This window comes from Gavia stellata, chromosome 4 (genome assembly GCF_030936135.1).
Source record: "Gavia stellata isolate bGavSte3 chromosome 4, bGavSte3.hap2, whole genome shotgun sequence".
Classification (NCBI taxonomy): domain Eukaryota; kingdom Metazoa; phylum Chordata; class Aves; order Gaviiformes; family Gaviidae; genus Gavia; species Gavia stellata.
The window spans coordinates 39,728,290-39,800,378 of NC_082597.1; the positions used below are offsets into that span (position 1 = coordinate 39,728,290).

General features: G+C 40.9%; 2 protein-coding genes across 2 annotated transcripts; both read right to left on the bottom strand.

The window, feature by feature from the left end:
- Positions 1 to 10,062: 10,062 nt before the first annotated feature.
- Positions 10,063 to 12,178, bottom strand: IL22 (interleukin 22). Its single transcript, XM_009816315.1, has 5 exons — positions 11,975 to 12,178; positions 11,113 to 11,178; positions 10,873 to 11,016; positions 10,591 to 10,656; positions 10,063 to 10,176 (listed from the first exon to the last, which is right to left on the bottom strand). The coding sequence occupies exons 1-5, from the start codon at positions 12,176 to 12,178 to the stop codon at positions 10,063 to 10,065; spliced, it is 594 nt and encodes a 197-aa protein (XP_009814617.1).
- An 11,811-nt stretch (positions 12,179 to 23,989) lies between these two features.
- Positions 23,990 to 49,239, bottom strand: MDM1 (Mdm1 nuclear protein). Its single transcript, XM_059816246.1, has 15 exons — positions 49,209 to 49,239; positions 48,542 to 48,647; positions 45,873 to 46,234; positions 45,271 to 45,405; positions 43,041 to 43,196; positions 40,807 to 40,940; positions 38,549 to 38,648; positions 33,739 to 33,777; positions 33,197 to 33,372; positions 31,535 to 31,813; positions 29,652 to 29,800; positions 29,399 to 29,529; positions 28,198 to 28,456; positions 27,022 to 27,090; positions 23,990 to 24,767 (listed from the first exon to the last, which is right to left on the bottom strand). Exons 1-15 carry the CDS (start codon positions 49,224 to 49,226, stop codon positions 24,661 to 24,663), a joined length of 2,220 nt encoding a protein of 739 aa, XP_059672229.1. The 5' UTR covers positions 49,227 to 49,239; the 3' UTR covers positions 23,990 to 24,660.
- Positions 49,240 to 72,089: the final 22,850 nt, after the last annotated feature.

The window sequence follows — 72,089 nt, forward strand, 5'->3', positions numbered from 1 at the left end:
GGAAAATTTACTTATTTAATTATCAGATATGATCACATCTGGCACTTTTTTGCTAGAGAAGATATAGGAGCCGAATAATACATTACTATAAGAGGTTCATTTTCCAAAGCACGTGAAATCCTGTGGCACAGGCCACATAAATGAGCACTAGAGAAGTAAAGTCTGGGTTTCTTGTTGACAGTATTTATAAAAAAGAGATTGTATTGTAAAGACTCCCAAAAGTTATAGAAAAATAAAATATCATCAAATATAACTAGCACTTAGAGAGAAAGAACAGATGCCACATGTCAAAATATGCATTGAGGTTTTCGCTTCAGACCAGGGAAATTTTGAGGCTTTTTTCCCCGATAGGGAAACTTTATGTTACCGTCTGAAAGATAGTATTGCTTATTGCAATTAAAATAATTAAATCTAATTCAGCAGATATTAACGATGATAGTGGTTAGATGTAGAAACCAAGGCGATAATAATGAAGTTCACATTTCCTACATTATTTGTAATTTATTTTAGGAACTTAGGAAAAAAAAAAATACTGGTTATATCTAACTTTGGATAGCTTGCTTGTCTGAAGTTTCACTCTTTAACCTATTTTTAGGCTTTACTCTTTACTCAGTCTGTAGCAAAATATGTAAAAACATGCATAATGTTTTAAATTATGAAAGAGATGTTTTAACAAACACCTTCTTTAAGAGCTTCTTAAACAAACCAGAAATACTCCATCTCTTAATATTTGTATATTTAGTAAAGTTTTTAGGGAATCCTTATGTGCAAAATTACAATTAGAGACCTGAGCATTGACTTTACAAACTCCCATACATCCAATTAATTTTGTAACTGTGACAGAATTTTAAAGCATCTAATATGCTTGTAGGAGTGAAGTGAAACTAATTAGAAAGTTGTTGATGTTCTCCGTATGAAAATAGCTACTTTTCACTTTTTAGAACATAGACCCATAGTTTCCAGTGAACAACCGATGAAAACTTTTTCTTTTTACAATTTAATATCAGTACTGGGCTTTCCAATTTTTGAGTTTCCAGGAGAAAATCAACACTTATGTAGAAAAGGAGCAAAAACATTAATTTCTTCACAAAACCCATTTTCTACCAGCAGGAAAAAAAAAAAAATCCAATGGAAAAATGCTTCCAATCTTAATCAAAGCTTCAGGGCTACCATTTGCTACCAAAAAAAGGAAAAAAAAGTCCTTTGCCTTAATTCTTCTGATTATTTGTATACGTTACATCAGCAGAAAGAGGTAATGTATATCCCTCTTTATTTCACTCTGTGGGAAAATCACATGGCAGCCTTGATTTTAATGACTTTTCACCCATCTCTAATAAAAACTTTCAGTACTTGTACCTATTTGGGAAGAAGCTTTTATCAGTCTCACTGCAAACTTTAGTGAATTTTGACCCAATACCAGACACCAAATAAGCTCTTCAGGGGCTGTAAACTCACACACACAGAATCACACACAGAATCATTTAGGTTGGAAAAGACCTGTAAGATCATCAAGTCCAACCATCAACCCAACACCACCAGGCCCACTAAACCATGTCCAACAATGCCACGTCCACACGTTCTTTGAACACCTCCAGTGATGGTGACTCCACCACCTCCCTGGGCAGCCTGTTCCAGTGTTTCACCACTCTCTCAGTGAAGAATTTTTTCCTAACATCCAGCCTGAACCTCCCCTGGCACAACTCGAGGTCATTTTCTCTTGTCCTGTCGCTAGTCACTTGGGAGAAGAGACCAACACCCACCTCTCGGCAACCCCCTTTCAGGTAGTTGTAGAGAGCGATGAGGTCTCCCCTCAGCCTCCTCTTCTCCAGACTGAACAACCCCAGTTCCCTCAACCGCTCCTCATAAGACTTGTGCTCCAGACCCTTTACCAGCTTCGTTGCCATTCTCTGGACACGCTCCAGCACCTCAATGTCCTTCTTGTGGGACAAAACTGAACACAGGATTCGAGGTGCGGCCTCACCAGTGCCGAGTACAGGGGCACGATCACCTCCCTGGTCCTGCTGGCCACACTATTTCTGATACAGGCCAGGATGCCGTTGGCCTTCTTGGCCACCTGGGCACACTGCTGGCTCATATTCAGCCGGCTGTCAATCAACACCCCCAGGTCCTTTTCCGCCGGGCAGCTTCTTTCCAGCCACTTGTCCCCAAGCCTGTAGCGCTGCATGGGGTTGTTGTGACCGAAGTCCAGGACTTGGCATTTGCCTTGTTGAACCTCATACAATTGGCCTCGGCCCATCGATCCAGCCTGTCCAGATCCCTCTGCAGAGCCTTCCGACCCTCCAGCAGATCAACACTCCCGCCCAACTTGGTGTCATCTGCAAACTTGCTGAGGGAGCACTGAATCACCTCATACAAATGTTTATTCACATTTCCAGGTTTAGATTAGACTATTTGAAAGCAAATTTTTCCACATGAGAATTCCTTTCCATAGGACGGAGCATTTTTCTAGCAGATTTCCCTTCATTCAGCTTAGCAGTTCCATAAATATCAGAAGATTTGTTGCTTTGATATTCAGCCAACCTGTTTCAAAACTTGCAGGCAAGCCCTGAAAAGCATCCCAGGTCTGAAATGTTTGCCCAAACCTCTGAACATACTGAGGTTTATTTTTACTAATCTGTCACTTCTGAAAAACAAACGTTTTATTTATCATGTGTTCCTGTAACCGCACAGCAACGAACAGGAGATAATTTATCAATCTGCAACCTCTCTCTTATCTCGGTTCTGATAATGAGGTTACAGCACCAACCTAACTCTCCCAGCCAAAACTTCATACTGCAGCTCTAAGAAATTCTCTGTTTTACTTTTCAGAAGTGTAGAAAAGTTGACTTGCTCCTTTCTTCCTATTTTCAGAGAAACCTCACAAGTTCGTCTCACCTAAAACACATTCTTTACTATTTATTCATTTCCAGTGTCACTGGGTTACCAACGTAAACTGAAGTTCATAACTGCAAGTACTGTAAAGAGTACCAATGGACAACAGTTAAGAAATCAAAAACAAAACCTAAATTTCCATTCTTACGACCAAAAGGCTTCCAAAGTAAAATGGCATAAACAAAGATTTTTGTTTCTGGTTCTTTCTCTTGCCAGTAGCTTGACCCATGAGCAACATAACACCCTGAAGTCCACACCTGGGATTTGTGTCGCCCGACCATAGCCCACTGGAGGTTGGATGTCTGAGTCTGTGCTCATCACCCGGGGCTCACGGAGGGGACCAGGCCCTCAGAGGACACCTCCCATCATCTACCTAACATCCTTGCTGCTGACAGAGCTAGAGGCAGGCTCTGTGGAGACCTGTGGGAAGCACCTCAGAATTTGCTAGCTAGTTTTCTGGCACCAAAGCTAGGGCAGATGACTCATACGAGGCTATTATCAAAATGAAGAAAATTTGTGGTGTTTTACCAATTTGCAGGATCAGAATCTTGGTCACTGATTTGTTTTGTGTTCCCAGTCACTGCCCTAAAGTCCTTGTCATGTAACAACTGAATCATTGACAGATTAAAAATGAGAGCACGATGCCAAGGTTCAGCAGCTCCCTGATGTGGAGGCTTCAACCTCACATGTCGAGTTAAACCAGACATTTCATGTGCAAGTAACTGTCCGGCATTTTCTGTGTCCTGTCAAACCAAGATGCTTTTCTAAACTTAATGAAACCTCTGTTACATGCAGCAGCAGCAATGATCACTGTGTTGAAGTTGACAAGTTAATGCCTGCAAAATAATCATATTGTTTGCCAAATGCTGTGCTTGACAAACGAGTATTCTCCATTTTTGAGTTACCAGAGTAAAAATGAGCATCAGAGTTGATAAACCCTAAATCTAGGATCATCTACCTAAAATCTCTGGAACAAGCCTTTCATCAGAGCAGTCCAATTCATCACTTCCATCTTAACATCTGTAATGAATTCTTTCATCTTTTCTTTGTAATATAATTAACTTGATACATGCACAAACTACAAGCCTAATCTTACACACTTTGAAGTCAATAGGAGTTTTCTTTCTATCTTCTGTGGAGCAGAGCCAGATACATGATGAGCTAATCCATTGGGGAGCCCTTAGATGCCAAGGCCTAATGCGAAAGACAAATCAGAAAGTCAATCTTCATGATTACGTAGCTTTTAGACTTTACCACAGATACATGATTGCCCTTTTAGAGTTTAATGAACATCATCATCACTCCTTAAATGTGCTGTAGGAGTTGGAAGCGACCCTCTTTGAAGAAATTATAGGACAAAATAAATTTTAAATCAGTGCAATCTTGCAGCTTTTTGGAAAACCATATCATTTTGCATTCAGTCATTAGAAACTAGGGCTACATTTTCCATTGAGGAACCATACTGTTTCTTGCAGAAACAACGACACCACAGTTCCAAGTCAGCTAGTCGAAGACACATTTTTCAGTCTGTTTTTTCAAACTATTTCAATTCATGTTGCCCTGAGCAAAACAGAAAATGTTTTTAGTTTAGAAGATTTGCTCTTCCTCTTTATTCAGTCCTAGAGAAGAAAAACGGCCTGATCTTGGCAATATTTAATGCTGTGCCTTAATCCTTCGTACTCAAAAAATGTTTACATTTCGGTATCATGAGTTAATTTGCTGAAGATAAATGGACAGTTCTTCTCAAAATAATTTTTTTTAAATTTCTCCTTAGAGGAAGAACATCTTCTTTTCTAAACCAGTCATCAGTGAATTCCAGATTAAAATATAGCAATTGATATCTCTGAACTCAGCCAGGGATTTGGAATTTGAAGGTTAAACAGGGAGAGTGATTTCCTGGACTTCAGAAGAAATCTTTTCACTTACATAGTTGTTTAACACTTTTGCTAGTGGTGAAATTCATACAGTTCATCTGATAAGGTCTGAAGCTGTGTGTTAACCAAGAAAAAGTTGTTACAAATGGATATGTGTTAAGAAGCATGTGTAGCCCCAGAAATGCCACCAGCCTTAGCATACTTTTTATTTTGTAATATACCTCACCCAAATAAGGCTTCCTAACAAAGTCTTTAACAGCATAGAATCCTGGTCTGGATCCCCTGAGAGGTTGCATTACTTTTCATCCTAAATATGTAATTTCATGTAACATGTCATTGCGTAGTGGACTGCCAAAAATACTCTGGGCCCCTCAGAACTGCATTGTAGGTTTTCTTCTTTCCATGGTCATTGCCTTCTTCCTGGCAGCATCATTCGTAAGCCTGAGATTGACTGTAATATCTCTGACAATCCTGCTTCACATTAGCAGGCCAGTTCTGCTCCAGATTACATCAATTTTACAAACATCCATTGGGTACTGATGACGCCTGTGACTGAAAAGGTTATCAGGCATTTACCCTTGTTTAATGCAGTCCATACCTTCTTCAAAGCAGCTAATTGTTTAGCTAATTGTGCTTTAAAGCACAGGCTGACATAATTGCATGCTGCTGGTTTACCATCAGGATAGCTTCAGCTCTTTGCATTGTCTAGAATACACTTCCAGCAGCAAATCGGAAATATTGACCCTCTGTTATTGTAGGTCACTTAAGGAGTAGATATTCAGACATTGACTATGTAAATCTCATAACTGAGTAATGCTCCATGCAATGTATTTAAGAGACGTTTCTTGAACTGTCACCAATACTTACTCAGCAGGATGTGGAAACTTCTATTCATGCTTTGGGTTCCTCTGTCTTCACAATATGAAGTTTCAGAGGTAGTTTAAATGTTTTATAATTACCTATGTAGCAAAAAAATGTGCCTATTCTGGTCACCTAATGTAAGCGAAGGGGAGAAAGAGCCAAATAAATGCGAATTTGGCAGTAGGGAGCTCTGCCAATTTTTGCTCGGGAAGAGGTCCTCCAGCCTCTACAGTGGAGGTGTCCTCAATGAAGGATGTGGAGCAGGAGCCTTCCCTAACAGTGCTAGGCTGAGGACCTCTGGGAATTGCAAATAGTCCATGACTTGGAGGTGGGTGAAGAAAGGAAAATAGGGCAATGGAAATTAGAATTATGGGAACAACAGAGTTTCTCTTTGGCCACCCAACTGAAAAATTAAACCAAAAAAATTCATTTTGGGTCAGCCCAAAGCACTCGTCCTACTCAAAATGAAACAGCTCATTTTGCTTTCAAATCTCTTTTCAACCTTTGAAAGAAAATGTACATAAAATTCTAAACCAAAATACTATTTTGAAGCGTAAAGCTAAAATATTTTGTTTAGAAAATGTCAGAACGAAACATTTCAGTATGATTTTCCTTTTTTGAGTTGTAACTATTGACTGAATTGAAACCCAGCTTGCCTGACTGAAACTACATCTTTATTTTCTTTTGATCAGTAATTGTTTGCCCCAGACAGTTCCCCTGGTTGCAAGGGAAACCTCCTCTGACTTCTACTTCCTTTGTCTGTTCAAAACTGACCATCATCCGCCATCCTTCACACACCCACAAGTCACACATGCCCTGAGAGAAAACCTATGAAGGAAATTCTGCAAAATTTGCTGTGTGGCATTTCCAGGGCTCCAGCTCATGAGGTTTCCATGGTAGAGTCTTCCAGCTGGTGGTTTTCAGGGTTGGAGAAGTTAATAAATAGTTGACTTCATTTTTACACTTTTGTGGACAAATGGGTTTTCATATGGATTTAGCCCCAGTGTGGAAAGCTTGACAGATTGATTTGACATTTCTGGGTAGGGCAGCTCAACAAGATCAATGTGGAGGAGGTCTAAAGGGAGTTGAAGAAGGAAATAAGTTAATTATCCATTTGTGAAGAGATGATATCAATGAGGAACAGTATGTGTGGTTCACAGTCTAGTCTCTATTTATAATCAAGGAAGAAAACAGGTACTTTTAGGTCAAAGTTATGTTATTCTGTCCAAAGGCACAATCTTTATAAACCTCTAATGTAGATGAGATTAATAACACCTGGATAATTCCTATTACCCTCCATTGACTATAAAGGGAGCCTCATGTAGCTTGGGGATCGGCTGTGTCTGTCAAAGGTCAGTGAGATTAACTCCCCCTCTGGTGCTTAACTTCCCTCCCTTTGCTGTCAGCTGTTGCAAGTTCAAGTGATAAGAGAAAAGATGTTGGCCAACAGTCTTGACAACATCATTGCTTATCCCACAAGAAAGAAAATAAACGTCCTACTGAATATATAAAAAGGTTAAACCCCTAACACTGTAATGTGGTACCAAATCCTGGCTGGCTGTCACTGTTGGGTCACTTCTGCCTCGACTAAGGAGAGGCATGTAATTCATGTGTTGTGAGATGCAAATGAGAGTGTGGAGCAAAGTAGACCATGTTGATTGCATCTAGTTTGACAAGTAACAGGCATCTGTCACCCAGATGGATCGTGTGCCAGCCTAGTATGTGAGTTCCCACAAGTAAGTATTATAATTTCAGTTCACATAAACCTTGTTCAAATTAGGTGTGGATGGATGCTTTTATCTCAAAATCGTTCTGGTTCAGGAGCAACATGGGATAGTTTAATCCCACTTCAATGCCGTCTAACTTCAACAGCTGATGTAAGACATGTTGAGACTAACTATTTTTGGACTAACTGTAATTTACCTTTGAATTTAATTGATGAAACTACCAAGGTAGATCAAGGTAGATTTCACAGAGTCACAGAATCACAGAAGGGTAGGGGTTGGAAGGGACCTCTGGAGATCATCTAGTCCAACCCCCCAGCCAGAGCAGGTTCACCTAGAGCAGACTGCACAGGAATGCGTCCAGGTGAGTTTTGAGTATCTCCAGAGAAGGAGACTCCACAACCTCTCTGGGCAGCTTGTTCCAGTGCTCTGCCACCCGCAAAGTAAAGAAGGTCCTCCTCATGTTTAGATGGAACTTCCTATGACCAAGTTTATGCCCATGACCTCTTGTCCTGTCACTGGGCACCACTGAAAAAAGACTGGCCCCATCCTCCTGGCACCCACCCCTTAAGTATTTATAAGCATTAATAAGATCCCCCCTCAGTCTTCTCTTCTCCGGACTAAAAAGACCCAAGCCCCTCAGCCTTTCCTCCTAAGAAAGATCTTCCAGTCCCCTAATCATCTTCGTAGCCCTTTGCTGTACCCTCTCCAGCAGCTCCCTGTCCTCCTTGAACCGGGGAGCCCAGAACTGGACACAGTACTCCAGATGCGGCCTCACCGGGGCAGAGTAGAGGGGGAGGATAACCTCCCTCCACCTGCTAGCCACTCTCTTCTTGATGCACCCCAGGATGCCACTGGCCTTCTTGGCCACAAGGGCACATTGCTGGCTCATGGTCATCCTGTTGTCCCCCCGGACTCCCAGGTCCCTTTCCACAGAGCTGCTCTCCAGCAGGTCAGCCCCTGACCTGTACTGATGCATGGGGTTATTCCGCCCCAGGTGCAGTACCCTACACTTGCCTTTGTTGGATTTCATAAGGTTCCTCTCTGCCCAACTCTCCCACCTGGCCAGGTCCTGCCAAAATTTTTCCCGTATTACAGTATCTATTCATAGGGTGTCTTCTAGATATCCTTTTAGCAAGATTTTTTCATATGAATGTCCCTGATATGCTGTGTTTGCAAAACTTCACCCTCCTCACCTGCACTGCCACCCCAAGTCTTTTACATGAGGACATTTTTTTTTTTTTTGTAGATGCGGACAGGGTGCCTGTTGCCCTGACGAAGAAATGGTAAAGCCTTGCTCAAAAAGTCTTCACCAGTTGCTGACAATCCACTGTTTCATATTTCCTCTGGCTTTCTCACTATTTGCATGCTTTTCACCTCTTTAACCTTGGTCCAGCCACCAATGTCCCTGGCTGAACCAAAGCAACTCCTCTGTCTTTGCCCAGGGGACATCGCTGAAGGACCTGGTAATGACAGATTAAACCGCTTTTCAGTGACTTTGGTTTTTTTCTGTCTGGGAGCTTGCTTTGAGGGTAGGCACCAAGCACTTCTCTTCTGAAGTGCTCTCAAATCCCTGACGCTGCAGAGTGTCGTTTGTGCTCAGCGTGCCTATGGGGCAGTGAGAATGCAGCTCTCTGAGTTTTCAGTTAGCAGCTGCTGCCTGACTGCTTGTCTCCATCTTCTCTGACCCAGGGGGAACAGTTTGGGACTTTTCACCAGCAGCTATTCAAGACGGGATCTTGTCTATGGACTTACTGAGGCAGAATCAGTGAACCAAACCAATGACTCTCAGGAGTGATGCTATTTTTCCCACCACCCCTCACAAGAAAGGCTGACCCACATGCTCCCCACTAAGCCCTGGCCTGTGATAAGTTGAAGTTTCAGCCTTATGGTGAAGGAGCATGTCCCCAGACCAAGCTTGCATCCTTTCTGGGTGCAAGAATACAGGCACTGGCCCAGCAGCCCCACAGGCACAATATGTGTCATCTCCCCTGTGTTTGAGTAAAAGAGAAGAGCTCTGTAAATGGCAATATTTGAAGATCAAAATATTTATTATAATAAATTAAAGAGTAAGCATTTATAAAACAATTCATTTGCACATAAATAGCATACAGCAGTTTTAATTTCATAGTTCACTTAAAAGCCTCTGGTACAGCTTCATAAATACATTTCCTTGAACATTTTTCAATTAATCTATATAAATAAAAGTACTGTATAATTATTACTTTAAAATAAGTTACCATTAAATACGAGTGACAAAAATAATTTCTGAATTAGTCTGAAATACTGACTTTTCAGGTAAGGGTCAGCAGGGGGCAACACATGCAAGAGAGATTTCCCATTAAAAGGCTCAAAACATCCTGGCTACGTAACTGCCTACCTCGACCAAGGCTGATTCACAGATGTCAGATCTCAGCCTATAAAATACAGAAGGACTTGCCTTATTCCAATGCAGATGAGGAGGACAGGAGCATGCCTTTGAAAACAATTAATGCCCTGTGTTGACATGGAGCTGCAAACACTGTCCTGGAGTTTTCCTTTTCAAAGAAGGCAGCAATATGCTTCCTGCCTGTGCCCACCTAGTTTGCTATTTTTGGCACAGGTAAAAAAGATACTGCATTGGGGGGTGGGGGGGCGGTCTGCAATAGTTAATCAATTTGAGTTATAGCAAGAGTTTTTCGGAGACACCTCAAGCCTGATCTGAAATTCTGTCAGTTTTTCTTCTTGTTCCCACCCTTCTTTGGGGCATCAGTACAGGCGTTTTCTATGTAGTCAAACAGTAAATCCAGTTCTCCAATGGCTTTAGTCTTTCCATTCTCTCCCAACTAGAAAAGAGCAGAATGTAAGTTTTAGCATCTTGTTATTTCTCAGAAAATTGAAATTAGGCTTGTCACAAAAACTGAATGGAGAATTTACTCTCCTTATTCTCTCAAATAGTTCTATTAGAGTCATTATACCATAAGAGATAAATTAGCTCATTCAAATCCAGCCTAGCATATACAGTTATCTGCAACCTGATTTCTGAAGGACAATTTTAAATTACCATAACACATGCAGAGAGTTAACAGGACAAGTGAAGGAGGGCTGGAAGTAGAAACAGCACTAATCCTCTTTAATGCCCCTGCAGGCTTCACCTTCTAAATAATCTCCAGAGTTTGTTTCATAATTAGGTCAGCCTTAATCCAATTCAATGACTGGGGTTTGGAACTGCGCTTTTTAAATGTTGGGAAAAAATGTACCTGTTTCATTTTGCTCTTCATTTCTTCCACGTTCTTTTCAATGTGCTCTCTGTGTCCTGAGAATTTCTAAAAAAAGAAAACATCCAGACATAACATTAGAAGCTGGATGCAATAATGTCCTTTTTTTTTTCTTTTTCACACCTTTCTATCAACCTTGAGTTTGATATCTTTGATTTGAGGTTTCCTTTCATATCACTGCCTTTTGCCACTGTTTGCAGCATTCTCAGATTCAAGAGCAGCAACAACAGTCATGAGAAGGGAAGGAAACCCAACGCTACTCACACATCTGCTCAGCTCTGAGGTCATGGACGCCAAGAACTGTGCCACCTCCTCAACGTACGGGTACTGGTCCTTGGCCTCAGTGAGGAGGACATCTTTCACTATAATCTCCACAATTCTCTTCATCACGTAGCAGCGGTTGTTTTCCTACGTATGCAAGTAAGAGGCCACGTTAAATCATGGCAAGAGATCAACAAGTGCTGCAGAAGTATGCAAAGAGCAGCCTCCTGGTGTAAGACTTACCTTGATGTTAACATAGAGCTGCTGCCCAATGAGCCTGTTGTCCGTGTCCTGGTCCGAGACCCTGGCCTGAAAGGGAAAAAAGGAAATGTCAGGTGGGGATGGGAATCTTACCTAAAAATTAATAATAAACCCTAAGGTTTTCATCAATAATAGTGCAGGTGAAATGAGGAAATGGACACCATAGAGAGCCTGTTACAGGTAGATACGCTTGGACATTGTGTCTCTTTCTCCCCTTAATTGGGTGAGGTTCAAGGTCAGTATCACTGGAAAATAAATAAGCAGAAGTCTGAATTCCTGTCCCCCTTTTAAACGTCAGATGCCGTAGTGGTTATGATGACTAAACCAGATGCCGCAGGTGGCCGACCTCAGGGCAGCCCACAGCGCTGCTGGGAGGTGCTGCAGCATTCGATGGCGTACACTGGGGGGGACCCACCCATGGTAAGAGCAGCCAAGAAACCTGCCCAAGCAAAGCACTGTAAGATGCCTGAGGAGCTGCCTGGCCATGGCTGGAGTCACGGGCAGGCCCAGCTCTAAATGGACGGGGCAAACAGAGAAATATAAGCTCATGTTTCACAATTGTCCCAGTCTAGCAGCAGCCGCTCGAGAGAAGGAGCTGTGCTGTGCCAGGGGCTGCCTTTCCCTTGGGGAGCAGGAGGAGGAGAGGCAGCAGCTTCCCCCAGCTACATGACTAGCGGGCAACAGACCCACTCCACATGCCCAAGCTCCGCCTCACTATAAATGCACGTTTTTTTCTGCAGAAAGGCGTGAGAAAGAAAGAGGAATGCCAAACGCAAGAAGCCAGGGCACTGGCAGAGGAGGAGGTCCTCAGATCCCGCCATGAAGGACACGTGGGTTACTGTACCATTTTAGCCAAGGCGTAGGTGCGATTCCTGATGTAGGGCTGCTGGAAGTTGATCTTCCTGAGCCTGCAGGCATTATGGGCAGTAGAAGCCAATCCTGTCCCTTTTGGAGGCAGAGGGCTAGTGAGAAGAAGAGGGAGACAGCAACAGCAGCAGAAGATGACCCATCCTGAGAAGCTCTTGGTCAATGTCTGCAGGGAGGCCATAGCTCACAATCCAAAGTCGTCTGTCCCAGAAGGTTGCAGCTACAGCACTCAGCACTGTTAAGAGAGAGTAGTGTTAGCATCAGGGAGAGTGGGCAAGGCAAAGTGAGAGAGGCACACAGGCTGCGAGCCTTACCTTTGCTGTGATTCTTGATGTGCTCTGCAGGAGGTGAGGTGCACCTTATATAGGGCCACCAACATCTCTCTCAGCTTTTTTTTTTTGGGTGCTGGTGGTGAATTAAAAATGACATCAGCAAGTCTCTTACTTTCCAGTATCCTCTTCTGAGAACTTCCTAACCACTACAAAACCCACAAATACAACTTCAAGACCATTGTAATCTTTAGTTTCTTATAAAATAAACCAAATTTTAATGCGGGGCAAAGCAGGGGCTTTTACCAGGGCAGGAATCCTGAATTATTTTTGCATAAAAATGTTTGAGGAGTTTATGGGTTTGTGCCTTCTGTCCTGAATGTAACACACTAGTTGGATTGGCAAGTTGATGGCAGACAATGTAATTTATATCAATTTTTGTTCGTCTTCTGTGGTAAAAGACTGGTGCTCCGCTTGTGCTGACTGGTATACAGAAGTGGTCAGAGGCTGCACCAGACCCAAAGCACTGACCACCTACAGTTTCTACCCTGCAAATACCCTTTCCCACACGGTGTCCCACTGGAGTCACCAGCCATCTGCCCATCACTGCGCAATCCTCTCTGAGAGATTAGAAACTGTGTAGGACCAACACTGCATTTATCACATCCCTGATCTCCAAATTCCCATTTTCCAAAAAACTATCCATATTCCAGGCTGTAACCAGGAGTAATGACCAGAGCTGTGGTCATGCACTTACTTATCCAGGTGATTTCCATGTTCCTGACCCTGTTCTGCTAACGTAAAGGCAGTGCTTCACCTTCAGTCTGAAATACTATGCAGGGTGCTAAAGGGAAACTGTGCTTTCTTTAGAGAGTAATTTGCAACTCAGCTGACACGGTAATGTGTGAGGACACAGAACTGGTACAAATACGAACTCCTGGTTGTCTAATATCCACAGGGCACACAGGTGGCAAATGTGAGAAATCGGACCTGGAAAACCAAGGCTCCAGTTCTGCTTCTGAGAGTGAACAGGGGCATCCCTGGGGCTGGGCTTCACCCTTCATGGCTGAGCTTCTCAGGACAAGAGCCATAATCAGCCTTACACCGTGGACTGAAATGCCCAGCTCTTGCTTATACCTGAAAGGAAGCAGTTAAAGGCTGGCTAGCACCGGGTTTACGCTTTAGCCTCCCCTGATGCATCTGCAGCACGAATTCACCTCTCCATGTCTCAGTCCTGCCTCAGTTGCCCTCAGATACCTGTCACATCAGCTATGCACAGCTCTGTACCCTTGAAGCTGCACCCCCTCACCCTGTTGCCATCATCACCACGTCCCTTTCCGTGCTCCTCTCAGGGTATCCCACCCATTCCCATGCCTGGCCTCCAACAGCATCCTGACTGCAGTGGGCAGCCAAAAGCAAGTCTGGATCCAGGATGTTGACAACCTAGTTCATACCCCAAATGTACCACAAAGCTATTCAAGAACATGTTTATAAACTCTTTTCCACAAATTTTTCATTTGCCAGGCTAAAGGCCCAGTGGGGGAACAGGTTAATGAGAAGATGGAAGGCTGAGTTATACTCAGTCAGAAGACAGACATTAAAGACCAAACTGGGAGAAATTCAGAGAGGCTGTTTTGAAGGATTGGCCTCCCCTGAAGTGCAATCCTACAAACTCCTCTCCAGGTGTTAATCACAGTCTGATAACCAAAGTCTGCTTCTAACTGATGTTTCTCACACTTCTCCACCAGCTCATCCAGCAGAAGTCCCAACCCCAAAACAGTTCAGACTCTCCCTGAGGGAGGAACGCAGCCCCCCTCCTGGTTCAGTCCCCTGTCCTCCCTCCCTTCTGGATCCCACCTCTCCATCCCTTTGGTCACTTATTCTTGTCAGACATGGATCCAGCTTTCCTGACCTCCGTGGAAAGGGTTCGTGACCTGGCTAAGCAGGTGCCGTGCCACTCGCATCTGTTCAAACCGCTGCAAGAAGCCCACCTGGTCCCAAGCTTCCCACACCTCCTGACGGGTATTTAAACAACATCAGGCAAACAGATGACGGATTAGATGCTGAATCTTTCTCCTACCCTCTTTTATGCAGTGATTACAGGATCTCTTCTTTCTGTCTTCTCTAGTATTAGAAACCATATATTGGGACATACCTATTTTTATAGAAAACGTTGTTAGACTTGATAAGGCTCTCTTTCTCCCTTCTATGTTGTTAGCCTCTCAGTCATACTACTTTTTGGCTGTGCCATGATGTCCTCCTTCTGATGCTTTAAAAAAGCTTCATTTCACTTGTTTAGTTTACCTCCCTGCCTCTGGTATGACACTGAAATGCTGAAACCCCCATTGTAAGTCTGTTAATTCATATTTCACAAATTCCCTTTTTATAACATTCCTAAAGCCTTCAAATTATTTAAACTTTTGTTTGCAGTTGTGAGTTATAACAACTTATCTTCCATCCCTCTAGCTTGCTGTGAGTATGGTCCAGCCCAAAAATGAACGTTCGAAATCTTGCTGGAAGCTAATTTTAGCAGACTGTGTGGTTCCCCTGCTTATCAGTCCACTCCTGGCCTCTTCCCAACCACCCTCCACCACATGACTGGTGGTCCTGGAAGTACCACTGAGTTATGGTATAGCCACAGTCATGGCTGCAGTTACTCCCTGTAACATGTCAAGAGAATTTCTTTGGAAATGGAGACATGCCTCCCATTCCCAGGGTCTGCTATTCCTGTTATGAGATTGCAGTGAACAAGGATGTGACTAGTCACTGTTACCACCTCTTCTGACACTAGCTCACCACACCCTGGATGGGAGATACACATCTGGCATTACATCCTATGGAAAGATGGGGCTAAAAACCTGCACAGTGCTACCACTGGATCTTACTCCAGTCCTCAGCTGAAGTCCACAGCTTTTCTGCTGCAGTTGAGGAAGAATTCTCTTTCTTCTTTTTTGAGGAGGAAATACAATAAACTGCTGAAAAATAAGAGCTTGAGCCAGCACTGAAGGTGAAGCTTAGAGAAATTTCTTACCTAGTCAACCCTCTCCAAACAGGCTGCTCTGAACTGTAGAGCTGGCAGAAGAGATCAGTGGAAGGAAAGCTGCATTTAATTTAAAATGTGGTACCCTGGCTGAAACCGTCACTGGTGGGTCTTACTTCGGGGAGAAAGAATAAAGTGGACAAACTGCGTCTGAAGAACGCATCTTAAAAGAGCAGCCTTTCTCACTAATTTTTTCCTACATTAACATTGTTAAGAATTCTAGCAAGTGGTATGGAACTGGTAATTTAGTAACTTCTCTTTGAGCCTGAACTACTGATGTCTTATGATACATGGTAGTCCCAAGCTTTTCGTTATAAATGTTCTCTTGGGAAAAAAAAAACTGAAAAAAAAACCTAACAAATAAACCCAACCCCCCCAAAAAAGACCTCTCCAAGCTCGGGGCAGGGGGGAGGAGAAGTGGGGGGGAAGTAATTTTCCTTTTTAATTTTATAACTTTTTGTAGGTTTAATGTTATTTTTAATGTTTGAGGCTAGTAGCACTGTTTAAAATGCAAAATTCTTACAAGAGAACATACCTGCTATGCTTTTAATTTAAAACTACCAATGACCTCTGAACTTCTATAAAGTACTCTCTGCATTGTTTTTTATGTATAATAAATCTTTAAAAAATTTGAAATTGTTCACAAATCATATTTTCTCCCCAGTGCTGTCCGAGAGTCAAACATCTATCCTGTCACTGACCTCAGTGATAAACTTTTAAAGTGTAGTTACATGGAGTTTCCCTAATTCATTAAGAAACCATAGCGGTTGAATATTCTCGACAATGACTTCTTGACCCATATTGAAGACAGAGGATTTTTTGAGGAGGACTGGAACTCTACATCACGTCTGCCTCAAAAGCCACAGACACTTCCTTCTTACTTTGAATGAGGCCACAGGTGAATAACCAATACTGTACTTTGATGTTCATCTGTTGTGTACTATCACCAGCATGCTGGCATGCAGGAATTTTCTTGAGCTTTAATACATTTTCAGTCAGCTAGGATTATATCGCTTTATTAGAAACATCTTCAGGATTGGACACTGGGCTAGAAACATTGTCAAGAGTAGGCATGTGGAAAAGCGAGCCTGTGTATCGTCCTCTTGGGTCTTTTATCTGGAGATGAAACTCTCCCCCCCTTAAACATCTGTACAAATGGACCACATGTCACATAGTGCCTAAAACTGAACAGGCAATCTATCTGGAGACATCCTCAACTTTCAGGTCACACTCATCCCCTTCACTTTATTCCAGCTCATTTGTGAGCTAGTTCATTGTGGTTTATCTCAGTTCTTCTCTGCTTTTGCCTAGACTTTCAAGCTTGAAATGATTAAAGCAGACTTAAAACATGTTTCAGCTCAAGCTCCTGCAGAGCCTTATTTTAGTCGGCTCTCTGCCCAGCAACAAAAACATCAGTAACAGAAGTTGGTTCTTCTTTGTAAAACTTTGAAAATAAGCTTTTCTGTAATTCAGCCATTCATTATGGAAACATCCTACAGAGGCAAGTGTCTTCTGGGCATGATCATTAGGAATGGTAGAAGGGATTAATTTTCTATGGAGGAAATTATATCAACACAGGTATTGGTAGAGGACATATAGCATTTGATGGTTATATTTTTACTTTTTTTATGATAGGCTTAATGTTGTGAGAGACACTGTGAATATTTTGGAAGGAGAATTAGTATTATTATTAAAATTGTTTAGCCTGGGAGTGTTAGGTGACTTTGGAAAAGACTCTTGTGTCAGATCTCAGTACAGACACTGCTGACTCAGACTTTTTGCAGAGGATGTGCGATTCACCTACCTCCCCCGACAGTAACACTTTTGTTACACAGTGAGTAGCACATTTCCTCTGACAGTAACACTTTTGCTTATATATCTGGTATTTCATCAAACATCTTTGTTTCTGACCTTCACTTCGTTCTGTTATATAATTTCTGGGTCTCCTAAGTGTAAGAAACTATATAATAAACTTCATAAAATTGGTATTTCTTATTACAAAAAAATCTAAGTGGAAGGGAACTAATAGTTCATTGTGGTCTCCATTTTAAGTTACATTCTGGGACAAAAAAAAAACCCTTGGTTTAAATAACTATATTCTTTTCCCAAAAATACTGATGTAGTGGAGCTCCAAGAGAAAACCACCCAGAGACAGGTTGAGACATTATACAGATACTACTGGTGTTACCACTGCTGCTCCAGGACCACTGATGTGGTAACTTTTATTGCAGTGCCAGGAGGATTCAGTGATTAATATGAAAAGAAACAGACAAAAAACCCCCAGTGTCAATGGAAGCACAATAGATGTTAGTCCAGCAGTCCTGCCTCTGCAGACAACTGCTGCCAACATCAGTAAAGCATAAACAAGTTTTAATAAGACTTGCTGATAGGAGCTATCACTTAGCTCATGCAGGCAGGAGAAAAGACCGTTCAGACCATCTCAGCACACGCAGCCTCATGCCACCAAAGGCACCACAATTAACCCTTCCACCAGATGGCTAGTTCTTTTAATTCAGAGTGTAAAATCACGCATTTATTATGAGACTCTGTCACTTTATACAGTGACCTACATATATCCAACTATGTCTTGCGAATAGTCAGATCAGGTGAAATGAAACTTCTGTGCTTCCTGTTAATGTGGTGTGGTTGCACAGCAGTGACTCAGTGACATGGCAAAGTGGAATTACTGACATAGTGTACCTTAAAGAAAACCACTCTAACTGGGAACAGAATTTTGCAAGCTGGTTTATAACCCAAAATTCAGTGACAGTTACTCAGATTAAGAAATAGCCCCAGTATTTGGTTGGACTCGATGATCTTACAGGTCTTTTCCAACCTTAGTGATTCTGTGATTATGCACCTTGATTTACCAAGTACCATCAGTTTTATCATGTAATAAATCCATACCATCCTGAGTAGTTAAATAAAGTCATTTTGAAGGAAAGCAGCATTATTTAAGGTGAAGTACTTGTGCCCCGATACTGCCCATACACCAGCACTTCCACTGAGGCTCTGAGCTCAGCATCATCTCCTGAAGGTGAGCCCCTGGCTGCTCAGTTATTCTGTATAACAGGGCTGCTAGAGAAGGAGGTGATGGTTCCCTTTGTTAACAGTAGTCTTCTAGTTAGTATCCGTCCCTAGGAAGTCAACAGCCCATGCCCCAGCCCTTCCCCAGTCCGAGGTTATGCTATTGCCCATCTCCCGGGAGAGCCTCTGAGTCAACGAGTTTCCTGTTGGAGTGGGACTATTGTCAAGAATACGAGATTTATGGGGCCAAAAGGAGACCAAGCAAAATAGCTACAGCCTAGCAAATAGGATGCTGTTTTCCTGGGTTATCTGTTTTTAGCCACATGTCCTGTAAGCTAAAATACGTAAACAAGCTGGAGCCAGCTTCCCACTGGAAACACAGAGTGCGCTCCTCACGAGAGCACTGTTCTGGGAACTCATGGATCCCAGCCGGGGGCCACCAAGCCTCAGCAGGTTTCTCCTGGCTCCACATGAGACCTTGGACTGAGAGCTGGGCACCCAGCTCTCCAGAACAGGGTGCATCCGCAGATGTCTGTACGTGTGTGTCACACCAACCCAGCGACCAGAAAGGGACCTAGGAAGGGAGAAATCCAAAAGTACAGGCTTTCTGGATCCTGTCAGCCATTCCTATTCTACCTCAAGTCTGGAAGTAAGTGCTTTGGAGACACCCCAGCACATGACAGTATTAAACGAAGTCACCTTGAACAAAAAACTATTTTTTTAATATATATATACACACATATGTATATACATACACAGACACATAAAATATGTGTGCATATCAGATATAAACACGATTTAAAGGAAAAGCTTTGAGGCCCACTCAAAACCTGCACAGGTCACTGCCTTAGTTACCTCAGGAAAGGTAAGCTGGCATAAATGTAAATCATTCACATTTGCAGAGCTGATGCACACTTCCCAGAAGACTTTATCAAGACCTCTGAAGAAAGTGGGGACTGAGAAACTTCAGTTGTCCTTTTCCCCTCCACTGAAGAACCATCTGCACTAAGGAGGATTTGCTGTCACGACTGTACCACCAAACTCCCCCTGCAAAGAGCAAGCTCATACCAGCAAATGAGTGCTTTTGCTCTTATACTTTTATTCCAGCCCCATGAATGGAATAAACTAATCCAACAAAAGGTGTGTAAGCTGTAAACACTACCAGGCCTTGCTCGCCTTCCCAAAGGACTGCCAGTCTCCAGGTGAATCTCGCACGGTTCTCAGTCCTCCACTCTAACAAGATGCTGCAGGACCACCGAGCGCCATCCTTCAGAGTTTCTGAGGACTCTTCCCATACGCAGCATGTTCGGCATGCCGAGTTCAGATCTGCTAGGCAGGGCTCAGTCGCTCCACAAGCTTCTGTAGAGCACAGCCTGCGAAACAGAAACCTCGCAAGATCACCTCACATCCGACACAGATGAACTGTAGTAAATATCAGAATATTTAGGAAGCTCATCCACATTTTTGACATGGAATTCCAGACATCTTTCTTCAACACACTATTAAACTCCTATCAAAAAGCAAAACAAAACTTAGATTTCCATGAAACTGGAGTTTTCTGGTTAGCTACTATCCACTGTCCTTTCTCCAGCTTTTGCTTTTGGTGCGATCACTGCTATGTAATTAACACTTTCCCACCAGGTTTCGATGCAGAGTAAAGCCAAAGAACTGACTGTGCCCCAAAGAGTTAACCGCAGCTCCACCATCCTTCCTTCTCTTCCCAAGGCTCCTGTCTGCAAAGGTTTGAATAACTGCTGGAATCGGGACATTAATTCAGGTTGCTTCACATCAAAATTACCATTTGGCTTGTTTTCTTTATCACACATTGTGTGCAGCCGGGTAACGGAACAATTTTGCTTCAGGCTAAGCTAAAATTGGTCAGTGAGGGCATAGCAAAACTTCCACTTGCATCAGATGGTGATGGGGCTCTTTGCTGACAAATTTTACCAGACGGTAAGAACTGCTCTGATAACAGAATATTAGGTGCCAACTCAGCCTTGCAGGAACAGGCAGATGTAATGAAGCAATATGGCATTATGCAAATAAGCGCACACTAAATTGTTCAAAGAAGCTGTGCTTCCTGCCCCATCTTCAAGTACTACAAATTTGCTCGTCGAGTATTATGGATAGCACTTGGAAATTCCTTTTTCCTCCACTCCTATCTACCAGAAAGCACCAACATTGAGAGTCACGTAAGGAAAACATCTTAGTACCTGGACTCAAAGAATTTGCGAGGGAAAGAGAAAGCTGGTGGCTGGTAAGTAACTTCACTTACTTTCACCCTTCTGCAACATGCAGTGGGTTTCAGCCTGTGGCCCTTAGGTCCAGCGGGAACTCAAGCTACCTGCAAGGCATCGGTGAAGGCAAACCTGTTTTCAGGAGGCTGTTACTCACTACATATGGATCCATATAAGTGATACTGAAGACATACGGATCTATTAATCAAAAAAGGCTGAAAATCCCTATACACTAAACAACCCATAGTGACTTGGGCATCACTGGAAAAGCACTAGGCAGCCTTGGGACTTAATGCAGACCATATGTCCCAAAGACATGCCTTGTTGCCTACACCTTCATTAAAAGTAATCTAGCGCTGGTGGCTAAAGAAACTGGCCGCTTACACTTGGAAGGCTAATAACATTTATATACTTCACATTACGTTTCAGAACTCACCTCATGAAGGTATTAAAATTTGAAAGTAACAAGAAAACATTATTGCAAAACTAATGCATTTTAGCAAGATTTTTTTTTAATTGGGATTATCCATAATCCCAGATTTTCTCCCAAACGTCCCTGCATAGCTGCAAAGCCTCAACTGATCCTTCCCAAACTGTTCATTCCAGGATTTCAGGGATAATTTCAGCATTTTAAGTACAGAAGTCCAATTCATCACAGAAGACACTGGAAATCTACACTCTGAAACAAAATGAAAGCCCAGAGCCATAGAAGGATGCAAGTGCCTAAATACTACCTTCCTGCTACTGTAAGCATTTAGATAAATCCTCAGAAACCTCCTCATGCCCAGGGGCATCCAAACCTTCCTGGAGGAACTGCCCAAATGCTGAGGAATGTACTTCATCCCTCCTGCTGAAGTCATTTCACCCCAAGTGATTTGGCCAGAGAGAGGAGGAGGAAGATGCTAGAGTGAGCACAGCTTTGGGAATAGGGAGATCATTGCTCCAACCCCCAAGGGCAGCAACCTTTTTTGTACAAAAAAGATTCGGTACAAGAAACTGAGAGCTTGCTCTTGCCACAGACAGGCAACAGGCTCATTATCTGGCAAGACACAAAGGCTTTTGAGAAGCAACAGACTGGAATCAAGTCTCCTCTTTGTGGGCTTGCTGGGGGAACGCTTTATTGGCAGGAATACTGGGTAAAGGAAGGACTTTTCCCAGCTGGCAGTGGTCAGTGAGGAAGAGCACGTTTATTTACTTCTACAGGTGGTTGAGAGATGTGAACTACCAGCAGGGAGATTCACCCAGCAGGTATACCCAACTTGGGAACAGGAGCTGAAGACATTCAATTCAACACTTATTGACTGGGTCCATTATTAATGTGCTGGTTTTGTAAATCTTGACCTTAAGTCGACAAGCTCCCAAAGCTGTTTATTCCTTAGATATACCTCCTACTGGCAACCGCCTTCCTCCTTCTTTATCTACTTGGTCTCTCCACTTGAAGGCTTCTAAGATTTCCTTGACAGAAAACAATACACATTCACTGTACAGCACGCATTTGTAATTATTAATAAAGGGTGCACTTTTGAACCTTTTTTCCGTGTTCAGATTGCTGGAAAACACAACAGGAAACATGTTTGAAGGTTGGTCTGAAACATTCAGAAAATAAAACAAAAACCCCTCTTGAACTAGATAAACAACAATAGCAGAAAGCAGGCACAAAGAATTTTGTATCTGCCTTGAAGACTACAGAAGAGCACCCTTCAGAAGCTTTGCACTAACATTACTCAAAAAGGTATTTTGTCTACGTTTCGCTTAAATACTTCTGTCCAAAAATAAATTCAGTCAGAATATTTCAGGCAAAAGCTAAAATTTGTTCAGATGGGAAATAATGTCATGGTGATGTGTGGGACACCAGGGGCTTCCATTCTCATCTCTAAAGTGGGTTTGTACCCCCATGCAACAAAAATGTCTCCCTCCTTTACAACTTCTATTGTCTCCTTGGCAGAAATCAAGATACATGTACCATACAGCACACATGTAACAAACTCAGGCCTACCCAGATGCAGCAGACTGACAGTGCAATACTGTAAGCAAAACTGGCACATACGCTATTATCTATGACTTGCAGGCCTCAAAAATCAGGCCTGCACAAAAACTCTGACAGAGCTGTCAGATAGCCAGGAATCCCAGGCAAACCTAGAAAAACAAAAATAAAAGATTTAAAAAGAGGACACAGTTCATAAAACTCAAATTGCAGGTACCACAGAGGAGAAGTAATGGGTTATGAGAGCTCTTGGCCATAAGAACCATGAGAATGTGGTGAATATGAAGAATGTAGACAGAAGACACCCAAATTAACCCACCCGCAATACATTGCAGCAACATTCCCTCCTAAACAAAAATATTTCCTTTTTTTAGCCATTAAGCCTTCCACTATAAAACTATCATTTTAGGGGAAAACTGGCAATTGCCATAAAGGCTGTTGCACACAAATACAGTCTCCCTTTCAGCAGCAACTTTCTGACCAATTATAACTTACATATTAAGTGCATGCCACAGAATAATCCCAGAAGTCCTCGAGATAAAATAAAATACCTTGATTTGTTTCAAACAACTCCACTGGCAAGAAGCTACTGCTATCCACAATTTCTGGAAGAAGTGGACACTGTTTTCTAACATGATCAGTGCTGGATAGCACTCACTCTTTAAATCAACACCTCAATTGTTGGGGACTGGCCCTTTGGGCACTGCAGCCTTCCAGCCTGTGTAGCACTCATCTGCTCTGGGTCACAATTCCAAGTATCAGCATACCTAGCATTACTAACTTATTCTTTCTGAAGATCAGTTCCTAGGTAACACCTTGTCTTTCAGAAGTCCACAGATGTTCCAGCTGAACAGGTGAAACAGGTAACTAAACAGAGAAGTGCCAACATAATAATCTCTACCAATTTATCTGGCATAACTTGAATAGAAATAAATCAAACAACCTTTTTTATTTTCAGTAATATGCATACATAATTGTGTACAAAATCAAAATGTAAGCAAATGTGTACAAAATTCAAATTGTTCTTGTATAAAATTTCCAAGTGAAGTAATATTAAAACTTGAAGCCACACAAGAACCACCAAACTGCCTGCTAGCCATCTATTTCCTCTGCTTCATGTTAACTTGTTTGCATCACTTGGAACGATAAAACAAGCTGTCAGCATAAATCACAAACATTTTTCACTGTGACAATCACAACAGTACACCAGTCTCCCAGCAACAGGCAACTAGGAGGAGAGGTAATTAAAATGTCAAAGTCAAGAAAAAAATATTCTTCTGAGTTTACTTTAAGAGATTAACTACTCCTAAAAACCTGATTTTGAAGTGGGGCTGGGGAAGGCGACTGTTTAAGGTGGCTGAGGTTGCTTGTCCAGAGAAGTTGAAATTAACACTAAACATGGGTCTTGCCCACAAAAAGACAAATGTTCACATCTGACAAACTGCTGTACTGTACACATGGAACTCTGACAGACTTCCTGGCCAAAAAACTGCGGACAATGAACTAACCCTAATGCTTAGTGTCCTTTCCTCAAACTGCTGTATGTTGCATGTTAGCTTCATTAGGAAATAATGAGAAGGTTAAAAGCAGTAAGTAGTAACAGTAACTTTTTGTTACAGCACTGTGTTGTACTGACAATTCATACAGTAACAGAAACAAATATACCACAGTTGCCTTTAAGACAGCTGGTTAAAATCAAGCAACTGAGGTGTTTGGTGAATGATGGTGTTACTCCTGAATACTGTTCCAGGTCATACTGCATGACTGCAGCAGAATACCTTGAAAAGTAACACACAGGTTGCATAAAAAAATAATTATCTCAGTTTCAAGAGGTGCCACTGTAAAAAAAAATAAAACCCCACATGGCTGTTGTGACATAGTGAATTAAGACATAACTCTCAGATATGAAGGACCTACTTTTTCAACACTAGTTTAAATATTGAAATTTTAAATTGGCATGGCAAGTCCTAAAAGTTGGGCCACATTAGTGATAAATGAAAGGATGCTGCATGATATCTACAATCACAATTTAAAATGTACACTACAAACTATAAAAACCAAATCATTTTATAGAACAGTTTCTATACAACAGGTGGGAGAGAGAGATTATGTCTTGCCCCAGAAATTCTTCCTCTTCTGAGCTCGTTCCAGTATCTGAGAAGCAAGTGAGCTAGATGCTGCCGAGCGAGCAGAAATCTGAGACAACCTGTCATCTGTGGGGAAAGCAACAAGGGAAAAAGTTAAATAGGAAGATTAAATATACATATTAAAACACAGTTGACATTCATGGCAGACTTGGAAAGTGCAAATATTTTTATGCCCTCTTTCACAATGGATGCTAAAATAGTACCACAATACACTTTTATTCTATTACTTGGTAACTGACATGTTGGAGAAGAATCTCACTAGAAAGCTACTAGGATGCCAGGTAAGTTTAAGAGAGCTACATGCCCAACTCTTGACAAACTCCAGAATGAGATGCCCACTGTCACCTGGGAATTGCCCACTTCTCCAAGTCATCTTTACATTTACTGTCCTGTGTCAGAAGACCTAAGAAATCGTTCCTCTGCCACTGAAGTCTGTATAGACTAGACTCTGATAATGACATATTCATTAAAGCAACCCACCACTTCAAGCAAAGCGGACAACCTTAGAATAACACATGACTAAAATAGCAGAACCTATGCTGCCAAAGGAGCTCTTCTGTGCTAAAACCAGCTAGTGTGGCACAAGCTGTTAAATTAAATGTGTCTTCTGAAAAAACAGGAAGTTTAACACAAAGACAACAAGAAGCATGCTTTAAAAATATACTTTCGAAAAGGTCTTCCTTTTGAATACAGAGTCCACTTCACACTCTGGAGAACTCTTAAAATTAAGCAGCCTGGAAGCTGCTTCTCTGATAAAGTACAACATTATACTTTTTTAACATCATTATTAAATTGTTGATACAGCTCTGTCAAGATGCTGTCTAAGAAAAATGATCTTAATTACACCCATTCTGCTGCAATGGTTTAAAAAGAACTGTATCACTACTTTCCAGCCCCACTACCAATAAAAAACCAACAAAAAATTCCACAACTCAATCCTAACACGACCTGTACTGTGTCAGTGTTTCAATTAATTTTTCAGCAGCATTTCTAAATTCTTGAAATACAGTGATCCAAACAGCCCGTAAGAGGCTCACACACTATGTATAACAACTATATTCTCATGTATAAGAAAACTGCTAACTGCACTTCTGCAAACAGGCATGTCATTGGAATAACTCCCAGGTTTGTATGTACATGAACAAATATGGGCACATGAAATATCTGTGAGCTGGTACATTGCACCTATTTCTGAAAGCTCATACATCATCACTCAGCTCATAGGAAAAAAAAAAAAAAGAAAAAGAAACAGCACTTAAGCATTTAATCTGTGTGCAGCAAGCTTGTGGGAAGCTGCAGGGTACTATAGGATTTTTCATGTTTTATACACAGATGCTTGACTGAGCCATCTGCACAACCCACACATTTTCCAGCCAACTGCAGTGAGTAAAATAGAGAATCGGCCTGAACCTTGGTTAAAACCAAGGAGCAAACAAGCGTAAGGGGTACAGAAAAAAGCTTTTGGTTGCACTGGGGTGTATCTATAAATAAACTGCAATCAGATATAAGGTTGCTATGCCCATACGCTAATCTGAACCAAACACAGGTGACTGCAACTAGCACAGCACCACACCAAGCTCAACCCCAAACACCATGCTAAAAAACCAATGTATAGCAGCTCAAGCTAATGAGGCTACACTGCCTTTGGTTGACTCAGGCTACTGAAAGAGATTATTTGTGTCTGCCCACAAAAGGGCCAAGAAGGTGCACTAGTGGGTTGGGCACTGGCTGCTCCCCCAGTTAACTCTACAGTAAACAGAAAAAAAGGCCAAAACAGCAATCAGGGTAACAGGATGCCGTAAGTACCCCTAATACACTGAGCAGAGGACCAGGTGTGAAAATTAAAGTCCGAGGAATCATTTTATGCTGCTTATCTGGTGCTGAAGTCTCACTAGCAAAACCTTTATCTTAAGATTTTTGGTACCTTTTAAGTTGCATCCAAAGTTACTGTAGCTGTGATCATTTTGCAGTTTGCTTCTGTTGCTATCAACACAAAGGCTTAAAAAAATGTGTGGGGAGGAAACAATTTTAGGTATGGAACTGAGCAAGCTATAGTAACCATAATGAGCCACAATGGTCTATTTAATTTTCAGCTGCATTTAATGTTTTTTTTCATACTAGAATATACCTTTTTATTCATACTTCAGATTACTAGGATGAACATCTTCAAATTATTTTGATGAAACAACGCAGTAGTTATTCATGCAAACACAAAACCCAGTATTACTGCATTCAGAAACCTCTCACATTAGAGCAAAAGTTAAAATTAATCTAGGTAATATACACATGATATACAGTAATACTTTGGGACAAGAAATACCTTCATCATTATAGTTTCTTTCCTGAAGGGGTAACTGGAAAGATCTCATTTTTGGATTGCCAACATTCCCTAAGACAAAAAGTCAAAAGCGCAGTTTTGAATCGTTTCAAAATAGACAAAGGATAATATTTCATTTTAGAACATTTAAAAATGTTACAACATTATTTCCAAAACATAAGTCTTATAAATAGCAAAGATACCAAAACCTCCATGTGACTCCTTTACTCTAAGATGAGGTAAAATAAACTTACTCCACTGTATTCTCCTCAAGGCACCTATCTTTGGTAGATGCTATAAGTTACTTAGTGAACTGCGCTCAAGGTGCAGAGCTAGAACACAGCACCGATTCTAACCTCTTTCCAAGCAGATTCTCTGGATTTCACCATCCCACTTAACCTGACAACTACTTGTTCCATTCTAGAATGGAAATACTACTTTAGTTTAGCTAATCTTTATAATAAAGGATGAAGAATTGTGGGACCTTAAGCAGCTACAGAAAGTGTTTCTGGAATGGAGACTTAACCACATAAACTTTATTTTGATTAAGGGGTGAAGAATTCTTTTCTTTATCAAATTTATGTCCCCAATACCCCTAAACATTATTAAAAAATCTTTGAAATGTTCCAGCACAAATTCCTTCTCAGCCAAGAAATGGCTTTTCTCAATATCCAATAAATCTTTTATAGATGGCTTTTTTGTTTCCATACCCTGCAGAAATATTTAAGGAGCTTCCCTCTCAGAAATCCACAACTCCTGCAAAATAATACCACACTATAAAGGTCCCCAGTTACACACCGCTGTTGGTAATTGCAGCTGGAAAAGTGTCACAGCATCCAGTTGTGATTAAGATTAAAAGATTAAAAATTACAGCTGTTCAGGCTAAACCAAATTATTCTCATAAAATGAGTAAGTACTTATTGAAATTAATAAGGCAAAATTAGACAACAGACCACTAGAATACAATGATATTAGTGGAATCTGAAACTAAGGTGGAGAGTTGTGCACATTTCCTCAGCAAGATTAAACATACAGTAGAAAAGCTTTTATTTACAAACAACACATTCTTTGTAAAGTCTGTAAGGCAGCAAACTCAGTACGCTCTTGGCCTGAACACTGCACAGTAGCCGTTTCCACCCTGCAGCACTCTAACACAGCCAGTTAATACACAAAACTCACCATTATGCTGGAATTCTGGATCCTTCAGAGTCCCTTGAATACGACGAGAGAGACTCCAGCAAGGCATAGAGCAGCTTTTGGCTGACTTCAGCACAGGAGATGTAGAGGAACGCTCTTGATGGGCTGAAGCAAGAGGAACTTGCTCATCAGAAACACTGTTAGGAGGCCACTGATACTGCCTAAGTGGCAGAGGATCCAAAGTTCCCAGCCCAGCAGGTGGAGAGGTAAGGAGTGAAACAGCTTCCACTTCCACATCAGGCTAAAACACAAGGCGGGGGGAGGGGGGGGGGGAACAAACACAAAACCCCAACATCTCATATACAGCCTTCCAGTACAGATCCTCACATATGCAGCAAATGTTGGCTTTACACTTTTACACTTCTCATGAGGGTACTGGAAGAATAAGTATTTCAAGCTCGTGAGACAGCTTAAAGAAAATCTATTCCTAATAACATGTGTTTAACATGGTCTGCCAGTAATCTAGTCAGGTCAAACCAAAAGCTTATTTTCTTCACAGCAAAAAACTGTGTTCTTAGATTTTAAGCCAACATAACCAACTTCTCTTGCAATTGTGTCTGCTTCTATTACAGAACTTGCTACAGAGGATGTATGCAGTGAAATGCTACCTGTCTTTGTAGAACACAGACTAAGCACAACTTGACAAAAACCCCACAATTTTGAAAGGAAGACAGTTAAACAACTCCTAAGTATTTCTATTTTTCTTTTAGTAACTATACAAGCTGCAAAGTAAAAGAAGCACAAAAGTAAAGGAAAGGATGAATGAAACTATTACGGCACATTTACCTATTTCGTACATAGGCACCCGACCTCTCCTTGAATTTCCAAGTCAAGGAATCTGGAGCTGTGTCCTATGTCAGTGGCAAGCTACAGTAACGTTAATGGGGAAATCAACAGCTCCTGATGGCAATTTTTTTTTTTTTTTTGAAAACTGATCCTGTGCATTTAGCACAAAAAGCCAAAATGGACCTCATCCAATCTCACTCCAATAGTCTCAACTCCTTTGCTTGATACCCCCCAAAAAATTATTTATTCAGACATCGGCCTTTTTTAGTCATAGGTGCTGAGAATTTTAGAATAGTAAATGACAACTCAAGAAAAAGATTTATTAAGCAAATTATTCACAATTACTTAAAAAGCACATTCCTAAAATGCATAATGGTAACTCTCTTTTCTGGCTTACCTGGAAGGGCATTCTTTTTGAAGCTTCTCTTGCACCTTGCTTAGCTGAAGAAGGGTCTGTTCCTAAACCTCGTGTTCTCTGCTGTGAAGATGAAGACTTGAATTTAGGAGGAGACACTAGAACGGCACCTCCTATTGTAGTGGAGAAGATGAAAAATGCTTTATTACCTTAAATAACCTAATAAATTAATTCATATATGTTTTTATTTTCTTTAGTTCTGGAAATACTGCTTTGCATTTAGAAGTCTTTTTACCAACAGCTGGGGTAGTGAGATCATGATGAGTCCTCTGAGCTCCACCAAGCGCTCTCAGCTTTGGAGTAGGAAGCCTGCCACCTGCCCTCAAGGATACAGAAGAAGAATCTGATACAGTTGCAGAAGAATTCAATACTAAGGCATTCTCACTGCAAAAAAATGAGAAATGATTAAAGGATTAGCTAAGGACTCAGGAGTCTTGCACTCAAGCTTTTTGTTTCTAATACAGTCCTACAATGAAGCCTAGGAAAGTTAGGGCCATAAAACACCAATAGCCTGTAGCTAAAACATCTGCTTGCAACGGGGAGTCCTGGATTCCAGCCCTTGAGCCTCAGTTTCTGTACTAGATTTTTTTTATGTAACTGGACAAAATACATAACCAGTCTCAAGCTGCAAATTCAGGCTCCCTCTGTCCCAATAAACCTTCAATGTATTGCTGCACAGTAGTAGAGACTCAAGAGGAGGGATGGAAAGAGTACTCACCCAGAAAAACTTTGAACCTGGTTGCCACCTTAGAGGTGGGAATATGGGTTTGACTCTTTTCAGTCAATGTGGTGGAACTGAAACCAAGTATCCCACATTTATGTAACCGCTCTAGCCCCCAGGTTATTAAATAAATCAGCACTACCACTTCTGTCTTCTCCTTTTGAAATGCATCTGGAGGAAGGTGACGGCATACCCACACTGTGCAAGGAACCTGATACTATCAGTGCATGTTAGACATGCTCTGAGGACATCTAGGTGAAGAATGCCTCATTTCTAGTTCTCAAGCAGGTTTAGATAACATGCAAGTGTTAAGCTGCTCTGCATGGCCAAGTCCAGGGCATATCTCAGCACACACACAACCACATTGCAGGATGACAGAAAATCTTCAATGCCAATCAGAGACATGTGCATGAACTAGATAATCTCTAGAATTAGACAGAAACTTAAGAAAGTTTTCAGGATGATGGTTTTGAAAGCCTGCATTTAATTTCTATTTGAGTCTAGTATCTCAATCTTTCTTTGCCTGTGTTTTGCATACAGGATATTATCCCCACAGGAGACAATTACAATTCCTTACCTTCAAATTGTGCTGCAACACCAAAGATAAAACCCAATGAGGAATACAAAATGCTTAGATGGTATGGTAACAAGGGTCACAGTTATTCAGATTTAAGTATCTATCAAACTAAAATATTGTTCTGCCAAAAAAAGTATGCTAAACTTGCACAATAAAAAGCCAGAGACTTTTCTAACTAGATATAATTTTGATCTTTCAACTGTCAAATAGAGTACTATGCACTGTACTATACACGTACTGAATTGATCCCTCATTATTTCTAAATACCCCTCCACCTTTTTCCCACCTGTGCTCAGTAACACAATCACCGGTGATTACTGGATGATAGTTATTTTTTTCTCCCAAGTCCTTTATCTTTGCTCATTAATTCTTTTATGAAAAACAGATGCTTAAGCACAAAATTAGGATGTATTCTATCATTTCAGTCCTATCAATCCTACACTGTCAATCTGAAGCACATTGTGAGCTTTAATTTTCACTACACTTGGTTGCTGAGTAATGAACAGTCTGTTCCGAGAGGCCCATACTGCAAATTTTTTAGTTTTGGAAAAAAACATTAGAACTATTCATGCTTCTACAAACTCCGGTCTTGCAAGTTAGAAATCCAGTATTCTTAATGATAGATTCATTTCCATCAACCAGCTCAATGTCTTGAACTTTCTCATTTCTTATCATAGTGTTAAAAACAAAAGTAGTATCACACCAACTTATACTCTCTTAAGTATATCTGATTTAAAAACAAAAATTAGTCAACCTACAAATTTCTGAGATGTTAGAGGAAAAAATTATATAGATACACCACAAAAATGTTCGGTTTTACCCTTCAATTTTCTTATCTTCATTGGCACCCTTATTGTTTTCTTCTAACTGCTGAGCCACGACTGCAGCCTTTTCATCTTGTTTTTCTTCCTCTTCCATTGATTGCCAGTTCTCCCTTTCTTCAGTACCACCTTCTTCACCCCAAACTAAATGCCTTTTGACTGGAACAGTTAAAGCATTTGACATGTCTGTCTTCTCAGTGCTGTCCTGGTGTGGCTGTTCTCTGGAGTCAGGTTGGTGCAGCATTTTGGGGCTTGGTGCAGTCTCTTTTTCAGAAACTCTAGGTAACAAAGAAAGCAGTGTTTCATGCCATTGATTTGCATGATATACATGTGTCTATGTAGAACATATTCATCCAGTTCAGTCCTTTGCCAAAAGTACAGCTCAGATATTAGGTGGTACAGTGAACATGATGAATGGTTAAATTTCCACTGAAGTTTTAACTGATGTTTGAGCACAACCCATTTTCAAATCAGATTTTATGAAAACTCTTTCTGGATTACCATTTCCAAAAATGGCTCTATTTCCAATTTAAACGACAAGTTAGATTATCAGAAGTGCCCAAAAAATAACTAGTTCCATGCATAGGGACTGTCTGATGGCACAATTTTGAAAGCCAAGCAATTTAGAAGACTCCTCTTTAGGCACAACTGTTGAAAGTCTTAAACACTCAACTGCTCACAGAAATCAGTGCACATTAGCCCAGTGCACAGAAATGAGATCAGTAAGAGCATCTGTATTTCACAAGCAAAAAACAAAACTAGTAAACAAAAAATTTACACCATACTTAGTATCACACATTATAGTCTAATAAATACTCTTTTACATGTCATCCCCCAACCTTTATTAGAGCTACAGTCACGCAAATAGGTAGATCTCTCACACACACGACAAGGAGTGTGCGTACAGCAGTCTAAGCGGACTACAGACAGAGGCATCCAAGGCACTGTTTTTAAATATCAGATCTCAGAGAAGACATAAATGGCGCTTTGCCTCCTTGCTTCAGCAATAGCTGTCTGTACATTTTACTAAAATACTAATTCTGAATTTTCCTAGCAAGGGATTTAGTATCTGCCAATTCTGATGGCCTTCAAAGAAAGGAGAAAACGGATGCACACCATTCCAGTTCCTAAGTCTTCATCTCAGAACTAAACAGTGTATAAGACTCAACCACAAGATTAATTAATCCTAACAAGAACATTGATAACATCTGAGTAAGCAAAACATACTTCCTATCACTCCAGTGGAAAGATGACTACTACTTCAGTATGACTCAGTGGGAAGGTTGCCACGCTAAATATGCATTTGTGGAGAATTATAACGGAGTAACTTTCTCTTCTTTCAGAAGACTGGACCGTGCCTCATTTTCAATTTGAGCACATATCAACTGATGTATCTGTGAAAAGGTAAATATTCTCATCTGTTCTAGAGAATTTATGTATCACAGAATTGTAGAACAGCCCAGGTTGGAAGGGTCCTCAAAAGACCATTTGGTCCAACCTTCTATGGGGAAAGGGAGACTAGATGAGATTATTGAGCACCCTGACTAATTGCATTTTGAATACAGTCAAACATCCAAGATCTTACAGCTATGCTAAGCCTATATTCAGCATTTTGCTCTATTTCAAAGCTGCAGAATACCAGGCAGAAATGACGACCTTACCCGGCAAGATCAAGTGCTCTGATGTTGTTGCTGATGCCTTCTTCTGAACTGGAATTTGAGGACACATCCCAAAGACTGTTATTATCGGACAGGATTTGATTGAGATGGTATCGGGAGAAATGTGTTCCCTCTACTCGTTGCCTGTAAGCCTTTGCTCTTTCTCGAAGTTCTCTCACCTACACATCAAGGCTTCATAAGTTGCACGTCTGCTTAAAGTTCATTAATAGGCTATTATAAAGTATATGCATTAGCTAATGGCAGCCAGAGGAGAAAAGCAAGTTACTCATAATATAGGGCCACCCACAGCACAAACATTGCATGCCACAGTAAATGCAACAAAAGAAAAGCAAAAAGAACAAAAGTGTGCATTTAGTAAGCATGTTTGAGCCATGAAACCAAAGCAAAATTGTCAATTATTCATTTAATGAGCACAAAAAGCTATGCAGCAACTATGAATAAGTTTAGTGCTGGATTCTAGTTTTTCTGTCAGCGCTCAGACACAGTGCTCGAAACACTGAAACAGGAACTTAGATGCAACCAACCTCCATATACCACATGGAATTTAGGGTGTTTTGAGATGCCTAAGGAGAGGAATACAGAATTATTTTAAAATTCCTTATTTTTCTCTCAACACTGTATTGTTATTATCGCCCTTGTAACTTTATTTCAGTCTAGGTAAGAAATTAAATACTAAAAACCTGTCAGCATAGCTCTATGCTGCCTCCCTGAGATTCAGTAAAAAGCTGTAAAACAAATAGATAAGCACTGGTATTTCACCAGTTTCTGCCATGCTTGAGGAAATTAATTTAGATTTCTAAGCATTAACACTCAAAAATACATTCACCACCAATTTATGATTATTTGAAGTCAACAGATCCATGTGCATGTGTAATACTGATTTTGTATGCTGTGAACACTGCAACTGTCTCTAGCTACCTTAATCTTACCTCAGTGAGGAGCTGATGATTACATAAGTACTGTGCGTGCTATTGTATGTAAGACATAATATCAAAATCATTCCTTCTAGGCTATCAGTAACTTTAAGAATGAGATACAAAGCTGTTCAAATGTCAGGTTTAATCTTAAGAAAATAAAAGTGATAAGCCCTCTCTTTAGACATTGTACTGCTGATTATACACTATCATTTTTATGGTTAAAACTATTTAAACACTCACACTGTATTGTGTCCTTCACCCAAACACAATTAAAGTGCAGGAAGAAAAAGCAACAACAAAACTTCTATGTTTAAATTATTAAAAATAACTTTATGATTTTGTTGTGTGAATTCTGGCTCACTAAAAAATGGTTCACGGGAAATAAGTAATTTGTCAAAGAGCAGGAAAGTAATACTGACACTTCCTCTAGCACATGTTCATAACTTTTCTTATTTATTCTTCTTTCATAGTAGACTTTGCATCGGTCTTCCTGCAAAGAACAGAGTTAGTGGACCAAATTCCACTAAACCCACTAAAAGTAACTGGATGCAGCAGATGGAAGTCCACTTAGCCCACACCAGCTAACATACCACAATTTGACCTAGCCATTAAAAATACATGCTTGTCATTTTAAGAGGAGAGTTTAAAGTTTAAGGTGCAAGTGATTTACTGGATTATTCACTTTAAGTAGAAGAATGAAAAATTAATTATGATAGCCACAACAGGAGGAGTATAAATCCAGAGCAACAGGACACTGCAGGGTGAGGAAGAATACTACGTCTCCAGTGAATTGTGAAGAAGTACAAAGGACAACCATCTCCTTCAGTGACTCAGCAGGCAGCATTATCTCAGCAGGACACAGGCCCCAGAGAGTCCTACTGTGATTATGAATTGCCCGCAAGATTCTTCAAAAGCATAATTCAAAGAGATTTTTTCATTCAACTGCTGAAAAGCAACCCTTACTAATATATTGTAGAGTAGCAGTCCAGGAGAAATCACTATGGCTAAAGTCATACCAGGATTCTATTACTTGCCTGTTTGGGCTCAGAACTTCAGAAAGTCTGTTTCAGACCCAAAGTTACCCGTGTGTGGTCCCAACTAAGGGAGAAACCAGTCTGGATCAGTCAGAGCTTATCATTTAATCACTTATGCTAAGCAAGAGACGTTCTGTAGGCATCTTTGGCAGGGGTGAGTCTCAACAACCCACCAGACGTAGAGGTTAGATATGGCTTTGAAGAACATTTCTCTTCATGTCAGTGTATTAGTATGGGAACAGGTATGGAATCATGTAGAAACCAAAAGGACTGTTGTACAGCCTATACTGTGAATTGCCAAAGCACCTTTGTTGCTTTACAATAAAACCAATGCACATGACACTTTTTTCAAGTTACGCATACTTTCATTAATCTGCTGTTAACACGTTTCTCAAATGGCTAGATTCTTTCTTATGTCTCAACTGTGAATGAAATATTTTATTCAGTGCTACTATTTTAGCCATGCTGGAACCCATCTTGTAGTTCTTAGAACAGAAATATTGATGGATGATACAAAAAAAAAAAAAAAGCCTGGCTAAGAAACAGGTCTATCAGGATTTTTATTCTTGTATTAACAGAGGTTTTAAGAATTAACCTTGGGTTTTCTTCCAACCTGTCTTGAAGACTCGAAAATTCCAAGCTTTAACCTTGTTCTTTGATTTCACTACACCCACAAAAAGCTTTTTATTAACAATTATAACCCTCAATGATACATATGGAAATATTAACAAGACAATAGCAAATTAAAAAACTCCACATAGAAAAAATCCCACACAGTAACATATTTACACAAGCTAAATATTATTCTTTGTCTACTAACAAAACTAGTTTGATATGCTGTACTGGTTTTAGCTGGGATAGAATTAAATTCCTTTATAGTAGCTCCTATGGTGCTATGTTTTGGATTTGTGCTGAAAACAGAGTTGATAACAAAGGGATGTTTTAGCTGCTGCTGAAAGGTGCTTACACAACATCAAGGCCTTTTCTGTTTCTCACAAGGGATATTCTGTATCATGTGATGTCGTGCCCAGCAAGAAAAGCTGGGAGAAGAAGAAGGAACAGGAGGACATTTGGAGTTATGGCATTTGTCTTCCCAAGTAACTATCATGTGTGATGAAGCCCTGCTTTCCTGGAGATAGCTGAACACCTGCCTGCCAATGGGAAGGAGCGAATGAATTCCTCATTTTGCTTTGCTTGCACATGCAGCTTTTGCCTTACGTATTCAACTCTCCGTATCTCAACCCACAAGTTTTCTCACTTTTACCCTTCCGATTCTCTCCTCCATCCCACTGCAGGGGAGTGAACAAGTGGCTGTGTGGGGCTCAGCTGCCTACTAGGATTAAAACACAACATATGCTCACAGGCATGTGATTTAAAGTCTAACAGAGACAGGTGAAATTCAGATATTTCCAATTATAAAAGTCTCTTCTATATGAACTCATACTAGGATCTAATGTAGGTATGCATACATAAAAATGTGTATGTAATCAAAAATGTGTATGTAATCTAAGCACATTTGTCATCAATAAAATATTCATTATTATAGTCTTAAAATGAATTTGGCTCTTCCAGCTACCCAGCACAACTCCTTCATTTAGAAGGCCCTAAAAATCCTAATAATTCTTTTTTGAATTCTTCATGCCTACTGCAGAGTGAATTCTTTCCAGTTTCCTGCAACTCCCTTGTCAGCAAGAGAATCTCCACAGAAAAGTCAGACACATCCAAAACACTTATCTACAGTGTGGGAATTTCTTGGTTTCTCATACACGCTAATTAAACGCCGCATATATATACTTCCTACATCTCTGAAACACAACCCATAAAGGGTCCTGCCTGGTAAAGCAGAACATCCATCCTCTACTTGCAGTCTCCTCATTGTTTCCCTTGACTGTACTGCAGTGACTCCTCCCAGCTGGCTGTGCTGCAAACACAACATACTCCAAGGCAATGCGTCCCTTTCCCTTTACTTGCCTACCAGTCAGTTACTCTTGAAGCTGAGCACTGCTCCTGATTGTTTTGAATGTCACTGATGCAACATCCAGTCTCCAAATGAAAGTCTTACATGCCAGAAAAATGACAAAATATTCCACAGAAACATTCTGCATACCACTTAGTCAGGCTGCATGCAATTGTTCAGAATATTCTACAGCCTTAGTTACAATAAATCTAATGCAGGTATCAATACATATAAAAAATAAAAATACCACTTGTTTTTAGTCCTCTAACATCCTCTTGAAGCTGTTTTCACAGAATGGATTATCTCATGCATGCATACACTACATCTGATTATGAATCATCGCATAGTACGATATCCTTTAAACTTTGAGACCTATTTCACATTAAGTATTTTGTATATATTCAATACATGTTTCTTTTTGCCTAAAAAGAAAATCACTTGCTAGATTAAGTCCAGTGAGAAAACACAGAACTGAATGCTACCACACTAGGCCTGCAATTCTCAGAGACTGTTATTTTCAAAATCTCAAAGCCCAACACCCTAGAGCCATGTGCTCCAGTTCTACCTTCCACATCAGCTTGGTCCCAACTGATGAGGAAACTCACATTTCAAGTATTTGCCACATATTTAGCAGCACACAGTGTCTCAAAGGCTTCCTCTATCAGCTGGGAGAAGCCTAAGTAAATTGAGTGAAATCTGACAGTCGCAGAACTAGCTCTAGCAGTTTCTTAGCGCACTGCTAATGATTTTGATTTACTTGACTAATTCAGGAAATCATACTCAATAATCCTGCTAAGAAATCCTATGGTCCTGAAGCTGTTCAGCATTTTCAGAGTTCTGTCAAAGGAGTTCCTATACAGTATAATACTGATCACAGTCACTGAATAAACTACAAGAAAATACTTAGATTGGCTGAAACTTGCAAGAGAAATTCTCAATCTTATGTTGTGTATGACTGAATTCAGCTGACTGCTTTGAATGGATTCAGCATAGCAAGCTAACAAACTGAGCCTCACTATCAAGCTGACCTAGGCTGATACATACGTTGGCCTTTTCCTTTTATTCCCCAATACTGCATTTTGAAAACTTCTGCTTGTTAAAACTGTGCTGAACATCAAAGCTGAGATTATGTGCTCCAAGAGACTTTGTTCTGAATGATTCTGATTGTAAGGGAAACAAAACTCCCTCACGTTGGATGTCATATTAAAATATTCTTTAAGTCACACTATCTCTTATTTTTTCTTGCTATATATTATACTGACTTATCAGAACCTAATCATCTTTGTATACTCACCTTTGGGAGCTTAAGTCATTAGTATTACAATCTCAAAACTGTATCTTAGAAACACTACAATTTAAATTTTTTTGCACCAAAAATTCAAAATAAAAAGCATACTCAGGCTTCAGATTTTTTAAGAATACTCACCTGGTTAGGAACTTTACTCCTAATACGAGACCAAGCTCCATCTTTGTAGAAATACTGGGCTGGAGACAAAAATTTTGACCTATATTCAGTGTTCATCTTCCTAAGAAATCAAGAATGATGAGAGAAACAAAAAGACAGAAAGAGTAAAGCTTGATATCCAGAATATTCTTTAAGAGCACTTTTAAAGTTCTATAAACAATCAGAAGTATACTTGCACTTAAACACCAGGGCTGAGATGTGAAGAACGCATGCTTTGAAACACAGCACATCCATAGCAACACAACTAGGAAAGCTGTGAAAAAGCTCATTCACAGTTGGTTGCTCTTCAAGTAGTTAATCCTGTTGGTTTTTCCTCACAACCCTTCTGCCAGAAGCTTTTGCTGTGACAGCCAAATCAGCAGAACATAATACACACATAAGCCTCAATTACTTCAACGCAAAGTGCAGCATCTTGGTTTAAGTCACTGATGAAGGTGCACTTAACTAAAAATGCCTGGTTTGGCACAAATGTGTCCAAGACATTTCCTTCTATGAACTCCACTCTAACGATGCTCTGCAAATGGGTGGGGTGAACTGCTGGGGCTAGAAACATCTGACTACCAGAACAATGGTTAGTATAATTCATCTATGTCCTACTGGCTTCGATCTTCAAAAGAGCTCAGTACTTGAAAAGATGGTTTCATTTTCCCTTCTGCCACACATACACAGAAAAATGAACACTATCTAACCTATAGCAGGCAACAAGCAATACTTCAAGTCCTTAAGCAGTGAACTGTGGATTTATCAGTTTAAATCTAAAGAGGTTTTTGTTTTTAATCTTGCTTCAGAACTTTACTAATTTTATTTTAATATATTCAGCATTGGGTGAAAAAGCCTTCTTTTTCAGTCCTTCTTCAGAAATAGATCATAAAAGCCTGGAGTCAGAGAATAAAATGCACCTTGTAAAAATAAAAATACCAAGGCATAAAAACCCTTTATATTCAAAATTTCTTTCCATATGTCCCTTTCTTTGAAACTGATGGAATTCCTTCAGTTTTGATTGCAAAATTAATGGATTAGCTGTGAAAACCACATCACTACTGTGCCTTGATCCCAGTCATTCTGCTGCAAAAGCAGGCCATGCAATGCAGCTTGCCTACAAAGCGACAGTCCTGTCTGCATATTGAGAACTTGCACATTTGGATAGCTATTTTCCCAGTGACTGTTCTGGAAATTTTTCTCTTGCGCTACCACACTGAAGGCATAAGAGGCAGAAATTTGTCCTTAAATGAAAAAAGTCATAGGAAATGATCAAGAATTTTACACACTACTCACTGCAAAATTGACTACAATCTACTACGTCAAAGAACTATGAAAACCAAAGAGTTAAAAATTTTAACTACATTATATCCCCTTTTTCATGAAGCAATTTTATTTCATAGAATTTTGGATGATCATTTTGTAATTATTCCCCAATATCCAACAGCATTCAGACCTAGGTAAGTCTCCTCTCCCATCTTTACTCTAATGCCTTAACACTGCCAGAAAGTCATGTGAATGAAAGCAATCGCTAAAACATACATTAAGCACAAAGACAGCAGAGATGGATTAATTTATGCATTTTAAAACCTACATCCATTCTGGGCTTCTACATCTCTTGGCATATCTCAAATGTATAGAAAATGGAAACATGAGTTCAGTTCCTGCAATGTAAGTATGTGGTGGAAGAAGATACTTTGATAGCGCTCCGTAACATATAACTTCATTTTATTTCCATGCTTGTCAGATTACCCTAAATGGGACAGATTTCTTTACTTCCCTTTACCTCATGTTTGCTTTTGTAACTCTAGGACAGAAGGTGGTACAGACTAGAAAAAGCAGTCATCAAGTACAATCATCACAGTTTTAAGGTGTGGAGCAAGCACAAGAGAGCAGTTTGAAAGGTGACTACAACTTCCAAAGCACTCGCTGAAAGTTTAGTAGCAGCACTGCACCAATTTAATTTCATTCATGTTAAATTTATTAATAATATTATTATTGCATCAAAAGGTTCAACTGAACAAGTGTGGTTACGAAGCTTCCACTTCCACTGCACAGGGAAGGGGATAGAAATTAACACCAGGTTTAGATATACCCACAGGAAGCTCAGTCCCAGCGCTGCAAGGGGACATCTGCCTCTGCAGCTGTAGCATGGCGTGGTTAAAGGTCCATCCATCATTCTAAATATTAGGCTGCTGTACACCTATTCACTAGGCTAGGTTTTCCTGTTTTATACATACCCACGACTTGTATGTAAAGAGAGGGGCTTTGGACTGATATGTTGCTTATTTTTTTGTTTAGGATGTTTCTGTTCTGATTTCCCTTGTTTTGCTGCATCTTCTGCTGGCTTTTGAAACGGTTCTTCCCTCTTACTCTAAGGCAAAGATAATTTTAAAAATACCACATTAGCTAACAATCTGAAAACCCTCATATTCCTTTTGACATCAAGTTTTTGCAAAAAGTTAGTTTTATTTTAGTCTTAGCTGTTTTGCATATTTAATACAAACAAGAATATTACATTCCTTTGTTAATACAAAAATAAACTAGCAAAATGCCAAAGCTAAGATTCTGAGTGCAACATTCAGTTAGTTAGAGGATCCATTTTGTACACTTTCCAAAATGAATTTAACATGAAACACAGAAATAAAATAATATGGTACCTGTGCATTCCAATCTGAGTTGTGTAAGTCTTAACATGTATATTTCTGGAATTTGTGATAAATTAAAAAAAAAAACCAAACCTCTTAGCTTTAGTCAAGCAATATAAACCAATTTCTAATAATCAAAAGGCAAATTTTTAATTTGCTGCCATTCTGATTTATAAGGGGTCAGATTGACTTGTTCAGTTTTCACATCAAAGGTATTTTTCTTCCTGCTTATTTTATCCTCTTGGAAATCTCAGGCATTATTTCTGATTCTGCTAGAGATCTTCACAGATACTGTTCAAATTCAAGGAAAAAAAAAAGGAAAGTAAAAAAAAAAAAAGAGCCCACCAAAATCCCCCAAAACTTTTTCAAGATACTCATCAGAGACGAGGTATCGGTATAAACGAAACGTGTTTTAGACACTTTCACCAAAATTCCTTTCTCATGCTTTCTCTTCCTTCACTTTATTAGCTCTCTTGGGAAAACATAACCTGAATTTCCAATATTAAAAACAAAGAAATGTTCCTGAAACCCTCATGCCTTTCAAGCTTTTCACATCTCCTAAAAGAGGCAAAAGGGGACATAAAACAACTCATTCCCAAATGAGATTTAAAGCACTGGGCAGGTGTGAGTTTTAAATGATAAAGCCTCCAAGCCAACAATCATCTTTAACAACCTCAAAAGTAGCAACGGCTTAAACTGAGCCACAGGCACTCCATGTTAAGTATGCATTTTGCTCAGTAATAGTCCTAGTGAACATGTTGTGTAACAACGGCTCTTTCTGTTTTATCAACGATCAGAGATGGGTACTGAACAGACTCGTATGTGGTGTTTCTACCTGAAGGATGGTTAGCTAACCTGCAGGAATTTAGGCAACACTACACTTGGCAGCTTGCTACAAAAACAGACATTCATATGTCCACCTTGCAAAACAGGTTAGCTGTCATGCAATCTAGATTACTCTCACCTATTTTTACAAGGTCTCAGTCTGAAACAATTACTTTTCATTAAATGTATCTAGTAAAATGGCCAAAGCCGTGTTTCCTGAAAGTCCACTTAAGTTTGTCCAAGCCAAAAGCAAGACAAGGAAATGCAAGGCCTCAGACAGCTGAATTACTTTCATAAAAGACATTTTAATGTTTTGAACTGAGTAAGAGAACCTACATAGGCTACACAATGTCCTGTTATAGCCCTGTGCCAAATACAATTACTTACTTTTCAACTTATCAAGGCAAAGGCAAACGAGTTGTAACCCTTCCTCCATGTTTCTTCAAATTACAACTATTGGGTGAAAATCAGTTCCAACTGTGGGATTTTCCATACATCAAAATATTTTTTTTCAATTCACACTATGTCTGATTTATGAGATCCAAAAAGTTCCAGACCTCCCATACAGCTCCTCTTGCATACCAAGAGACTACACTGGTACCAATGAGAGTATAAATCAAAGATTTAGATTTCAGAAACTATCCTAATGACTAAAACCAAAGTTTCAATTTAAAAAAGAAAAAAAAAAAAAAAAGAAGAACCCACTTGAAAACTCATAAATTAAGGTGACAGGAAAAACACACTTAAAATGTCATTGTGAACTGAGCAAATGCACTACAGAAACTACAGAACCCACTTCAGAAACCCCTACAAGCAAACAGAGCTGTACAGTGTTATTCAGTCTTTTATAGCAAACCCACTACTGACTGAGTCCAGTGTTATTAGCAATAGCTCTAAAATGTAGCTAAAAACTTTCAAAATAAACCCACCCCCACATTACAGAAAAGAACAATCAAAACTATAGAAGTATACTAATGCTTTTCTTTTAGGGAAATACTTACTTGTTCACAAACTGGAAATTCTTTCTCTTCTGAATCATCTCTCTCTTGTGGACCCTTAACAGGAGGAGACCCTTTGAAATTTCTCTCATACGCAGTTTCAGAAGTAAATGCAGGAGATTTAAACGGAGGTATGGATTTACTTGTGTTGCAAATAACCTTTGGGGAAAGAAAACAAACAAACAAATTGTGATTTGCTTACCTTAAGGTTGAATTGTCAAAATCAGATAACCAATTCATGCAAATACACTCACATATGAGCAGAGAGACGGTCATGTGTACAAATACAGCACGTGCAGATTAATTAACTTCTAGGACAAATTGAAAAGAAACTTATTCTGATAAAAATACATTTAACAGTGACAGAGTCAGACACAGTTAAACCTGTGGTCAAACGCTGTTCTTAATGAACAGCTAACAGAGATTTTCTTTATTTGGGAAGTCAGTTCACCTTCATATTTTTAAAACATATGCCATAAAACTTCCCTATGAGTCCTCAGTACACATCTAGCCCATAATTAACAGACAACTGTTCTGCGTTTTAGAACTGGATGCTTAGGGCTTGGTAATTTGAGCTATCCACTATTTTCCAATCAATACTGTGTTATAAACCAAGGTAGAGAATTTGCCTAATAGGTGGTCAGGTATCATCTCCTCATGGGGTGCTGAATTTAAAAAACCATGCCATATGTCACAAGCATACATTTTCCCCAGCTTTGCTATGAGAGTTTAGGTCTGACTTATAACCTAACTTGGATAACTTTGATATTTTCACAGAATCTCTTCAAGGGAAAGGTGTTGTCATTATTCAGTATTCAGGTATACTCTCTATCATATCAATAGCAATCAAAAGAAAATCAGTTTGTTAACACATCCGATTTTTATCATGAAACTCTAATCTTAAGTTTATAACCTGCAAACATTTATACATATTTAGATTTTCTCTAAGTTCTATTTATCTAAGGATTTATAGTGCCTACAGACTTATTCTTATGGCTTCTTATTCTGTACAAGCTGTGCAAAAAAATGTTTGCTATTTTAAATTCCACAGTCTTTCTTCTGAAACAGCACAACGTTCACAAGCATCAATAACAAAATTATCAAACTGATTTCTAATAGAATCAAATGGAATTATCTATGAAATTTTCCATAAGGTGACATTCTGGGGCCTGCCTCTTCCTCAAATGGTTCTTTGGCTTCTATACTATTGTTATGCATTTCAGTGAGTTTTCCTTGGATAAGGGACTGCTGGGAAACAGGTATCTCAAAGTAAGTCCACCTGCTTGGCAGGTTTTATAGTGATTGATCCTAGTTACAAACATTTATTGCCTCTGAAAGCTGTTACTGAACAAATCTGCTACCTGTGGGTAAAAACAGAGAGCGCACCATCTGTAATAATCCCATTAATATATATGCTCCTACTGAAGAAACAGAAGACAAAATAAAAGCAGAAGTGCCTATTTTATAGTGTAAAATGACCAAAAGATGGACTGAGTCTCCTAAGTCCTGATCCTAGTAACAATGAATTGAAAACACAAGCAGTCTCACAATCAGAGTCTTTGTGGTCTGATTGGAAATAGCAGCATTTCCGATCCTACAAAGTCCAAAAACTCATGATATATATCAAAATGCCACAAGAGTATCTTAAAATGGGAAGATTCCACTTTTAAATATAAGCAGTTCTCATGAAAGAAAAAACACTACAAAGATGAACTTCAGGGCCTAGAAGTATATGTCCACAGAAATGGAGACTGAGAATAAGAAACTGTGGTAACCCATAGAAGACCATGAAAATAAATAGTGAAACCTGAATGATTTCAGTGGGAAGACATGTTATTACAATACAGAACACCTGAACATTCATCTGTTGATTAGTCATATATTAGATAACATAAAAATTATAAAAATGAAGGCTAACATTAAGTAGGATCTTAGAGCTCCTAAGGTAAATTCATGCAAACAAAGAAAATGGTCCTGTTAGAAAGGACGGAATACAACCAGGGAGAAGGAGAACAAGTAATTAGAACTGACTACAATAAAGAATCACAGGGAAACAAATCTAACTATACTGCACTTTTGTACATTGGAAGAAAAAAAAAACAAAACCATGTAACAGCATTCAAGTTTGGACACCCCCCCACCAAAGAGGAAGAAAGGAAACCTTGGAAAGTAAACAACTTTGCTGATACATAAAAGAAAGTATTCAGTTACTTTCTGGATTCTTTAAAGTTACCTGTTCAGCTGCAAGTATTGGTGACTTTTCATGAGGACTCTTCCAGACAAATTGGCTTTGATATTCAGAATTTCTGGGGAAAGTATTTAAACGTGAAATATTCATGTCTGCTTTCCTCTGAAAGGCTCTGTGAAGCTGACAACACAAAAAAGGAAAGAAAAAAAACCCACCAATTGTTTCCTTTCCTACAATGTTTTGCAAGTTAAGTATCTTTCAGTGCACACTTTCAAACCAATGGTTTGGGTTTTGGTTGTATGAATTAAATGAATGCAAAGTACATTTTCTCATTATAGCCAACAATCCCAAAAAGTCTACATATTATTGGCTAAATCCTTGTTTAACTGAAATCAGTAGGGACAGCATATCAAGGGCAAAATTCCTATTGACCTAAATGGAACGAAAATCTGGTGTCAGAAGTACTGTTCCCCCAACAGAGAAGCTACAACATAGAAGAACATCAAAATACAGAACTAAGGAGAGAGTTAGACAACAGAGGTTGGTGTATGTGTATTACTGTAAATATCAGATTAGTAATTTTTATACTGGTCAACTAAAAATATATATATATATATATATATATATATATATATATCTCCCCTTACCCCATTACCCATTTTTTCAAATTCCTTTTTTGGAGATGCAAATGCCTCATTTTGATTAGGCGGAGCTGCAGAGGGTGATCTCTTCATGTTGTTTTCTACAAGGGCAAGAGCTGTTTCACCTCTAGAATCTACTGAATGTGACTGAACTTTTGGGGGGAGTCTGGGTCCTTCTGGCGTTTCAATTTTTTCCTGATTCACATCATTGTTGTTGTGGTCTGTGTGCAGCTCTGCGTTCCTAAGGGCCTCAGTTTCAAGTGGGTCATTCAAATCACAATCTGCTGTCCATTCAAAGGACTTTGAAATCTGTGGATTATGGTAAGGTACCCTTCTCTTGGAAATGAAGTTTGGTTCTCTTGTGATTCCTGAAAAAAACATATTAACAAAAACATCATACTGAAGATATCATATTACTCTATTACAAGAACAAACTGAAAGTTTATCATACAACTGATTTATTAAAAAAACTATTTTAGTATCTTTGAGCAATGACAGCCTATGAATTACGGGCACGGCTGTGAAATTCTGTCTTTTTTCCTATCTGCGAATGCCCTTCCTTTCCACTAAAGAGTGATGGGAACATGGTGCTCCAGGACCATGTTGTATAAAACCCTATAAAGCAAGTATGACCACAGGACAATCTTTTGCAAGTTGATTCTGGGAGCTGAACAACAACAAAATTAACACAGCCAGTGAAAAGTCTGTGGTTAACACAGATAGAGAACAACCAACCTGCAGTGATAAAAAATGCCACAAACACTTCTCACTGCACATGTACAACATACCTTGCTGAACAGGTTCTCACCTACTGTGACAGGACAGTGACAGATCCCTATCCATCTAATACAACTGTGATTTAAAACCATCTCAGATAGCTGCTGACTTTTTACAGTACAAAAACATTTCCAAAATTCTAAAAAAGGCTATGTAACAAAACCAGGCATCAAGTTATTTTAAAGAATTGCTGGCTGTTACACATGCAGATGAAAATAAAATTACCCTATCATTTTAAGAAGACGATTGAATGACTGAACACATTTAAAGTGGGAAATCATAAACCAACTGCAAAGTGCTCAACTGCGATGAACAAATAAGCGAAGGCCTCTAACTGAGTGAAAGAAACACTTTCTAGGAGAGAAAAACTCCTATCTCATGCAAAAGCAATGTAGAAAGACAGAACAACCTACAGTGAAAGATATACAGAATGTCTGGATGTCCAAATAACACATACAGGTGGCAGGAAATAATTGCAATGGAAAAGTAGCAGGAAGGAACTCAGCACCTGCAGCTGTTAACTTTTTGAGGTGATGTTCCGAGTCAATCTTAAAACTGCCAACTGTATGTTTCAACAGGAAGAACCATAAGATAATTACCAAAAACAATCTGCAAGTCCTATGAGGTGTCAAGAGTGACATTTGAAAATGCACATGGTTAAATGGCCAGAAAAGAGATGCGAGTGAAAATGAATGCAAAGGTGGAGGAAAACTACACAAAGCACACACAAAAACACCGCTACAACGTGATGAGGAGCAGAAACTGCTGTATTGCTACCTCATGACTTAATTGCAAGTCTTGTAAAATTTGCAGTTTAGTTAACTGGAAAAGAAGCACAGCTTACAATTTTAAAAAGAAGTTAATGTGTTTGGATGTTTGGGTGTTTCAGAATTCACGTAAGTTACTCTCTTCAGTACAGGTACCCATCCACAGAGCCACTTGCTAAGGAAAGCAAGGTTAAAGAAATACCTATTTTTGCAGTAATGGAAGAAAGCAGTAATACATATAAAGCATAATCTTTGGCAAGATTAAATTATTTATTAAAATGTCTAGTATTTCAACTGAAAACAAACCATACTACCAGTAGTTGGTTCTTAATTACCAGGCCATAATTTAGAACACTTACCATATTGTAGGAATGAATATATTGGACTCTTAATTACACAGACTGCATAGCGCAGTTGCACTGAATTGCACAATTTTCTTAATCTGTCTTGTGTCACTACAGTAATTCCTATTTTTTACTGCTCCTTTTCAAAGCACTGCACTTGCATCACTCTTCAGATTACTCCTATTCCTCAACTCCCTACAGGCCTTTCAATCCAGATGCTATTTCCTTTGTCTTCTACTTTCCAATCCCACATTTTCCTGCCATGATAATGTCTACAACCCCCAACTTCCCCCCTCCCTTTTTTTTTTCCAGTTAGCTGTCCCTGCAAGTCTTCATAACGACTTCACTTTGCCCCAAGTTAGTCTCCTCTTAAATACGGAATTTTACTTACTGTTCCCATGCACCACAGGTAACCCAATGCCTCCTTCTACACAACCTGTATGGGCTAACACTGCATCTGTGCTTCATGTTTGGGACTTAGCTTATGCTGCATGTCAGAAACCATGTATTTTTCATGTTTTATATAAATAGCACTAACATTAAAAGAAAGTTTCAGTGTAGCCAGAAAGAATATGACATTCAAAAACATATTCTAAATGATGACCAGGAATATACTTTTAACTGTAGTAAAGTGTACAGACTGCAAACACTACCAGTTTGCTGTGGTCATGCACTCCATCAGACCAAACCTCTCTAGACCTCATGCAGCCCAGGCTCACCCTTACCAGAGCTGGCTTGGATAGCACTGGGGTTTGCAATCAAGGGGGCAGCTTTCAGGGGCGCTTACCAAACTGATCCGACCGCAGTCCTGCCCACAAGGATTTCTGCTGTTGGGACGGGCTACAAAACTCTGGGTTTTTCCATCTGAAGTTTCTCTTATATTCGCTCAATCCCTGCAGCAAACAGATAGGCGTCTGTCAAGTATCCGGTGCATATCCTGCTTCGCTGCTTCTGTTGGTAACAGATCTCCAGGGGGAAAAACACCAACAAGGCCGCTGCAGGATTCAGCTAAGCTGGCAGGTTGCTCTGCATCTTCCAAACCCACCACCATCAAAGAGTTAAATACTACTTGATTGCTCTCTGAATAGCAGGAAACAGCACTGAATAACTCCACGCACCACAGAAGTATGCAAAAACTTATTTACACCTTTAAGTTGATCAAATACCAGGAACAAATACAGCCTGAACCCTCTGTCACCCACACGACTGAACTCTTTCTGTCTTTATTAGCCAGCGCTCCTCAGCGCAAGGGTCTCCCCTTTCCCGCTTCGCCGGCTGCACCCCAGAAACGGCCGTACCGCCTCCTTCTGCCGGCGGCAGAGGCCCGCCGGGCCCACCGCCCCCCAGGCCCGGGGCCCCGCCCGCGCACCGCACGGCCCACCGGGGCGCGCGCACGCACACACACCCCCCACACACAGCCCCCGCCGCGGCCCGGCAGCCCCGCACCGCCTCACCCTGAAGCGCACGGGCATGGCGGAGCGAGGGCTGCCGGGCCGCGGCCGCCAACACCGCCGTTCCCCTAGCAAACCCGCCGGCCCGCCTCGGCCCGCCTCGCCGGGCGCTTGCGCGGCGGCCGCCTAGCGGGGGCGGGGAGCACCGCGGCCCGCGCCCGGCCGCCGCCGCATCCCCGCGCGGCGCTGCCCTCGGGGGCCATGTTGTCCGGGTGCGGCCGCCACTTCCCCTCACGGCGCTGCCCTCGGGGGCCGTGTTGGCAGGGTGCGGCCGCCGTATTATCCATATTAAAAGCCTTTTCCCCTACCTGTGGCAGGATAACGGCGCTGTATCGCCAGTACTGCGTTTCTGGGGAAGGACGATGGGGAGGCCTGTGAGCCCACCAGCGTGTTAGTCAGTAGTGTGGGGCGTTTGGTGCTAGTGCAGCACAAGGTCAGGAGAATACTGGATGCCTGGTTAAAAAAATCACACACCCACGCTCGCAGCATTATGTTGGTACAAAAATAGTACTTAGAGAAAGGAAAAATAAGTTCCCTTACCTTTCTGGAGCCTGTGCGATGGCGTGCCAGCTGCCGATCCTCCTGCGCCACCTCACCCGACCTTGCTGTGCGGGCAGGGGATCCTAATCTATCTTCTTGTTCAGATCTTCCCTCGGGGTTCGCTTTTTTGACTGCCTTCGCACTGCTGATCTCCATCCTGACTCTCTTTGACTGTATCAAATTAAAAAGAACTGAGAGGGTGGTAAAAAAAGTGGTAAGATAGATACACTACACAAAATGGCTTAGGCAGTCTGTTTGCGCTCCCTGTGCCTGTGACTGCTGACCCTCCTTGTCTTCCCTCTTAGTAGGGCCTGTTGCTGGTCGCTGATGCCTCTAGCGCAGAGTAAGCTGCTTGAGCAAGGGCTTTGTCACCTCTGTGACTGCAAAGCACCCTGGCAGATACGGGAGAATGCTTCGGTGGCAGTCCCACTGACTTAAGCAGAGTTTAGGTTCAGTCGGACCCTGTATAAAAGGTGAGCAACAATATTTTGCCATCGATGCAAGGGAGGAGAGAGCACCAATCTGTAATTAAAGGCTTGCAAGCAGAGTAGAATGTTTCTTCTGCAACGTAAACAGCGGGGAAAAAAAAGAAAGAAGTGTGCTGCATTGATAGTGTTTCGAAGTTTCACACATCTTTATTAACAAATTTCAAGATCAAGACAAGAATTTTGTTCTAATTGGCTTGCTGATTACACTTGAAACTGCTAGGGCCACCTTATTTGGTGGTTTGTTTTGTTATTACAATGGTTTATTTCATAATGTTCAATCATGTCTAGTTCAGTACGTTTTATAAAGTAATGCATACACTTGTTACAGAATGTGAAAAGCCAGCTGGCAATCTCCTTGTTCAAAATACAAATTCCAGGTTTGCCAGGAATCTTTCCTCTTTGATATGTATGGAAACCAGGCCAAACATAATTTGAGTATGTTTTTAGGGTGCTTTCCAATTAACCAAACTATAATAATGCATTTATAGATGGTTTGAGGCTGTCTGGATTCGGAGATGGGTTTGATTCTTTAATGCAGAAACGTAACATGACACCACACCATCCTGAAATGCAGGATATTGTATTTCTAACAATGTCTTTCCCCTTTTTTAAGATACAGCAAAATAAATTATCCTGAAACAATGGAATTCACATTCCTCTATATGCACTGATTGTTTTAAATCGCATTTTAAATCTTCTCCTTATAGCTAAGAGATAGGAATAGCTGGTGTGGAGGAAGTACTTTAGTAAATATGGCAACCGCTGAGCTACTAGGATCTTTACCTCGTGCTCTTTATCACTGCTGATGTATACTAGCTACCTCAAGTTCAATGTATATATGCTACTGAACACACAGTTATTCAAGGTAATATGATGTAAGAATGCTAAAATGCTTAAGCTGGTGAGAATATTTTCGTATGAGTGCTGAATAAATAATGAAATCATAAAAATGGATCCGTGTGTAGAAAAAGTTGCAGTGCATTCACAAATTCATGGTCCTGGAAAGAAAAAAAGATTGTTTTCAGTTTTCTGGAAAATAAACTAGCTGGGACTGATGTAAATGTGCATCCCCCAGCAACTGGCCTGTATTATTTATTGGATCCCACTGTTTAAATAAGCATTTAAAGCTTGTGTTGCTACATAACACATTTGAATAGTTTTGAATTCAAGTCACCTCACATTTCCGTAACACTTGAGAGATTGACCGTCTTCCTCCTTTATTTCCTATAAAGCAAATACAAGTATTTTATTTTGCCTTACTGATACTTACGCCAGATTTAGACCTTCTTGTTGCTGTTCTTCAAATGAATCAACAGATGTGGTTTCTCTTGCTAAACCACATATGAAAATGCTTTTAATTTTTTATGTGTATAATTTCAAATGGATAATTTGTGACCCATATATTTCTTTTCACATCGTTTGTTTGCCTGTTAGCTTCACTACATCTTGCTGCATGTCCTGATCCTTATCTTTGACCTTCTTTGTTTCTTGACCCCAGCCCTCTTGAGTCCTGACTTCAAGTGCTTGATTAAGTTAGTTTTTCCCTGAGCACCTTTCACTTGAATATCAGCCTGTGAATAACTGTCTATTACATCTAACTAAATGGGGACCCTTTTATGACCCCTTTCTCACGCTGCTTGTAAACTTGTATACCACAGGCAGCCCTGCCTTAAAGAGTCGGTAACCTGAAGTCTCTTTCTTTTCTTTTGCTTTAACATCGTGGTCTCTTCTGCCAAAACTCAAAGCACGATGTATCAGCAATCCTTCCTCCAGCCAAGGAAGGCTAGACACAGCTTGACATGGAGCCTGTCAGCTCCACTCCATGTGGCAGCCTGAGGGAATCAAACGAGAGCAAGGAAACATGTTTTCTACCTCCACAGTCTGTAGCCTCTGGCACCTACTGGTACAGGAGAAAAGGAGGAGCAGTAGCACAGCTGGCCTGGCTCAAGTCCCATGGTTTTACTCTTAATAGCAAATGTTTCTCATGAAAACTTGTTCCAGCTTATTTTACAACTCATTTAGAAACTGCAGTGTTAAAACTACTTTAATTTTAGTACTCATTTCAGTGCCTTTTTCAAGTTACAGAGCTGATCCAGCAGTCATTAAAGGGCAGCGTTTTTTTGCTTACAGGGATCTGAATTCAAAGATATCCTGGCTTCATGCCTCAGTGATGGTTCTTGAGCTTGGCAAAAGCATTAACTGTTATCATCTTAAACTAGTCTGTCCCTCTGATACAATTTCATTCTGAATTGCAGAGAAGCTTATATAGTTAATCTTTCTAACTGTAAAAGAGGTCATAAAATGAACATGAAATGTGGATGGACAGGTCCATCTCTTAGCCCACCATCCACTTTTTTGTGCATTGCGTGCTATCTCTTAGGGCAAAACACTCAAAGTGACTGCTGCCTTTGAGAACTTCATTTTTTACCCACCCAAGGCCAGACACATACTGCAGAGCTTTCCATAACCAAAGGCTACCACCCTCCTTGGCAACCCAAGGTGATCTTGAAACTCTGAAGTGTCTCAGATCAGACCACTTTTGAAATCAGCATCCTTGGCCTTTCTGTCATTCCTCCCTCTCTAAAGTGAGAATAGTAAGAGATTCCTAACCATAGTTTGGCATCTGCTAATCATGAGCTTATTTTCATTATAAAAGCACAAGATATTTTTTTTAAAGTGTAGAATTCAGGTTCAGAAACAGAACAAAGCATCTCACATTTGTGTAGCTGATGCAAGGGCGAGAGTGCCTAACTTCATTTCTTACATCAGAAGAAAAAGGAAAGTAGGAAAGCATGTGTCAATTTGATCTAATTTTGATCTAATGTTTGCCTGGAGAGCACAGGGAAACCACAGCTGCTTATCCTTTAGCAAAGAAGCGTACACCCAACTTGTAGCTATAAACAATAGTGATCTCTGTTTCTGTAGGAAGCACAGGGCATTACTTTGTGATATTTGTGCGGCTCTACGCGCTCGTTCATTACCAGTCTACATGACTGTTCATAATGTAGAAATAATCTCCTTTCTGTTCATAAAGGTGCACAAGATTTACACACTGCAGTAGCAAAATTGTGCAATGCTGGCATAAATAATCTGTTATGACAACCCCTCAGGGAGTAACTCCTGTTGGCAGGATGTGTGTAATCCTGGGATGGTCTGATGCATTGGTAACTGCACCACAACAATGGAAACATGAGATTGGCCTCGGGTATCTCATGGCTTGGGTTGGCGGGCTCAGCTGTGTTGGAAAGGTAATGCAGTTCAACTTCAAAAGGGAAGGAGAAAAGGCTAATAGTCGCTGTAGAGGGCCATCTGTTAGATGGCCAAAACTCTCTATGAGGTATTAAGAAAAGGTTTTGTAAGAGACATGCTGAACTTTCTGTTAAATTAAACTTTTGTCATTTTTCTTTTCATTTCTTCCGTTGCTCTGCATGCCGTCTGTAACTATAATCTGTTATCACACTTTTGGTGCTATATACATACATCAATAAAAAATCACACTTCTGTGATGCTGACTAACAGACAAATAGTTGTTTAGAAGGGAAGGCTCATTAAGGGAGTGGGAATTTGCCACACTGTCTGAAGAAGATTGTCCTTTACCTTTTGGAATCCAAATGTGAGCAGCTCTTCATTTTCCCTGGCGTTCCTGGCAGTGTCCTTCAGGAGGTGGACAGGCAGAAGTCTATTTCAACAGCCCTGTAGGACAGAGCGAAAATGTTCAAACATGTTGAGGTTTTGTGTGTCTAGGTCAACACAGAGGCAGATTTTTTTCATCTGGCAACATTGTGGTAAAGGAATGTCTAAAAATTGTTCTTGCTCTGGTAATAATGATCTATCAGTGCAGTTTGCCACAGTGCCTGTCATCTGTGCTGATACCTGTATCTTAGCTTTCTCTATAAAAAACCTGATAATGCAATAGAGTCATGTTTTGGAAAAAAGTATGTAAGACTGCTGTGTTTCATAGTATAAATATTGAAAGAGGTGTTATTTAATAGCTTGAAATACACTGTACCAGTAGCTGTAACAGTGTCGAGGACAGACTGGGAAGGGGACCATACGATCAAAGGGGAAACAACTTTGGCACCCAGCTGCAGGAAGAGCCATTAGTGGCATTTGCATAGATCATATATTCCCCCTCATTATCATGAACTCATTTGCTGTAGATACCAGGGGTAGCTGGCTCCAGACAGATAGCTTGTTACCCCCTTTCTCCATTACTGGTGGGACCCAGGGAAGAAGTTGCATATTCCTCTGTAGCATGCATCTGGACTTTGCCAATTTCTTGGGTCACCGCAGCAGCTTATGGTGATGGCTTTCTGTCACAGAGATGCACAGAATTATTTTTGTGAAGTGGTAGTAGTTTTCAAGATTATGAGTCATATCAACTTTTTTACCTGCCATTTTATCCATTCACCCTCCAGTAACTGCAATGCAAATGTCCTTGTTCTTCTTGGTTTTGCTTTTTGTTAAACAAAATATCAGCAGATGGCAAGCCTTCACTGGTACAGCTTGGTAATACACCTATACTGAACACAGACCAGACTTCAATTCTTCAGCCTTTTTCAATGGGTGCCTCTTCCTTCCTGACTGGCAGCCCACAGGATTAAGAATAATGCTCCAAAGCAGTTACATATACGAACCTACATTTATCCGCAAGCTACAAAAAATGTTAGATATTACTGTGCCAGCTACATTGTGTCTAGGAAAACTAGATTTGATGCATGCAATTACTTGACTAGGTCCAGTGCCTTCTAATAAGGTGATTTGAAGGCACTGATTGCAGTAGCATAGCAGAGAGGATCCCAAATTGTTTTCATGCATTCTCCTCAAGTATGTATACTTTGCAGCCAGGTATAAGACCTACTGTCACTGGCAGTGGCCACCACCACTGCTGCCACCAGTGTCCCTCCCAGTGATGGTACCTGGCTTTAAAAGTTTGTGAAAGCCAGATTTAGAAACTTGTCTCCCCTCAAACAGTGCCAGTAAATGTAGTAATCAGGACATCTGAATGAGCCCTGCTCTAGCTGCCCTCAGTAGATAGCCCAACACAAATCTGCAAGTAGGCAGGATCTCGTAGTCCTAGACTACTGCCGCTCCGAACTAGGCACACACAGCAGCTGATATAAATATGTCTCTTAGCTGTATTTAGGTAGTGTAAGGAATCTGTTTTGCTGTGTATCTGGTTCTGACGGGCTCTTCACAAGGACAAGAGCTTTTGAACACCCTGTATAAGCCTTTGGTTACTGCAGCTCAGCTTTCGTTTGGGATTATGTTAGGCAATACACAAGAATGTTTTAGGGCACTGAATACTGCACAAAACCACTGCAGCCTTATGGTGCAAAGTGCTGCAGGCACGTGATTTGAATGTGCTAAAAAAAATCTTCCGATTTATATTGGTTTGAGTGTATTCTGTCCATACCACTCTAGTTTCATGCCAGACTAGATATTGCCAGTTCCCCCTAGACAATATAAAGCCAGTATAAATACCAAACTGTGTACTCTGGATAATTCACCAGAAGAGCCCTCATGTGCTCCTGCCCCATCCATTTGGACTGGCAGGTGATCCGGTGCCACACAAATCAAATCTTAACGGTCTTGTCAGCATGTCCTTACTAAAACTGAGGTTCTTAATTGTCTCAGCCTCTCTTCTGTCTCGCATACGTATAAGCACAAAGAAATCTAATATTTACCGGCGCAGCTGTTTCCTACCTCCTTCCCCGTCTGCAGCCCCCCGGGACACCATTCTAATAGAGTTTTGTGTAAACAGCAGTTGGCAAAAATCCTGAAGTCCCTTCTAAGGCAGATATGACATCACTGTGACACACATGTCTCAAGTTTCTTCAGAAAATTATTTCCTCCAGATAATGCCCACCAGAGAAACTGAGCAAGCTGAGGGTGTTCCTGGAGGGCCTCATCCATCTCTGGCTGAAGATAGTGTCAGTCTTTGCGTCAGCTGCATGGGAGGCAGGCGTGGAAATACAAGCTGAGCCTGGCCCTACCCCAGTGGTCCCAGGAAGAGGCCCGGTGGTCCCTGATGCTCTTTGTGGACCTGCTAAGTGGGGACTCACCAAATGCAAGACTTGTGCTGTTGATCCTGACTCCGCACTTTCCCAGCTAAAGGAAAGCCACCGCACGGGGATGGGCTGAGGCTGGGCATAGCGGGAGCCAAGCACCTGGCATCGGCTGGAAGCAGCTCCCTGGGGCCAGGGGCAGGTCCCAGCTGCAGCCTCCCTGCAGCATTGCCTGGGGACCTCTCCCCAGAGGCACCAGTGGGAAGGGGCTGCCCTCAGCTGCACTGACTCTGCGTTGTCCCCAAACCTGCTCTCAGGGCCTTTACAAAATGGGCACAGTGGACCTTGCCGTGTTTACAGCTGGTCTGCACAAACACAATGCTTTCTAGTATTTTCTTTCAATCTGTAGCAAAATCTGAAGTTCCCAGTATTGTTGGAAAGCAAAATGCCACCCAACCAGCAATCTGGTCCTTATCGCAGCTGTTCAGTCTCAGTGCCCAAAAGTCAAGTTTCAATCAATCTAGTCTTGGATGCCATTTCAATTTCAGACAAACCAGAGCCTTCAGTACTTAACAGCTTTTAGAAAATATATGCAATTAAATATGATATGTTGGATTCATTTCAAAATACCTGACTCGCAGTGGTACACTTCCAAAGATAATCTCATTAGGGTTTTTCTTTCCATGACAGTACCTGGAACCAAATCCTGCAATTTCCTTCTCATAAGTAGCTCCCACTGAAATCAATGGAGCGACCTCAGAGGTACGGTCTGCTGAAGGTATCTCTTTTCTTTCCACAGATCAGATGATTAACTGCCTTGCACGCTGGATCTAGACATAGGGTCATTGGCTGATCATCTCTGCTAAGAGATCTAAAAAGGATTATGTACTATAACCTTTTATGTTCTAGTCTGTGGCTTGAACTTGGTCTGTGTGAACAGTGGCTTGTGTCGTTCCCGGGAGCAGCCTATAGTTGTGAATTCTGGAAAAGCATTTTCTGAAGTAAATAGACTGTCCCAGGTAAAATTTGAATAAATTTTGCATTTTTTTAATCTGAAATCTGGAATAGCAGTAAAAGGTTTTGTGATTTAAACATATACCTCCCCACCTGCAGATGTTCTGGGCCTCACCATCGTCAGTTGGAGTGAGCTGTCAAAATCCAGCCGTTGATTAGAATATCCAGTGAAGAGATAAAGTTGTAACTATCATGTCCAGAAAGTCCCACTGACATAAGGAACAACATTCCTGATGACCTCAAGAGGAAGAAGAGCCATCCTGTTCTGAAGACAGGGATGGTGAAAGCATTAATGTAAAGAGCAATATCATAGTGAGTTAAAGCCAACAGTGGTGGTACTTAACTGTTTTTAAAGGTTAGTTCAGGCAGGTGTTCCACCACTTCTGGTAGCATAACCAAGTTGAAATGTTCTCAGCAGAACAAGGCAGTTCTTCATCCCCATCGGGATGTAAAATTTGCAGGAAAAAAGCCATGTGAGTAATAGGCAGTTTTTTAAATACCGATTTTGAAATAGAAATGCATAGGAAAAAACTCATTCTTTTGGCTGACTTACGCTGACTTACTGCACAGTCTCCAGTGTAACAGTGTGGTAAAGACAGACTACTTGTGACTAATTAACACCCATTTGCAAAACTGTTGGGGCCACCAAGGCAAGCAGAAGACCTTATCCCACTTTGTATTTGCAGAGAAGTATCCAGGTCAAAGCATTGCTGAACAGTAGTAAATAGCTATGTATTCACATGTAGCCTCCAGTGTGGCATTAACCTCCCACAGAGTATTTTCTCTGGTGAATACAATAGTATGTGGAGATAATTGGAATTTAAATATTTCATATGCAATCACCTGATTAAAAAAAAATCTGAATTTTCCAATTGAAAAGCTTCAAATTTTCCAAAAACTTCACTTTTTTGATGGGGAAAAAATAAAAGAAACAGGAGAGTCTCAGTCTGCTGTGGTCTTATCAGAAATTAGGCTTTGTAGAAATAATATCAGAAAGAAGTTTGAAAATCATTTGACATGTTAATTGAACAGTAGCAACAGGATCCAAGAAGGCAATCCAGCTTGATTGCATTATCACAGCTGGTGTATTGGCCTTGCTTGACAAAATGGGTCTTTTTGCTTTTCTCTCCATTTTGGGTCTCTCCTTTAAGCATGGCTCATGCTGGCAGTTTCTGTGAAGTTGTTGCCTTTTCAAGCTTAGAAAAATTATTTGAGAATTAATGTTTGATTTTTTTTTTCTGCTTACAGCATTATCTCCCTCCCAGACACAGTCATCCTCAAATAAACAATTTGCTGTTAAAGAAGATGTTACACTGGTTTCTGTCATAACATGCTGCATCTGTCCTTACTTATTTTAAAATGTAACTGTAATGCAGCAGCTCTTCCAAGTGATTTTCCTCCTAATCTTTTTACATCTGCACTTGCTCCACCCCTGACACTGAACACTGAAAGCGTGGTATTAAGCCAGCTTAAAGAAGGCATATTTCTCACGTTTCTTCTGTCTATACAATATTTAATCCTCAATAAATGATGCTTTTCTAATCCATTCATTATATTCATTGAGAACCATGGCTCATCTCTCAGACATACTTCTCGTTGTGTTTTGAATTGGATTATTTAAGAAGCAGTGATAAAATGCCTAAAAGCCTTTATTGACATAGTATCACTTCTGTTAGACTCAGAAGTTGTATTTGCTTCCTGGGCACTTTGGCTAATCCCAATGGCAGAAAGGCTTGCTGGAAGAAGGATGCATGGCAGAAAAAGAGACCAGGGACCACACATCACACAGAGAGCAGAACCAACTGCTGAGGTGCTGGAGTAAAGGTTATGTGTTAACAAGAGCTTTTATCAACAGTTTTTGTCAGAAGAATTCATAGGGGATCCCAGTATTAATTTAAAGCTCATCTCCTAATAGTTTCCAGAAAAGAGTGTCAGAAGCACCATATTTTTCTGTCCACCTGGGGAGTGACTTGTGAAGCAGCTCAGGGTTTCAGATTGCTTCCTACCTCCTCACCAGGGCAAGTCAAATCTTCAATCTTTGAATGGGGACAATGCAGATTTTCTGGCACGATGGTTTCTCTGAAGACTTGAGTGCAGACTTTCTTTTCAGTATTGGCCTGAATCCATTAAACTGCACATTAATGCACAATACTAGAAATTTTCCACTGCAATCTATTCATTAAAACTGCAGTCGGTTCTGTGGCTTCCTCAGTGCAGAAAGATTGAAGGCAACAATTTCTTCTGTTGTGTTTTGGTCAATACATCTGCTGGTCCAGATTCATTCCTGGTACAACTCCAATGCTGCAATATGGATAGATGTTGTCTTTTCCCTCCATCCCTGAATTAAATTGTACAACCAAAAAGATGAGAAATCTTCAAAAGTACTTTGCATCCAGCAAGGCTGAAAATGTCATTGAACAAAGACAAATGAAGGAATTTTAATTTAAAATCTACTGCAGGTTTGCTGACAACTGGTTGTTAAGCCGATCTATACCAGGTTAAGTTTAGACAATAATCATAAATCAAAGCGAAATACAAGATCAGTTAAATAAAGCTATTTAGAAGTATTTATTTTTAAAGATATACCTTTCAGGGCTTCCAGGCAATGCATGGACTGTTGACAACTGTATGATGACTTGGGCAGATGAAGAAGTGGCAATGAGTGAGAACTGCCCAAGTGAAGCACTTCTCTGTTCTTCTGTTTTATTAGTGCTTTGCCTCTGGCTTCAAGACCCAGGCAGAGGCCAGCTGGAGTGGGCAGGCAAATTTACAGATGTTAACGCTTGCCTTTGGCATTTTCTTTCACCAAAGTCCGGGGTATCATCTGCAGTCATCTAAGGGCTGATGTGCAGTTTGGAGGTGAAAGAGAAAAATTACCTGAGCATGCAGGGTACAGATTAATAACCGAGGATATTGTGCTTTATCATTTGAAAGTATACTCTGATTATTATTGTTTTTCATGAAGAGATGTGAAAACCACCGTCTGCGTTACCGTTGGGACGCGGCACGGTGGGACTGTCACCACTAGGTGGCACGAACCTGATGCAGCAAAAAACATGTCTGAAAAAATGCTGAAACATTTAACGCTTTGCCGAACAGCTGCCATCCAGCAACTGAAAAGACTACCACCACCATGCTAGCTATCAGCACAGGACTCTTCTGGAAAGCCCACTTCATTCTGGTTTGCACAACAGTCTTCTAGATAACGGGGGAAGGAGGATGTGTTTGGAACAGAACCACTGTGTTGCCTCCTCCCCCCGGGCAAAATTAAAACCCATTGCTACTAACAAGTTTTTTCTGTATTTCTGCAGCCAGGTATTTAAAGCACACACTTTTTTTTTTCCCACTTGGAGCTAAAGTGATGTGGACAGCTAGGACTGCACCACAAAAATGAGGCTAGCAGGCTGCCATTACTCTCATTCCCTCTGGCCATGGCCACACAGCTCACTCGGTGCAACCTTGCTTTTAGACCTCGGTGCAACCTTGCTTTTAGGCCTCGAGGTTGTAAACTGAAGTGTCTCAGCATCACTTCGCCTCCAGGCCAGCACTGACACTGCACTGCAGATCTGGGGAGAGCTGCGCTCACGGTGCCCTCTGAGTGGGATGTCAAACTGGAAGCCTTGGATGGCTCTCCAGGTAGGCATTAGAGATCCCAAGATACTTCCAGTTAAAGCAAGTGATCCTCAAGATTTCTTTAGGGATATGCACTCTAATACACTGCTGATTTTTAATTCAGATTTGCTAATATCTAATCCATTACTTTAAGGAGCATTTTTAGATAATTATGATAACTGATCTCTCTTAAAATACAGGAAAGCTGGCCTCACTGTTTACAACAAAGAAGACTGAGAGCTACAGAAATATGTTCTGGTTAGGCTTACAACTCTTGGTTGAGCTTTTGTAACAATTTTTTATTTCTACAGCATCATAGATGTGGAAAGCACTTTAAAGAGAGAGAATATGTGCTTTAAATGTGGTACCATATATGCAGAAGGCACTCAAAATGAAGAAAACAGAAGGTCCTTGTATTAAAGCACCTATGCTTTAAATGAGATTAAGTGCAGGATAAGATGACAATAAACAAAGGGCTGGATGAAAGGCTGGCAATGGTGAACAGTCAGACTTAATAATATGACCATATCTTATTTCCTCCTCAGATTTTTTTAATACAGTAAATTTATTGTAATAGGCTTTCTGGACAGCATCCACTTTGAAAGCCTGTGCAGAGGTTAGCAATAGAAGATTGGCTGAAAAAAAATTGAGGCATGTCAAAGGATTTTAATTGAGTCTGAGGTTGCAGGAAGCAAAAGATCAGAGACTACTTCTTTAAGAATACTTTTAATAATTCCCATTTCTTACACAGACAGCATGTTTTAATACATTACTCTTATATAAGTTCCTGAGTGATTCATGTCAAATGTGAATGTGGTTTGGTTTCCTGGAAGTGTGATGCTACACTCAAGACACTACGGTGATGGAGGTTATACACATGAAGCCAGTCAGAAACTGTGTGCAGGGGTAAGAAAGAGTTTCCTTACAGGAAACTTGATTTTTGGCAGAAAACAAAGTTCTCAATTTTGGCTAACAAGCTAAAAAAGGGGGAAATGTTCTTTTTTATGTAACATAGAGGAAAGCAAACTATTTCTGAGAAAATCTTCATTTTGCCAAAACCTGGTCTTTCATCAGCACAAGTTTCAGTCAACAATTCTCAAACATTTCTAAAGCATGTATGTGAATTCTCGCACTGTAGGTCCCTTGCCTGAGAAGGACTACCATTTACTTGCACTTGTCAATTATATGCAATTTAACTACAGATTTATTGTGGACAACACTTAGATAATAGCCACAGAAGCCCTGAAGCTTGAAGCTTGCACAGGGGCAGAAGCTTGCTCGAGCGTCTTTGCTTAGAGCGGGCTTTCCGCTCAGAGAGAGATGCCTCGCCAGCCTTTTCCCCTGTTCTGTGGCCAGAGCTTGTCTCACCCTATTTCCCACTGGCAGCGCCCAGCCCTTGCAAGGCACTGGGCTCCTACGGCCCCATGGCAGTTACAGGGGCACAGCCAATGCAGGGGAGAAGCCCAGGGAGCCAACATTGAAAGAGTACCCGCAAAGGCAGAGAGTGAGTTACTGGGACTCGGTGTTTGCCAAATGAAAAGAAGGAGCCTACCAGCTTACATCAGGGACATACGATCAAAACTCTGCAAATTCAAAACATCCAGTATTCATGCTCTTCCTTTCTAAAGAGAGGCTGGAATTTGAACTATTTCACAGACAATTGGTGTGTGCTATTTCAGAGCACCAAAAGAGTCAGGGAGAGGCACTCATTGTTGCAGCTAGAGCCCAAAAAGCACAGACCTGGAATTCCTCATAAAAATCTGCTTTGCCCCTTTCCAGCTCAGCCCTTCACATGCCCCCACCCAGAATGCAAAAAAATACAGAATTTCTCTTCTGCACAGCTTTCCTGAGCAAAACAGCTTGTCTGTTACTGCTGGGCCTATTGCATTTGGATCTGTGTTACAATCAAAGGAACTAATTTCGACCAAATCTTCCTGGGAGAATATCCCTGCTTATTAGATCTATTTTTCTGAAGTCTGTTGACTCTAAAAATATTTAGAGAGATCAGCAACTGGAAATCTGTTGTCCTAGTAGCAGCAGTTGAATTATTAGTATTTTATTTTCCTGAAGGAAAGTGTTCTCTTATGTCAAAACATTGCATGATAGTGCTGTCTGAGGTGCTACGCAAAACATCTGTACTCGTTTCCATTAACTGCTAGTGCGCTGGATCAATATTTAAACATTGTCATTTGTTCTCTGCAATACCACCAAGCATCTAAAAACTGTCTCTAAAAACTGGGTGGTTAATGTGAACCAGGCATTTTTAACTAGATCAGCCGGCCCACCCATGATTATAAGCCTGAACATAAGGGAGCATGTTTTACAAGGTCAATTCCAATTAAAGCTCCTCTCCCAACCCAAATATCTTTAATCTCCGAAGACTACTTGTATGCATCATTTCACTTACACAAGTCTGTTTTGTGATTACTTCCAATTACTTCCCTGCCCACGTAGCTTTCTCACCCTCATCAGCCACAGTTACGAATACACACGTAAAGATGGAACTGGCTCTAGTGTACTACAGCTGCTTTCCTCGGGTGCTTTTTTGTAGGGCAGCCTTCATGATGTGATTTAATACTTGGGAACAAGCCGGAACGTGGGGGAAGGGGAAAGAACTGCTCAGATGATGATGCTTAGTAGATGATATTCCTGCTATTTTAGTTACTAGTTTTACTTTTTTACTCTACAGTTTATAGACAAGCATAAAGTTGAAAAGATGCTAAAAAGAGCCCAGGAGAGGTTTTTTTGATAGCAGAAATAGAATGAAATTCTAGTCTTAAATACGGATCAGAGTCAAAACTCCTGATCTAAACTGGAGGCAGGCTCCAATGTCAAGGGCAGATTTTGATCTTAATTCTCTGCATGGAAATCTGAAGTAGCTCCACACTTTGTCAAATGTAGTGTTTTGTTGGAAACCTCACTGAGAGCACAGCTTGAATCGAAGTGTGTGTATTTGGTCTTCAATGTTTTGATTTGGGTTGCAAAAGAAACCCACTTGTGAACTCTGGCGCAATCCAGGACCAAGAACGGAAATTTGTTCCAGCCCATTTTAATTAAAAAGTATGTTTTAAAAATGTTACTACTGCAAAGGTCAATCAGGACACAGACCGTTGTATTATTTGAACAGGGTAGAAAGGCATCTTTCTCCAAACTCTACCAAAATATACCGATTTCTTTCTTACTTTTCAACATGCGTAATAAACGATGGGCTTCTGCAACTCTTTTATGCCAGGAAAGGGGAGCGAGTCCATCTGATTCAATATTGCTTCCCTGCTTTGCATCAGCTCGGTAGTACAAAGGGAGGTGGGAAACAGCCAGTCTCCCGAGCTGGCTGCCCTCTCCCTGGGGAGCTCCTGGCCGGCACCGAGCTGCCACGTACCCCTCATACCCCTCGGTGCACAGGAAGAGGAAAGGCGGGGAGGGAGGTGGCTGAGCCTGCCGTGCTCCCATCCCATCCCATCCCCAGCTGCTATCCAGTCCAGTGGGACACCCGCTCCTCGGGAGAGCGGAGCAGTCTTTGGGCTATAACTGGCTTTTCTGAGACATCCAATCCCAGCTCAGGCGTGCCAGAAAATCAGGCCCAGTGGAGTTACACCAGTATGCGTGAGAGCAAATTAGGGCCCTGGCTCTCTGGTTTCATTGTTTCGTGTTGATGATGCAATATGACTAATTTGTTAGGAATAATAGTGCTGCGCTCAAATATGCCCCTCTCAGAAACAGCTTCCTTGCAGGCTCCTTAAAGGTAACCTTTTTTAAAAAACAGATGCATTTGCCTTAGTTCCTGAGAGCAGAATGGCTCTTTAAAGTCATAGATACTCCTTTCAAACTATACCATCTTGCTGATGTGTAATATGTGGCACCATGCTGCATTTGGACAGGCCATTTCTCCGCCCCCTCAAAAAAAAGACATCTAAAACCATATTTTTTAACAGAAATGGTCTCCTTTGTACTAGACATTCCCTCCAGTACCGAGGCTTGGGGTTTGCTGGTGTGGGACTGGCGCTGCACAGTATGCTGGTAGTGCCAAGACCTTGAATTAAAGGTCTGAATTAAAGAAAGCAGATATTTAACTGAAAGGAGATCCAAGCATACACAGAACATTTCTAATCAGTATCCATAAATGCAACTGATGGTAAAAGAATCCTGCCTTTGAACTGATTGCTCTGATCAGATTTGGTTTTAATTGAGTTCAGATGTAAACAGTTTTAAAAAGGAAGCAGTACTGTAGAAATAATTGGGGTTTGTGTACTTCCAGTTGGTATTGGTGGTGAATTTTGAAATTCCTCTTCTACTTCTCTCTGACAATTGTGTCAAGTATGTGAATTTCTAGCATATTTTTCTTTCTTTGGCGTAGGAAGATGAGAATATCTGTATTAGTCCACATCACCCAAAACACAAGGGGCCAGAAAGGCTTTACACATGAGTGTTCTCCTACAGGTTCAGTCTCCATGATTTCTGCAGGTCTAGCAAATCTAGCCCCATGTGTTAAGCGTGGGTTTCCTGGGAAAGCTGGTGATTGGATGAATGTGAATTAAAGTGTCATAAAGTGGCAAATGTTCTGGTACAATATCAGCTTCAAGATAAAAAGAATTCCTTTGAACATGGAAATATTTTTGGGAATGCCTGAGAAATTTTCCATTGCCCTCATAACAGTTAACCTGTAAACTCTGCCTCACTGCACCCCACCATATTTCAATTTGAAAAACTTATAAGGCCATATTAGAAAACAAGAGGTACTAGGAAAGATACCGTATTAAATTGGTATATTTATTACATATACCTACACAATGAATTTAGGTTTTGAGGAGAAAAAGAACAAACATATACATTCGAATGAAGCAAAAGTTTGCTGCACTGAGCATATATTTTCTACTTCTTACAGAAAATCTCCCAGATGGGTCTGATCTTCGCAGAAGTTACTACAATAAGTGTACAAACTGTACCTGAAATGTTATTCCCAATAACCACACTTGATTGGAGACTATGTCTGTGCTTGCTTTCTGCAGGAGCTGCCTGTGTTCTGAGGAGTCAGGAGTTATACCTGTTTTGACTAAGGTAGGGCTTTGGAGCAAATGTTGTATTGATCAGATTTCTAGGACACACATCACTGTAGAGTCCAAGTCACCTTAGGCAGCATATTTCAGAGCTGTGTATAAAGGATATTGATTTTTGGATGCCTATTTCTAAATGGAGAAAATGCAACATCTGCATCTTTCTTCTCCCTGAACTTGCACCTGGTATTTCCAGTTCTTCCCATGCAGACTGGCTGTAAAGCACTTTCTTGTGTCATCCCCTCTGCATGTTTGTAATATCTAATCCCACTGAAGTCAACAGCAGCCATCTTCGTGTAGACAACATCAAACCTTGGAGATGTAGATTAAGACCAAGGTGAAGGAAAGACGCATACACTACTTCTGCTTCACGGTTTCACACTGAAAGCCCCTTTCTGCTAGTAAAATGTATATAGTGCTTTGTTCAGATAAAAATACTTTGGAAGAAGCCATGCTGTTGCAAAGGATCAGACAGCAAACATCTGTCCTTCACCCATTACCCCTACCAGCTCATTCTTAACTGATTCCCAGATTAGGAAGTGGGGCATCATCACAGAAATAGAGAACACAATGAAAAAAAATAACGGTCCTGTGAGAAGAAAGGAGATGTCTCACAGCCCAGTCACTTAGGTCCCAAGGCAGAAGCAAAGGGTTACGCTATTACTGGTACTCTTGTCACCTTGGCCACGAATATTCAAGAAGGCCTGCCTGCAAATTATTTTCTTCACGCATTTTTACAAGTGCAGCTTGCAAGTGCAATGAAAAACATGACCACAGAATAAGTTTAGGTTTAAATTAGCAATAACTGTTGTGGAGTGGAGACTGTTGTTAAGTGATGGTGCTCAGTGACTCATGTGAATTAAGATGATCCCTGCAAGGAGCAAACATTGCACATGGCCACGTATAACACAGTGTAACACACTATGCTTTGCTTCTTTGAGCAACACAGGCATGGCCAGACTCTCTAATAAGTCCAAAGAGTGTGCCCAGCTCACCACTCAGAGGCATATAGCATATTTAAGCTTACGTCTCAAATTTTTATCCAGTGCTGAGAACTTTAGACAAGCTGCTCTTGTAAGCTACACTGATAGATACAGGGGACTTGCATTAAAATCTTGGCCTCATTGACAAATACAGGCTATTAAAAAAGTCTTGCGTTAATAGCACTGGAGTTAGATGATGTATGACTAAGTCAGGTGATTATGGAGAGAGAGAGAGTCTTTATACTAATTGATTGGTTATGTTCTCTATTAATGTAGGGAGCTCATCCACTATGCTTTAGCTAGACATATGGAAGGTTTTAAAAGTGCCTTTGGCATTAGGAGCTAATATGAAATATATTGCAACATAAAGTTCTTTCAGAAAATATAGCCCTGTTTATCACAGTGAGGTTAGGAAGTCAGTAAGGATTATTTTCATGAGCAATAGGTGCAGAACTTGGCCCAATTTTTGATATACTGCCTGAATGGATCTATGTGATTGCTGCTGCATTTATTTCTGTTTGTAACTAAAAGCAAGTTGATTTCTGTGGGAATTTGGATTGTGCCCCGTGTATTATTTACATGTGTTGAAAGAAGCATTGATGTACGATAGGAGCCAGTATGAGGCTGTAGCAGGGGAAAGCTATTAAAACATATACACGCTGAACTCATTAGCTAAATTTATCTTGTATTATTTTTAGTAAAAGTCCAGATGACTGTGTATCCCCATTACATCTCCCTGGGCTTGTAAATGATCTATTTGTAGGAAAAAAAAAAAAAAAAGGCTTAATACAAATTTATCAAGTTATCTTTCTTTCAGAAACAAGTTTCATCCACAATCTAGCACAACACTGAGGGGCCACGGAGGCTGCCTCTGTAGCTTAGTAGTTGCAGTAGTAGGAAGACCCACATCAAATCCCACCTTCAGCCTGCATATTCTGCCTCCCCAGGTGAGTGCCCTTAATTAAGGGACAGTTAGTCTGTGTATAAGGGAACCTCTGCAGTAGAGGAGGCAGTGCAGTAAAATAAGTTGAAACCTGGTGTCTTGCTGGTCTCCAGCAGAGGAGGTGTGGAGTCAGGCAGTGGAAGACGTCCAGCCTGGATTCACCACATCTTAGGCATGTTTCTCTCCAGGAGAAAGAAAGGCAGCAGAGATCATGCAGCAAGAAATCCCGAGCAGAGACACTTGTACCATGAAGTCCCTTAGGAAGACAGGCTCCCTAGCTACAGTGGCTTTTATAGCTCCCCTGGCCAGTTACCTTATTGTCCCCTAGCTCCATGCAGTGCCGTGGCTCAGAGCTGTGGCTTTAATAGGTGACAGCTAATAATTTAAAGAGCATTTCATCTTGGCCTGTAGAAGGAATTTTTTCATACTGCAGTGGAAGTCAAAACTCAGTTATAATGAGAACACCATTAATTTCTACCCAGACCTCCCAGCTGAACAAAGCCCTCTGCACCAGTGCTTTCTTCACCCCGGCATCACACTTCCACGCTCATCTTCACCACCGCTCGAGTGTGAAGCACCCTCAGGATGCCAGCAAGCCAGCATCTTCTTCCAGCACCCGTTCCTTTTCTCAGATGCTGTTTGCTACATGTCATTCAAAACCAAAACAGGCAACAAGAACACCCTGGCTAGTTATGCTCTATCCCACCGGCTCCTGACATCTTACCTCTTGAAAAACAATGAGTTATACAGCAATTATATCTATTTCAGGATAGTTCAGGCTGGTGTACCATTGATTTTACAGCAGTTAAATCCTGGAGGTTTCAGACTTGGCTGAAATGTCAAATATCAATTAAAAAAAAAATCTCAGACATTTACAATATGGATGCAAATAGATCTGGAGATGCTTGAGCAACACTTCACCCCTCCCCCACTTTTTGATCACCAGCTCCAATAAACTTCAATAAACCTCTTCCTCTAATAGTGTCAAAATATTGACCAAAATGGCTGGAAATCATTAATACTTCAACATTACCAGGTAAATTTATACACATTAGCCAAGCAGAGGTAGGTACCCGATGCCTATGCAGGTCAAGGACAACATGGAAATGAGAAAAATAGTGCTATCATATGGGAGCCACTGCAAGGTAAAATTAAAATACATAATGGGAGATGCTTCTCAGGAATAACTCAGGTTTTGACACAGAGAAAAACGTAAGGTAGCAGAGATGATGCATTTCTGTCCCTCCTAACTAGAACTGGTGTCTTGTGAACAGCCCTATGCGAGCTCTGTGGACCGGCTGTGTTGACTGGGGCTTGTCTGTGGACCTAATGCAAAAGGCCGTGTTGGCTGGTGTTAAAGCCAGGCTCTGGGCTGCAGGTTCCCATAGTCCTGTTTCCACCCCCCTGACTTTCCTGTGTTGGGTGGGCCATCATCCAGATCCTTCACTGGGAATCAGATCAGTTTATCATGTTTACTTACCCAAGAAGAGCTCATTACACCAGTACCACTATAAAGCTCACACAGGAGAATTTGTGTTTGTTTCCAGTGCACATGTGCTACAAATCCCTATTGCATCTTGCCCACATCCTAGGGACAGCTTCCCTCCTGTCTTCTGCTCCTGTGGTGGAGAAGGGGAGAGAGGAACAGCTTTTTCGTAAAGGACATGATAAACATCACTGATTATGCTCAAGAGAACTAGAAAGTGAACATTTAAAATATGGTGCTCATTTTGTTAGACACTGTTTGAAAACATTCTAGATGGGGATTAATGAAAACCAATAGTTTACTAGTTATGTTTATTGTTTTCTCATTTAATTAGGGACTTAGCTCTACGTTCCAGTGTCAACAGACCAGCAAATATTTAAATGAAATTGGGATACTAATTTCTTCATTGCTTTTCTCTCGGGGGAGGGGGCACTTTGCTCTCTGTCTCTCCATTTAATATTTTATTTTAAAGCAACAAAGTAAAGTTTTTTTCCATCACTCACATCTGTGTGTTGAAAAGAGGCGGGATGGAAAGCAAGGTGACAGACAACTACTTAGGAGGCTAAAACACCTTGTCTCTGCACTATGTGGGAATACAGCTGGATTATGGCAAACTGATGCCCAAAATGCAATACAGAGCTCCCTGAGGCTTTCTCTGGTCCCCCAAGGACACGCCATGTCTCCACCGCTACGTGGAGCCACGGTGACAGGGGAGTTTGCTTCTCTGGCAAGCAGAAACTTGCCTTCCAGCCACTCCTGGCACTGTACTAGAAGCCAGGGGACATCCCACAGCATTTTGCTGCGCCTGGGTGGGGTGGCCTGAGATGTCACACTCCTTCAGCAACACCTTCCAGCTGGGGTGCAGTTGCTCTTGGCTGTTAGGGTTTGCACTCTCATCTTGCACCTTGGGCTAGTATTCCAGGTGCTGGCAGGCTCAGGCATCACTGCATCCATTACACAGTCATCACCCTTCAAAGATTTTCCTCCTGACCATGAGATCTAGAAATACATATAAGCTTATGTTCAGATGCAGTCATGCAACTCTCAGACACAGAGACCAAGGCTCAGATTTAAAGTACAGCTGCTAGCACCACATCTAGCACAGGGGAAGTCGGGAGCATTTGCTGTGGACCCATTTCACAGAGGGTGAGGTGTACCCCAGGCATGGACAGAAAGTACCAACAGCGGCACTGGCAGACTGTTGCAAGGCTGGCCTTTCTTCCTTCATGCCAGCATTCCCCTGGCACGCTGAAAGATTGGGAATAGAAGACTGCTTCAAATGTAAAGGTAGCATCCATTTGTATTTAATAGCTAGCATTGATTTCCAATTTCATATCTGCTGAACAGTAGCCACTGGGCACATTAAAATTCATCATCGTCTTCACTGCACCTTCCAGTTCAGGCTCTACCATCACCCTTAATGAATCATTCCATGTCAGCATAATATGCATATGTTTTTAAACTATTCTTAGTGACTTTGTGAAGTGAATTCAGCTGGACTCTGAACCATCTGATTTTAGTTCATGGGGTTACAAGGAAGATTTAAATATAAAACACTCAAGCAGTTAGAATGACGTGTTGAATTTGTATTGAAAAACAGTATTGGACTACTCTCTGTCCTTAAACCACACATGTTTAATGCATGATAATAGTGTTTATCCGTCATCATGAAGCTTTACTGCTCCTTAAAACACTATGGAAAACGCTGGATCAGCTGTGTTATTCTTTGCTGGTATTGAAGCACAGCTCTCTGTGTGGGTCACCCTGTGCACACCATGCACCAGCACAGTCTTCCTGGGGGCTGGATATTTTGGAAGGAGGGGGGATCCCAGTTTTTGTCCTTCAATCAAGAAAGGGAAAAGAATATTTAATTTAGTGGCTCTGTGGCTTTGTAGCCAGCCATAGGATTTGTTCCTTTGTGAAAGGGTTACAGAACCTGCTATCTGGTGGCCTTGCTGGTAACACCAGCAGAAACACTGGAAATGTCAGCGGTGCAGAGGAGGGAGACCCGAGGCTTTTCCAGCCTGCAAACAGAAATGTGGCGTCCTTAGCCGAGGGATCAATACAGGCTGCTGCTTGCTTTGTTTCACACAACCTGGAGCCACCCTACTTTTTTCACCTTATTACAGGACAGCAATGAAGTACATGTTAATGCATGGTCTCCTCAAAGGCCTGTGCAGCCCTGTGTAAGGAAAAGGCACAAATCTTCAGCACAGAGGCTTGTGAAACACTCTGACAACTGACAGCAGCAAGCTCCCATGATTGCTTGGTGCCACATTCAAATGGGGTTTTTGTTTGGGGAAGGGCAGCTCTGCTTGTATCATGTTCTCCTTCAAGAGATCAGTTCTTCCTAGACCTAATATTAGCACAGCAAGTCCAGAGATATTGCTCATCAATTAAAAATTCAACAAAAATAAGCTGTCATTACCATAATCCTTCATACTGGGAAATGTGGAGTTGAGAGCTTTACCATCTTGGCCTCTGACAAAAGCCCCAAAGACTGCCGGCTGTGGTGTTAATTGATTGGTGTCATTTATAAGTAATCTAACAATGCTGAATAATATATTTTGCAGTGACATATGCTGAAAATATACAGCTGCACAGATATGTGCAGAGCTTCGGAAGAAATGGTGCTAAACAGGGTGTAAGGCAAAGATTAAGATTCAGTGATCTCCTTAGGAGCACTTTCTCATGTGCTCTGCTCTCCGGCGCTTTTATTACAGCAAAAGTATATAGATCTGACAACAGGAGTGTATAGA

Excerpts from the sequence above, each read along its gene's own strand:
- MDM1 (XM_059816246.1), bottom strand. Across the intron at positions 40,941-43,040 it reads AATTTCCAGTTTGTGAACAA|AGTAAGAGGGAAGAACCGTT; the intron begins GTAAGTATTTCC and ends TCTTTGCCTTAG. Across the intron at positions 33,373-33,738 it reads ATTCCATGTGGTATATGGAG|GTGAGAGAACTTCGAGAAAG; the intron begins GTTGGTTGCATC and ends CTTGATGTGTAG.
- IL22 (XM_009816315.1), bottom strand. The coding sequence starts at position 12,178 with ATGGCCTCCCTGCAGACATTGACCAAGAGCTTCTCAGGATGGGTCATC. Across the intron at positions 11,017-11,112 it reads AGCTCTATGTTAACATCAAG|GAAAACAACCGCTGCTACGT; the intron begins GTAAGTCTTACA and ends TTGCATACGTAG. Across the intron at positions 10,657-10,872 it reads CCTCAGAGCTGAGCAGATGT|AAATTCTCAGGACACAGAGA; the intron begins GTGAGTAGCGTT and ends TTCTTTTTTTAG.